The sequence below is a fragment of the Ruditapes philippinarum genome, unplaced genomic scaffold, assembly GCF_026571515.1.
Source record: "Ruditapes philippinarum isolate M1 unplaced genomic scaffold, ASM2657151v2 ctg1124_1_1_1_1, whole genome shotgun sequence".
Classification (NCBI taxonomy): Eukaryota; Metazoa; Mollusca; class Bivalvia; order Venerida; family Veneridae; genus Ruditapes; species Ruditapes philippinarum.
This window is the reverse complement of record NW_026856257.1, coordinates 166,124-238,212: the sequence shown is the minus strand read 5'-3', so window position 1 is coordinate 238,212 and position 72,089 is coordinate 166,124. Positions and strand designations below refer to the sequence as shown.

The following is a 72,089-nucleotide window of genomic DNA, read 5'->3' as shown; positions in this document are numbered from 1 at the left end:
AACCACTGGTGCAATTTCATCCAAACTTTACATGAACGATAAATACAATATCTAGTTGTGCATACCATCATCATTTTTGGGTTGAATGATTTTTGTCAGGGTAATGGCCCTCTAATAATTTTCGTTTTCAAAGTTTGTCTGGACTACTCCTCAATTATCATTAATGCAATTTCAATGAAACTTTACAAAAACTACATGATTACAACCAGCCACACCTTACAGTAATTACTATTTTTTTTGGTATATCTGTCTGTCCATCAGATAAGCTTATCCGGACTTCTCAGAATCTACTGGTGCAATTTTATTTAACTTTAAAGGAATAATCAGTACAAAGTCTAGTTGTACAGATCATCGGTATTTTCAGGTTAAATGATTTTTGTCAGGGTTATATCCTTTTACTGATTCTTATTTTTTTAAAGTTTTGTCCGGACTACTTCTGCAATTTCAATGAAACTTTACAGAATTTATCGGTAGAAAAAGTAAAGTTAACGCCTTTTCCTGTTTAATGATTTTACCTTAGTAATGCCCTTTGAAGAAAAACAAAAGGCGTGTTGGCTTGTTCACGATTTTTTGTCTCCTACTACACAGTTTCTGCGACATGCGATTGGCTATCATCAGGCAACACTTGTGATTACTGATGGCAGCTGTTTAAATAGTGCTCAATTCTGTTTTAAAAGGCGTTTGTGATTTTGCACTTCATACACTTTATACTGTCTCCTCTTAACAAAAATAAAAACTAAAAAACTAAAAATAAAAAATTGAGTTTGTGATTTTCTTTAATGGCTTTCTTGCTTTTATGGAAATGTTTTCTCCAAAACTTTTGATTACAGGTCAAGTTAATTATGTTAAAGCAAGACTAACATTCAAATGCTTTTTATATGTGCTATATACTGGCATAAAATTTCATTGAGAGCAGCTTGTATGGCATTTGTCAGTTTTATTTCATTCATTTTATTTCTGTTTACAAGTCTTTATCGGGATGGTTTCACGAAATTAACAGATATTCAGTAAGGTTGTTATAAAAATATTAATTTATGACATGTATCAGATTGGAGCACTCATAGGCGGTTGAAAATATAATTGAAAAATGAACCAACACAATTGTATTGTTCATTTTCTCATAAGAATTTGCATATATTTTACAATCCTGCAAAATATTTCTTTCCATCATGAATTTTTAAGCTGAGATGAATCACTCATTTTGGTATTGAAAATTGTTCAATTAATAATGTTTAATCAAGAATTAATGCAGAGGAGTTCATCAAACGAAGTTTAAAATGAGCTATATACATGTATAAACACTAGAATGCAAATAACATTAGACAAAATGGACATGTTTTAACTACATTAAACAAAGACGATGCATAAACGTTTATAAAGTACTTTTTTTATTTCAGAACATATAGAGTTAAAACTTGGGGTTTCAGTCCAGACAACTTTGAATGAGAGTATCCTTATTTCAGAGGCAACCATTTTATTTTTCGAATGTATTAACTTGCACAGGTACTGTTATTTTTGTTAGAATTAATTTTAAACGTAAAACATGACATTGTTCCAGGTATCAGCTCTTTTGTGACGGAATGTATTGTCCTTCAGTGTAAAGTTTTATTTCAAAACAAATTTCGAGAATATCTTCGCCCTCCTTTAAAAATAAACATAAGTAGTTCTTTTGATATCTCAATGGCAAATGAAAAGAATAATGTTGAAAACTCACTTTAATATCGGTCCAATTACAATGACGGGGTATTAAAGTCACAGCGCATGTTGTTAAAGTATACGTGTTATAAAACTGCGGTGTGTGTCTTAAAACCTTGTCCTTTCAAGTTTTCTAATTCCAATATATTCTGGTACAAAAAGATACATCCCAATGTACTCGATGCCTTTACTAAAGAAAATCACTTACAAGAGCCCCAACGATTCAGTCCAAAAGGCCTTTAGAACTGTTCATCTTAGAATCTTCCACTTGGTCTGACAGATGCAGACAAAAGAGGAAAGCGTAGCCTCTGTGAAAGTGTTGAGCACCAAGCGTATAGTAAGCATTAAAATAAATGCATTTATGTTCTTTTTACAAGAAATTAATGTGTGTTATTTTTAAGAAATGAATCATATTATCAGCAGCTCAGACTAGATGATCTATTCCTTAATTGGCTGGTATTTGCATATGTTTTAATATAAAAGAAGCGCTCAACGCGCGAATGATGTCATGCTTTTAGGATATCGTAATAATTCTATCTTAATCGGCCTCATTCACCCTTGGACAATTCTGGAAGAAATATCGATGATAAACGCAAACAACGACTCTTATAGACTTTAGTTACTAAAGTAGAAATCAATGATAGAAAGTTTCAATCCAAAAGGTATATTTGTTCTTTTAACCTTTACTTTAAACATTCAAATAAAAAGCTTACAGACGGAATTTATATATTTTTCCTTGTTTGACACTTTATTAAAAAAAAAACATGTACATTTGAATAAAATTATTTACTGCCGGTAATTGTTAGTTTTTATAACTAACTCACCCTAAAACGGAAATTGAGCGCATAATCTTCTTTAATAAAACAATAGCCATTAGGTAAAGTGTCGACTCCCTTAACTTATTTTAAACATGTGTGATTTATATCGTTCAGAATAGAGATAAATAATCCCTAAAGAACGTCAAAAACGGTAAACTTGTTAATGTTGCAGACTCGGTTTGACTGACTTTTTTATGCCCCCGCCATAATATAGTGTTACCCTGTTCCGTCCTTCCGTCATTCCTTCATCATCAGTTTCCGTAAATTATCTTAGTAACGGTTGCACACATTCAACCCAAATTTGACACATGGATATATAATGAGGTCAAAAACTTAAATTTGTGCAAACAAATTTGGAACTAAATATTAAAACATCTGAAATTCTGGCTGCATGCGGGGGGCATCCGTGGCGTGACGACACATTTCTAGTTTCATAATCAGAAAAATCTTCGATAAATAAAAGAGTAAAACAGCACAGTTTGTAAAACATTATACTATGTTAAAATGTGACGACGTTTGTATACGGTAACATTGTCAGGTTTCGTTGTATTCCTATCAAATACCTATGGGTAGAAATAGTGTACCACTCGTGGCCGATATGTTGCCTCTCATCAGATACACAACAGAATGTTATAGAAGCATTTATAGCATTTCCCGATACCGTTATGATATTTCTAAACTGGTAAATACTTATTTGATGGTACTTATATCTATCCTAAAGAACTTAAATCTAATAAAACAAATTCTTGAAACCATACTACAAAATGTTTGGATCTTGGTCTTCATATTAAAGTCGATAACAATACTGTTCATACAAAAATCTACCGTAAGAGAAATAGCTTTGTATAGTAAATTAATCCCATCGTAGAAGACGTACCTCATGTAACATCTTACGGGATATATGTATTTCATTTAATTAAAATCGCATTTTTTGTAGCCATGTAAGATTTTAACGAACGGAATATTTTCATTAGAATGCTTCTAAAACAGGCTACCGCTGTCGTAAATCACCGAACAGTTTAACTAAATGTAATGATCGTAATTTCGATCTTATTTAAAAAAATTTATAGCGATTGGACAACACTTATGCGAATAGGCCTGATTTCTATGGGGATATGATCTACAAATTCCGTTAGATATTGTGGTATTTTTCTGCTGCCTTTCTAAAATAATTAAAACGTTTTATTAAATTACGTCATGACCTTACTATTAAAAGACCTCTGTTTTCATATTTTGTATTGTGTCAATTCTTTATTTCATTTTGTAGATGCGGTGACTGTATAGAAATATCGAACCACCAATGTGGCTGGTGCAATGATGCAATGAACTGTATGCCACACAATTCGCTGTGTAAAAGTCAGCTTATAATTGAAGTAAGTCTTTTTGTACAATGTTTATATATCGTGATAATATTGTGTTACTAGTATTGCTTGCATGAATAGATATTAATATCATGATGGTACTTAAAATACATGTACTATTATTACAGATTAAATGTAACGATATAAAGTGCATATGAAATATTGATTAACATAATGATGAATAAAAAGCACGTTATCAGAATGTATATGAAAAATATATGAAACATAATCGCATGTGAATGCGATATGATTTGAGGACTAAATTAATTTTGGCAATTTTGGGTTTATTCATTTTATGTACTTAAAAACATTCGAATCTTTCCATATCGAACTCATTAAAATTGTCAATAAAAGCGCGTCGTATTTTATCCATTTGTTTTAAATCGTTTAATTAATTCAATTTAAAATGAAATAAATGTAAGATCCTATTGCATAGATATCTGTACACAGTAGAAAACTGTAAGGTATCTGGACAAGCTGCAGGCCGACGAAATTGTCTACATTTAATTTTAATAGAACTTGTATTCAAAGTTATCTCCGTTTTGTGCTATAAACTTACGATATCATTTTACATTTACGTTCGTTTGCCATGAAGTTTCTACTTACTGTAAGTATCTTCCCTCTCCTAGTTTTTATTTTGCACTCCTACCCTTTCCCCCTCCCCTTGTGGTTTTCTATGATTTCATTTTTGGATAATTTATAATGTCATACCGTTCTAGGTTTGCCCGTGAATCTTGTTTATTTGATGTCCTGCTGGAATCTTTGCTGGTTTTGGGATACGTACACTGAATGACCCACCTTTCTTTTTTTATCATGCTTTTCTATTTAATAACCTCTGATACCCTTTCAAATTCATCTCGTTTAGTCTGCACATTCTTTTCATTAAGAGCATACGCTTTATTTTACTTGGATACCACACACCGCTTACCAAAGAAAGGCACTAACGTGCCAAAATCGAAGGTTCCATGATAAATGCAGTATGAACACGTCTGCAAATGTTTATAAATTCAAAAATTTCACAATTTTTGTGTTAAAATGTTGAATTCTTCATTTGTCGGTGCTAGGGGCGTGGATAGTTACTTGCATTTTCCTAAACCGTCCAGGAAAAAATCAATTAAAGCCAGCTTGCTAATTCAATTTTGTGGTTTTGGGCGGTATTAAGGGATTCCGTTTTTCTCTATTCAACTGTGGAAAAAAGGCAAAGTCCACTGGGTCGAGGTCCGGTGCCAATGGTAAGTGCGTCAGTATCTGACGACATTTTCTAGTAATAAGTTAGGAACCGCTGAACAAAGGCTTGCTTATCACTGAAGATCTACAGTATGATATTTACTTACTGTCTTACTCCTGAAACATGTTTTAAAGTTAACGATATGAATGTAGGATTTCAGTCCATACTGTGATCTATTGGTCCAACCAGCAATAAATCAGCTATGTCATTAAAATCAAGGTTCCTCAAGACACCACTGTATCATTCAGTGCATTTAATTTTTATGTAAATGTCTACTGGTCTGCACGCAGAACTTGATCGCCTTTTGTCCTCTACCTTCGTCATTTATGCCGATTATGATTTCAAAGCGTTTTCTTTTTCCTTTGTTGCGGCGGATACGTAACTATATATTGATTTTTTTTTAATTTAACGATTTATTATTTCTACGTTTCTTTAAACCATCCTGGTATCTACTTTACTGAAATGAAATTGGGGAAGGTATTTTCAATTTAATTTAATTCAATAGCTTAATTGTACAAGAGGTTTCCGGCCTATGCACAGTGCATATAATATTCAAAACAAATTAACATTACTGGTGATATAGTAATGGTTAAATTTCTAACATAATTATACAGTACATTCTGAATTTACATTATTCAAAACATTTTAGGAAATTATCTTTTTCTTTCATTGCATACTAAAAATACATAACGATATAACGTATCAACGAATCGTCTTTAGTTGTCATTACAGAGTTAAACTTTTCAACAATTGGGTATTGATAGTATTACAATGGTATAAAAATAAACGTAAATTTACATATTAAGAACATATACGATAAGAAAGTGATATTCATCCTCTAATTAACATCGATTCACAGTACATACAATGACGGTGTTCTCTTTCAATATTAAAAAGTCACAATTTTCAACCATTAAACCATATGATGAGCTTCTAAAACTAGCAAAGCACTTTCTATACTTGTCTATAGGATATATGATGATCGTAATTCTTATATGAAAGAATAAGTAAAGTACACGATTTACTGGGAAAACCCTTGTATATCTTTCATCTGCGGATATTTATTAATTCACAATTACACCTTTACCATGTTTAAATGTTGAATCCTGCTAAAGCCGGTACTATTGGGATGTGGACGGTAACTTGCACATTCCAATACTCACCATGAACAGGTTAAATCAAACATAGCCTTTTGAGTTTTGCTGTTTTTGGCGTTCTCTGGGATTGCGTTTTTCTACATTTCATGTGATCGTATGGTCAGATATAAAAATATGAGCTTTTGTGATAAAAAAATTATTTTACTGAATATTTTTCTTTTAAATTAATTTTGAATATTTTAAAAATCAGTATCCATATTATAGCAGAATAAAAATTAAAACGTAAAGAATGAGGCCTATGAGTAGCTTTTGTAGTTATTTTGCAACATTATTTATGTTTCTTTCCATGCTAATTTTTGTTGTTTTCTTTTCTAGAAAACGTTTTGTCCACAGCTGACAGATTCACGTGGGCGCCTTTATGTACATGCCGGTACTTTGACCTCTGTGCTCTTTCAAGGAAAACATCTTCCAAAGGTAGGAAATTTTAATTAATGTTAAAACTAGTGCGCATACATCAGGCTAATGACAAACGAATTTAACCAGTCTGTCAGAAATAAGATTAAAGATAAACAGAAAACACTTTTTTCTTTTTTTTAAATTGTAATAAAGAAAACTATTGAGCAAAAATAATTTAATACGTTTATGTATATTATTCTGAATAAGTTATTGCATGTTATTTATAAGTGCAGATATGGATATATCATTAGAAGTCCATGTAGGCCAAATATCATGCAGTAAATCCCAAAAGCACGCGAAATGTCTGCCTTTCAATTGCAAATCAAAATGTAACAGCAAATTGATGCTTTCTCTAATTGGTTGGTATGATGAAACTTTTTAAATCAACAATGTTTTATACACGATCAGAGTGATTCGTCTCACTTATTACACAAAGGCATCTTAATATCAACACCTTTTTAGTCTATTGTTTTCAATAACTAATTCCCTTGGAAGATAAATCATGCAGGCAAATAAGATCACATGATGGTTGTGCTGTTACTTACTTATCATTCTCTTTATCACCTTAATGCACTTTTTTGCGACAGTCACTAGTGACACCGCCTTCAATAATAAATTAACTGGTTTCATAACATATTTTATAAAAAGATCAAACAAATATTATTACAGAAGTCGGGTGTTTAAGGTATTGAATTAACATATGGTTGTGTGGCTGCAACTAAGATGTTTGACAGAAATTGTAAAGGTCAAGCGGATGACCTGCATTTTCCACAAATTAACTCTTTGTCTTCTTTTGTTGTTTCACTAAAACCTTTTCATTTTGTTACTGAGTAAATAGCTGTTGATATACGTGCTTTCTTTTTACATTTTAATTGCCCTGAAACGTATAAGTGCCCTAAAATGCCCAGGTAATTTGTCTACCCACAATGACACATTTCGACAATAATTATCCTGGAAAAAGGCTTGCCAATGAAAGCTTGATAGAAATATAAACTCTTGCGATGCACATCATTTCACCAGAGAGCCTTTTGGACTGACCTTGAACATTTTTGTTGATATTTTTTTCACATGCATAAAGCCGCATTTTATCAATTTCATAAAAAAAGAAATACAGGTCTTCATTTGTTTGAAACATGTGTATCCTATCGACTTCCTTTATTATTGTGCTGTCCAGACAACCAAAATAAGTTTTAAAAGCGTTAAATGTCTGCAGCCGAATTGTGGCGAAATCGAGAGTTCGTTTCTTATTTACATGCGTTGATTACTTATAAAAATATCATATTGTTTCTAATTCAAAGTCGGATAACAAGAACTTCTACGCTTGTAAGATGAGCACAACAGCGTTATCCAGAGCTTCAACAATCAACGATTCAGTACTATGTAGCATATATGTAAGCTAACTCGATTTTATTTAAATTCCTGATATTTCATGTTACTAAAAAATGGCGGCCATTAATACTTTCGTTATTCTTACGAAATATTTCTTGGTTGTTTACTTTCTATTCTTTTGTATGTTAGCATAATATTTGAGTGAAAGAAACCTTTAGCAAAAAGAAGTTTTAAATTTAGGAGAAAAATATACTTATTTTTGGGACGGGCGAATTGTAATAGTAGTTATCAAGGAAAGTAACTGCTTCCAGAGTTCGAATTTCATTATCTCGTACTGTCCATGAATTTCAAAAGATGTATTTTAATCGTAAAATTCTTTATATGTTCGTTTATTTAGTAAGATTCGCTACATTAGTTTCACATCTGGTATACCCGTTCCTATGCATAAAAAATAATTTGTAAAGCGATTGTGGGATGTGCTTCGACCCACAAATAGTTTTGTGACGAAGCGAATAAATGGGGTTACGCCATGTGGGGCCTGAAAAAAAATCTGCGTGTCTGTTTCACGAAATATCTCATCTTCTGTCGCCAAACATTCTAATTATCGTTATCAAAGAAGAAAATTGATGAAGTATGTTTTGATATTTATATACTTTACAGTTATTTGATATATAGTTCTTGTTTACAGCATACCCTTTAGCGTTTCTACTTATAACTAAGACTTTCTTGTCAGTGATAAATGATATGCATAAGGCTTATAATAGAAAATACCTGTACATTTAATCCATTTTGTAGGTACCTCATTTGTCAGATAGTCCACTTCAAGATGAAACAACTGAAATTTACTATAGTTCTCATTGGGCAAGATCTTCAAATTTAATGGATGACTTCAAAAATTATGGTAATTTAATATCATTTTTATGAATCTAAGTCAGTGCAGGAAAACTCTAAAGGTCTGTAAATCTTTTATGTTCATCTTGAAAATTATAGAGCCTTACCTGTGAGAATGAATACTAGTAATCATAATTGTTATGTAGTTATCAAAAGAATAAAGATATTTTAGTACCGTGATGAAAACAGTGAGTATGGATATTTCCATAATATTTAAGCTGAAATGTTACCTCATGTGTTAACAAGGTTTACTATTTGGCGGCTGTGACCTAGTTTTTTCAATAGGAGATGACTCATGTTCAATGTCGTACGAGAAATTACTAGGACAAACATCCTTATCAAGTTTGATGACAATAAAGGCAAAAATGAAACCACTAGAGTGTTAACCAACTAAAGGTACACGGGCGACGGACATGCAACGGTCATAAAAGCTAAAAGAAAATCTGGCTTCATAATAACCAAGTATGGAGCTGAGGAAAGAGTAATCTTACATTTTCGTGACAACTGCATTAATTGACGATGGTGCCTTAATTCGCCTAAATTGGCACATAGCACAAAACCTCCTACTCACCTTTGCCAAAGATACAAGTTCAAAATGCACAATTTACAAGCCTCAAGGGGATTAAGTAGAATGTCAAGTGCATCAAATACTCAAGCTTATCGATGATCTCTACTTCCGTATAAGACACGCAACACAACCATAATATAAAGTTGAGAAATATATACCTGAGCGCGCACCCTGGTTTGGTTGTTAGTGGTAGAGGTTAATCAATTGTTTTTCAAAAACAAAATATGAAAAAAAGATCTTGTAAATTCACACGTCACAGATGATACTCTCCAAACATTCGTTACGGTAGTATAAAGCGTCTTGAATGACAAACCTTTGACACACATTCTGGGAGAGGCAGCCAAGCCAGATCCGCTTACATCAGCTCATTTGTTTTACAACAGCCAATATATTACACTTGATTTTTTCATTATGCCAGTAACACATTTCTACAGAAAATAACAATTAATTAAGAAAGGTCGTTTACGTAGTTCTTATACATGACGTAACCCTGATATCGAAGAAAAAATCAGGGCCTATATAACAACTGAAGAAAAAGGATTGACACGAGCGACCATTGAACGTACCTTAAATGTTCACACTATGGGGGCAATTTTGAAGCTAAATCATTTACAGTGACAGCTTCCAAATTTTGCGCTTAGATAAATGTCACAAAGACGTCCTTTTTTGACAAAATTCTGTCAATGGCAGCCGAACCAGAACAATTTAAACCAGCTCAACTGGTGTAAAACAAATCTACATTAACACGAGAGCGTTGTAACAGAGCGTACCTGATCAAAACCAATGTCGAAGATACAAACCTGAGCTCATTGGCCACTTCCGGATAAGATAGCGGCACGATTATTTGGCGTATTATGTCAATAACACAATACTACAGGACTCAGCAACCAATTGAAAAAGGTCGGTGACGTGGAACTTTTTCATAATGTAACCCCTATATTATTTGCATTTTCCAATAAAAGGACATTAGCATTTGTAACACGATGCAAAATAGTTGATCTTTTTTGTCCAATGACGAGTCTTTACACAGACATAATATTATTAAAGTGTGGCAAAGTTAACATAAGTAGTGTCGAAAACTAACTACATGCTGAAAGCCGTGTTCTCTCTAAACATGTATCTTTCATCGAAATAAAAGGTACAAATTATGTTGGTATTTAAGTTTAAAACTATTATTGACACTGATTTGCAACGGAGAGCCTGTAAACAGTGCAGGGCACATTTAAAATGGTAAGTGAAAATTGATAAAAGTCCCTAGCTAAGCCATTTTTGAGCAATGTCTTTTGAACAACGTATACTGTTTTCCCTAAATTGAAATGGACATAGTTTTTGAGATATATTACGTTAGAATAGAAAAGTGAACTTCAGTAAACGGCTTTACAAAGCTGCATTGGTACAAGGCTACCATTTTAACATTATGTATAACCGAAAATAAAATAAAAATATTTCTTATTTTCCGTTGGCATATTCAAATGTGTTTTGCTAAATTAATGAAAAATATAAGATTGAAATTACTTGTCATTTTCTACGCTACAGAATCGTGCATATATTTCTTAAATATCGCATATACTTCTTCCTAGACTTTCTTTTCCAGGTTACATTTGATACTCCTTTATTAAGGAATTGGATAAAGAAACTTGACCCAGAAATGGTTGTGTTAAAAGTCATAGGAGGATATATCATTAAGTAATAATCAAATGATTTGAATTTGTTTTAAAATGTAGTTTAAGACCGATGAGTGTATATTTAGGTAGAAATTTGATTGATTCTCAAAATTCAATATTTTAGTGACGGTTTACAATTGTACAATGTTGGCCAAAGACTGTAGTTATTGCAAAGCACTAAATAAAACACGATTTCATTGTGACTGGTGCACCAACACAAACAAGTGCGAATATAAAGATCAAAACTGCTCATCGACAGCATGCCCGGCACCTACTATAACAAAAGTAAGTTTCATTTTAAAATTAAATAAATAAATACATGTAAATAAATTAGTTTAGAAAAAAACATTTGAACGTTGATATCTTTTTTTCAATATTTCCAGTTCGTTGAGTAAATTACTCAATGTTATTTGTCCGTTATTTGTATAAAATCTTTTGCAACTAAAGACTTATTATATATACTCCAACTTATTTCAAAAATGTAAATTAGTTTATGTTAGCTGCCAGTTTATGAATGGTAAAAAGACGCGTATCCGGTTAAATCCCAAGGGATCTCCCATCTTCCAGAATTCTAGAATTTGTATCAATTTACATATATTTTAGTCGTTTTTGACTTTTTCATTTAGATGGCGAATTAAATTATAATTAATAGTTATTGAATGTTCTATAAAAAACTATAAATGATTGTATATTGTATTGATGCTGTTAAAGGTTATTCCAAGGGACGGTCATGTAGAGGGGGGAACAACAATTGCTGTTTATGGATTTAATCTGGGATTAAGCCCGTTTGATATTAACAGCGTCGAAATTGCCGAAATTCCTTGTGAGATAAATTATAATATGTCACAATCAAATGACACTCACAACGGAATTTTCGAATTAAAAGTTCCAAATCGGTAAGACAACTACTAGTGGGGCGGGAAATAAGGTCTCTGCTGTCAAAATAGTGCACATTGTGATACAAGCATGAAACTTTCAGGAAATTATCTTTAGACCATGTAGATTTCAAAAGTGAAGTGGGCCCAAAAATATCTCTGCTCATTCAAGATGGCCGCCATTTTCAAGATGGCCGCCATATAAATTTGATATACATAATAGATCATTCATTCCAATTTTTTGTACAGACCTGAAACTTACACCAAAGCATGCATATAGTTTCCCCTTTTCAAAAAATTAAATCTTTAAGCAATTTCTTTTGCATATTTCTTCAGAATCCAAGATGGCGTCCAATATGGCTGCCAATTTTAATAAAAACTGATATTTCTCTTTTGTAGAATAATTTTTTGCACACGGTATGCGTATTTCCATATAAAATTGTGAAATATATTAGAAAAAATATCAAATTTTAGGTTAACCACATTGTTAGTCATGTTTTTAGTTTTTTGTACAAAAAAAATCTTTAAAAAAATCAAAGAAAAAGTGCCATTTTTTTCATTTTTCTCTAACATGGTTTTCTAGGTCTATGTACAAAATTCCAAAAGTTACATAGTTTCTTAAAGTGTATTTGATATTCAATCAACACTATGTTTTATTGTATAATTGTAACAAAAACAAACAAAAATGTGAAGGTTTTATACTTATTAAAATTGGGTGGGGTAAATTTATCATACAATTGTAGTACAAAATAACGTTTTTTAAGAATTCTTATGCAAATATTCACTGTAAAAGTATTTTATTGTATTAAGGTATTTTTGTTTTCCTTCAGGTCTAGAGGGTGTACTAAAATATCAATAAATGCAATCATATGTATACATTCAGTTATTAAATGTGTTTTCATGACATAAGTTGTTTCAATAGTCAATAGTCATAATATAACTTGATAATTGTACAGAAGGAAGACTGATAAAATCATGCCTGGACCTTAGTGAAATGTTGTCTATTTATGAATACAATTATTTCCTGCACAATTTAGTCTTGTCTTGCTAAAAGCTTGTAACAGAATGATTCAAAGTTATATTTACTTGCACATCATTGTAACCAAGTATAATTGAATAAGTACCGTCCATTTCTAATAACTTATGTAGACATGATATTTTCAAAAGAAACAAAAATTTAGGCGACTGATCATCTTATTATCTGATGACTAGGTGTGCTAAAATAGGTATCAATAAAACCGCTTGACCCACATAACAAACATAGCTTATACTTTGGAATACAAACTAAATGTGTTGCTCCTACTTTATTTTTCCCATAAAACAAGAGAGCATTGTTGACCCTAGATCACGCGCCTAAGACCCACTGCTGGAAAAGGTCTATAATTCTTTTATACTGAAAAATGCCAAAATCATATAAGGAGTATCTTTTTTCACCAGTCATGATTTAAAGAATCATGTCCAATAACTAGGCTCTCAGAACTACAAGAAGACTCATATAACTATATTCCAATAAGAGTCCATGTAAACTAAGTGATTTTGACCCTATGCCAATAGTTTATAATCTTTATATAGCATCACAATGTTATGATATACAATATTTTCTCTTCTCTGTGCACATAGTTATGGAGTAGAATTTTAATATATAAGTCAATGTAAACTAAGTGACAGGGAAAGCCATTTTGGACTGCAGGAACATGATTTAAAGGCCCTAGCGAGGAACACAGTTTTTAAAGACTTGTGTAGGGAATCGCATTGAAGTTGTTTTGTTGTTGATGTTATTAAAAAAATCAACAAACAAACAAACTGTAATGCCTAGAGCTTGGATAGTCAAAATATAACCTTGCCAAGTAAAGAAGACCTCTTTAAAAGTTACATAAAACACTTTTGTATCATTAAGTGTATACATGCAATAAAAAAAATCTTCTCAAAAATCAAAATGCATAGAGCACTGGTACTAAGCTGGCATGTAGCACCACCTTGGGTCATTATTAACACATTTAATGAATCATGCTCATAGAGCCACCTGGGTTCACAGTCTTGTATAGGAAAACACATTAAAACATCAAGTGTTAAACAACAATGACTTTAACTAAGATATTTGGGATGTAGACTGATATAACATGCATAAATTTGTATGATGCTACTGCAGTTTAAAATAGTTTTGCAATGGTATCACTTAATTTACAAAGACTACTGTAATAAATCTATTTTCTCTTAACCTACACTATCCGACGCATATACATTAATCATGTATCATCATAATTATGTTATAATAATGATATATCATGGACAACATGGTCCAAATTTACCAAACACAAAAGGTCACTAAGTTTATATGGACTCGGATTCAATTATGACACAAATCATGTGTTTTATGACATAATTGACACTCCCAAAATGATCTTGTTACCTTTTTTCCAACAATGATCTTAGTTGAGTGATCCAGGGTCATCATTACCCTCTTATTGAAAGAAAAAAAAGATATGATTACTTTAGGAAATACTAGACTAAGTATACTTAGTTTGTATCTTAACTTTTCAAAAAGTTGCATGCAGGCCAGGCCATATCATTGATATATATGTTTCACATCACATACATTTTGTTGGCTTTTAAGCTATGTTTATATTATAAATATAAAATTGTGGAGGAGTCAAAAATATGCGTTTATAGACTACCTTTATACCTTACATTCAAGTACATGTTTGCTATTTTAAGCACGTTTAGTTGATTTATTGTCTTCTTATATGTCATTACGATTAACAATTAATATATGATATCAAATATATTGAAACAAGAATTATCATGCAACCAAATTTAATAACTGAATGTATACACACGATTGTATGTGCATTTCTTGCTCACCCACCAAATGGCCCGAAGGAAGACAAAAATACTTGCATCCAATAAAAAGTACCTTTTAAGTTGGAACATTTGCATAAGAATTCATAGAAAAGTAAAAAGGCAAAGAAATAGAATGAACTTAGCTATGTAGATTTTCTGTTGTTTTTTCTTTCACAATTATCATATAGAATTACCCCACCCACTTTCACAAAATATAAAAACCTACAAATTTAATGCTTTTCTTACATTCTTTACAATAAACACATGATATTAATGGAATGTCAAATACAGTTTAAGATATAAAGTAACTTTTTTAACGTTGTACATTACTTACAAAAATCAAATTTGAAAAATATGAAAGAAATGGAATTTTTTCTTGATCTTTTTTAAAGATATTTTTAGACAACAACATTTTAAATGTTTACTTTCATTGAGATTTACATATAATTTGATTATCTCTGATATGTTTAAACACTTTTTTATCATAATAAACATAATTTGTGCAACAAATTATACTATAAAAATGATATAGTAGTTTTGCACAAAATCGACGGCCATATTGGACGCCATCTTGGATTTGGAAGAAGTATGAAAGAAAAATTTTGTGAGATTTAAATTTTTGAAAAGGAGAAATTATATGCATGCTTTTGGTGTGAGTTAAAGGTCTGTACAAAAAAATGGAATGAATAAGCTAGAATGTACTCAAATTTATATGGCGGCCATTTTGAAAATGGCGGCCATCTTGAATAAGCAGAGATATTTTTGGGCCCACTTCACTTTTGAAATCTACATGGTCTAAAGATGATTTCCTGAAAGTTTCATGCTTGTATCACAATTTGCACTATTTTCTCAATTTCCCGCCCCACTATACAGTTTTATTTCTATTTTTCAAAGCTGCATTTTATAAATGTGTTTTATAATTTTATGTATCATTAAGTGCTAAGCATGGCCGTACTCTCCCTTGCGCCCTGTCTTGTTTTTGTTAAGGACCCTCCTGGGCTGCTTGCCACTAGGTCTTGTTGGTGGGTCGTGTGGTTTGCGTAGAACGCCGCCTTTCCTTGTTGAGTTCGTTTATCATATTTTACTTAATTAAAATTTAACCACATCTGTTTAAGAACAGCAAAAGTCTACATAGTCCCTACCCTAAAGATTAAGCATTCTTTTCCCCCATAAACTTTTAAACAAAATTAGCGAAATCTGATCAAATATAATTAAGAAATTATGATTAAATAAAGGAAAAACCCAGCACTAACGTTCGTATCAGGATTTCAACAAGCTAATGAATAATATATTTAGATCATGCATGCATTCACTTTCCATTACTCTTGCACAACTAGGTATTGGTGATAATCACCAGTGATCCAGAAAATTTAAAGGAAATATTGGGTAAGCAATGAATAAGATTTCAGGAGACAATGCAAATATATAGGAAAATACAGGAAAGGGCCATAACTTTGGAACAACATATTGGTATTGTTAATCGATAAAAGTTTCAATATTGAAAAATGCCTAACATTAAATTTTTCCGATACATTCAGTTCAATATCATCAAGTGTCATCAGTTACATATACATTAATCGATGATTGGATTACAGTAATACCTAAGCGATATACAACAAATGTATTGGCCGTTACGCATTGTATATATCAATAGATAATAAGAGTTTTTAAATTTTTGTGCAATAGATACATACTGACAATATTTTACAATTCTACAGAAAAAATATGAATTAAGTTTATCTGACATTTATAGGTAGGAATCACAAACGACACACACACACACACACACACACGCACACGCACACGCACACACACGCGCGCGCGCGCGCACACACACACACACAAAACAAATAAGTCAAAAAAAAAATAATAATTAATTACGCAAAATCAATTTTGATTTGAGTTCTATGATTTTTATTTATGTTATAAAATTTTATAGATGTAAAAAAAAGTTTGATTTTATAAATTTAATATACTTTACCGTACACTGACTTTGAAGTTTTCTTTCATCGCCATTAAACATCATACACCTGGCCCAGTGTTTACAAAGAAAAGATAAGGATCAGAATCAGATTATCCTGATTTTATTTTCATTGTTTTATAAAACTAAAACTGATCGTATTATGCTAGAATTAAATGGTACACATTCTAAATATAAATAATTGCTTCTTTGCAAAGAAACCAGCCTATTTTGGGATAAAATCAACAAATAACAAAACAAATACAAAAATAATTGGATCAAAATAAGGATCAATTTTAGGATCAAGAACAAAATTTGAATCAACTGTAAAATGCCCATATCTTGTAAAAATAACAATAAATTTATTCTTAAATTTCATAAACATGCTATTTCAGGTCCGGTCTTATCAATTGAATACTGAATAATATATGAGGATAAATAATGCAGAATATTTGAGTTTTTTAATTTGATCCTGATTTTGATTCGGATCCTTAAATCTTTGTGAACACAGTGCCAGGGATGTACGTGTGATTACTGTCAATAAAAGTGGCTGCGAAAATGTCATGACAACACGTGTTTGCATGAAAATAATCAAGAAAGGTAATCTTCATGGCTATACAATGTCAATGTTGTTGAACTGGGATACTATATTTTGAAATACTTGTATATGCTTTCTCTGTTTTAAAAAAATCAACCAAAACAAATTTCGTTTTCATAATATACGTCTACAAACTGCAAATTCAATTTAAACGCTACATTTAATATTTTTACTTTCATTTCCTCTCGCTCACACTCGTCCGATTAAATCACTTACGTATTGTTCTCTGTGAGCGAAAGGAAAATCTCTGAACTTGTATACAGTATAGAAATTATACAAATAATTTGATATTAAATCATCATAATCATTATTTTGGATCAAAAATCAAACATTCATGAAAAATACGCATACAAACTGCAAAATTATTATAAATTTCAATTAAAATACTATATTTAATATTTTATAAGTCACTTTCGTATTTTTCAGTGTGAGCGAAAGGAAGATCTCTGAACCTGAATATAAAAATCATGCAAATAAATGGGGTAAAAATCATCATATAAATGATTATTTTTGACAAGAAATATTATTATTTTCTGATAATATACGTCTACAAACTGCATTATTAGCATAAACTCCAATTTAAAAGCTTTTTTATTTTTTGATATCTTATAAGTCACTTTCGTATTTTTCAATTTGAGGGAAAGGAAGATATTGAAATTATGCAAATGAATGGCGATTAAATCAATATTATGATTATTTTTGATAAAAATTATAATTAGTTTCTAATATTAAGCGTCTGCAAACTGCAATTTTATTGTAAAATTCTATTAAAACGCTATAATTCGTATTTTCGTACTTTCGTACTTTCGCTCACTTTCATCAAAAGAGTCTCTTTCGTATTTGAAGCAAACCTCGATGCGTGTGTAAACCACGTGGTGTAAATAACGGATTTTATTGGATATTGTTTTCCTTTAGCGTAAAACTTTAGTCACGTGTCTAAATAAAAACATTTCTTTTTCTTTTTAAATCATTTCATCACGTTTTTTTTTCAAATAAATATTATAACTTAATTATATACTGATATTCGCTCAAGTTAAAAAGGACAATTCTCGCAATACTCAATTACACGAGATTAGGCCAAAACCAAATGATCTTGTGGTTCTAGTGACCTGACCGACCCTGTATTTCCGCAGCTAACCTGGAACATTTTTTTTGCAAAAGTGGAGTATCCTATAGTGTAACTATCTGACATATAGTTAATTTAAAAAACAAATACTAATAGAAAAAATGTTTTTCCGACCTACCTATCCTATTATTTTTCTTCATGTTACCAAATCCTCAAGATCATTTTGTTTTGGCTTTATGATGTCAAACACACAGGCCAATTTTCCAATGGATTTTTTATCTTATGTTTACCATATCACGCACATCGAGGCCGGAGTGTAATAATGCGTAAATGTATCGTTATACAGTCGAGACTGCGTTTGCGACCCCCTGATTTCAACGACTCCCTTTCTTATCCAACCTTGTTTCAGTCCTCCCAACGTATTTCCCATATAAATGGTCTGCATTATACGCCCCCCATCATATGTGACAAGTTACCCTAATTGCTTTGTCTAATTAAAACTCTTTTCACATTTTTAATTGTCCGTTAATCAGACAAGTAATATCGGTTTTAACACCCAAAAGTTCCAAAATAATAAAGTCCAATTATATATAATCCAGTAGTCGGTCTTCAAAGACACTCTAAACAACTCTGCCTCAATCAAACTGTTTACATGTACGTCTACTACATACTGCCAAATATGTATGCATGATGCAATCGATGTGTGGTGTAATGTACATTGACCTGAGCAAAGTGTCAGATTTTTTTATGAAGTGCCAATGGAAGATTTTTTTAGACAGCATTTTTTTTCAAATTTACCTTTCTATGGCTGCATGAATACTACGAAAAAATTTGTAAATACTAGACCTTTCATTTAAAGAGAAACAACTTTAGATATGCATGTTTTTTAAAGTATGATCTTTATTTAAAAGATTTGAATGCATCAAATTCAAGTTTATTTTGCGCCATAATGATTCAATATAAATCTAATACAAAAAAAGAAATGCGATTATATTTTTGTGCAAGAATTCTTATTCTATATTCTTTCATCAAACTTTTAAAGTACCTGTGTAGATTTTTAATTGGTTAGATGTTATTCCTTCGCACAGTTATGTATGTTAAGTCACAGTAGTATATAGATGGTACTCTTTTAGACTCTCTGTCATATGTGACCTTTTTCTGCAGATTCCTTGGAAAGTCACATATGACTGTCTCAACTGTATTAGGAAAAATATCCAAACTTCTACTGAAGACATATTTGTTGATTTCCTGTTGATGTACGTAGAACCAAAAGGCGGAGTTTCTCATACAATTTCATCATAGAAATTGTTCTTTTGATTTCGCAACGTTAATGTTGCAGACGTGTACTCTTATGTAAATCATTTTTTAGTCCTGATAACAAAAAAAGGAACTATATTTGATAGGAGACTTTGTTTATTAATGAAATGTTGTTACTTTTGTTTTAATGTTTGTAAAATGCATCTATAACCTTTTCAAACTTTAACGGTTTGCTTTCTATTATTTATTGCATCTATTATTTGTCAGCTAAATATACTATTAAACTGGATGTATTCAAAGCCTCAGGGTAGCTGTTTTATTTTAATTCTGGAAAAAGATACTTTTCAGAATAATATGTGTGTCTGGATCCTCACAAAACGAGATATCAGGAATCGTCAGTATATCAGTAAATGGACTTCGTTCCAGTTCAGATTTCATATTCTTTTACCGAGTATGTATTCTTTATGTGCTATAATGTTATGTCTTATTTATATTAATGAAAACATGTCATTATTATCAAACCCTTCTGTTAAGTAATGAGTTAAGTGATTGATACGTGTTTTAATATACACCTCGAAATAAGTAAAGCACGAACAGCAATTTAAAATTGGTTGTGATTGAAAGCAATTAATTGAGCTAAGAAATAGAAATGAGTAGCAATACATATTGAGTGATCATTAACCAGTATTTTTTTTAGTTTAATTCTTAAACAAATAACTGAAGCATATGCAAATGTGTTGTTTTTACGAAAATGTAAGTGTTTATTAGTATGGTGTTGGAGCGTTGACAAAACATTAACTGGTGGATAATTTTGGTAAATGTTGACGATAACGTAACCAAAAATGATATTTTGTAGCCAAATTTGTAATAACCTGTGTAAGCGCCACGTGCCCAGATAGCCTCAACCCTTCTCCTCATAGTACAAGTAAGGCGTCTAATGCGATTTTGAGCTATTCTTTGCCGTTCTTGTTGCAAAGCATGTTTAGTTGTGGCAGATTGATTACATGTGGTTCGTACCATTGCCCAAATAAAATTTAAAATTTGAGTTGTGGTTATATCAAATTTGAGGCAAAATGCCGTAAGTGCTTAACTTATTTCCAGGTGTATAATTTGTTTTTATGATCTTTATCAGCAGCAACAAAATCACTACATATACTCATCTGAAGATAATGTGCTCAAGGGTCAGTTTTTGTTATTTCTTGTTATCATTCAGCAATTGTTTCAATATCTAATCGGTATAATTGGCCTGGTGTACATGTTACCCATACATGTTACCCATACATCATGGTTGTTGGAGCAAAATAAGCCAGTATCGATAGTCACATTAACATAGACATGTAAAATATATTCAATATTAAGCATTTTTGGCATCTGCCAAACGGCATAGAGCATGCATCATGAGACCATATGTGTTTACTGGGCTGACATCGTCTAAAAAAGTCAATCATTTAGTTAAACGACCATCCAGGGCTTAGATATTTGATAATTGTTATGAAGCATCACTTATAAAGATATTCATGTAAGAAACTAGGTGTAATAGATATACAATATTGGATTTGGCCTAGTTTGTCCTTTACAATCAAATATGCAAAAAATACCACTACACGAGACAAAATTTACCGCGTCTTGATTTTATAGAATTAAAATGCTCTGCACTCCTCCGGAATGTTAAATGCTAAGTGTAGAGTATATATTGGCTTGTAGATAGTATGTGCATATAACGCAATCCATGCCATAGTGTGAAGAACTGACCACTGATGTCATAGGTATGAAGCATATTTCCGTAGGACTTAATTTGTGGTATAGTGAAGTAAAGCACAACTGTTTTACATTTTAATACTACAAGTGTACAATGTCTACTCTAGTCAAAACCAAATTGGAACTATAAACTGACCAACTGCACCCTTCAATCCGTCGTTATACATGACAGCTTCCAACCTAGAGCTTACAAAATACGTATACTCTCAAATATATTATCAATCATTCTGACATAAGTATGAACTTTGAATACTTTCATATATATGAATTGCAAAAAATAAATAAAAGCCTAAAAGTATGTATACATGTCGACTTATCATTTATATAAATATGATGTACAAAAAACATTTATCTCAATAATACAACGCCTTTTATTAAAATTATTCAATTTAATGATGGTACTCAAGTTATAAATGATTGCTCTTGAGTCATTAATGCTGCAAAAATATCTCTGGAATAAAATATTCATGCAACATTTTGATTTAAAAGTTTACATTTCTGGTATGTATTTTGTTTAACTGGTAATTTTTAAAATTGTACAAAAGCTTAGTCAAGTCTTGGGCATAGTGTCCTATATAATTCTACATTTTCATATCCTCCGGTGACCAATATAGTAAGATAGTATACTGACTTCTGTCTGATGATTTATGTCTCTGTATATAAGATATGGTTTACTTACATTTTCTTCTTTTGTGTACTATAAAAGTAATCAAATTGTTGTAATGCACTCCAATGTTATATAACCCTGTAGATTCCAGTTGTGACGGGCATTGTACCAAATTATGGACCGAAAGCAGGTGGGACTCGCATTACTCTATTTGGCGAGAATATTGGAATTGGAAACAGGAATGTAAATGTAAAGCTTGACAATTTCCGATGCTTAAGACCAGAAGTGAGACCCAAACTTTCATTTGAAAATATGTAAGTTAAATGTAAATGTAAAAATAAGAAATTAGTAACAAACCTTTTTCATTTTTATCTAGTATCCGCCATTTGATGATTTTAAAAGATACCTATTCATGATACCATTCAGTCATTATAAAATAATCTCTCCACATATTATATTAGCCGAACAATGTCAGTTTAAAGTCTTAACGAAATGATGCGTATTTATCCAGATTAAAAAATTGTCAATTGTCAAACTTATGTATCGGTCTTCCAAACTCTTTGTTCGAATAGCCTGGAATGAATTAATTCAGGACTTCAACAAAAATCGATAATTTGTGGCAATCGTTGATTCTTGCTTTTATTTAAACAGCAGGATCAGGGGTTAAACGTATCTCCACATTTCGTTACCTATTAACTTCACACAAAAAACACGATAGCGAGACTTGTAAAACTAATTTAACAAGAGGGCCATGATGGACCTGAGGTCGCTCACCTGTATATAGGCCCCCGGAGCGGGGCCAGTTTAAACCCCAGGGCTTTTATTTGAACAAACTTGTAAGATACCCATTAGAAGATGTTTCATGATGTTAAGTTTTTATTACACACATATAATGAAAAACAATGACCTCCCCCCTTTGGCAGGGCCAATTTTAACCCAAGGGCTTTTATTTGAACAAACTTGGTAGACACCCACAAGAAGATGTTTCGTGCTTAACAATCTAACCTATAGCTCATTGGGTTTTTTAAAAGAAGATTTTTAAGTTTTTACTATACAAATATAGTTAAAAACAATGACACCTCTGGGGCGGGCCAGTTTTAACCCCAGGGCTTTTATTTGAACAAACTTTGTAGACACTTACTAGTAGATGTTTCATGCTTAATATCTAAACTCTATCTATTTGGGTTTTTTCAAAGCAGATTTTTAAGTTTTTGCTATACACACATAAGGAAAATCAATGACCCCGGGGCAGTGGCCAATTTTGACCCCAGGGCTTTTATTTAAACAAACTTCGTAGACACCCATTAGAAGATGTTTCATGCTAAATATCATAGCTCTAGCTCTTTGGGTTCTTTAAAAGAAGATTTTATTTAAGTTTTTACTATATGCCTATAGGGAAAATCAATGACCCCTGGGGCGGGACCAATTTTGACCCAAGGGCTTTTATTTAAACAAACCTGGTAGACACTTATTAGAAGATGTTTCATGCTAAATATCTTAGCTCTAGCTCTATGTGTTCTTTGAAAGAAGATTTGTTTAAGTTTTTACTATATGCATATAGGGAAAATCAATGACCCCCTGGGGCGGGGCCAATTTTGATTCCAGGGCTTTCATTTGAACAAACTTGGTAGACACTCACTAGAAAATGTTTCATGCCAAATATCAAAACTCTAGCTCTTCGGGTTTTTTAAAAGAAGATATTTAAAGTTTTTCTTTCGGTTGCCATGGCAACCAGAGTTCTGCAAGGAATTAAATTCTTTGAACAATTTTTAAAGGTGACCACCAAAGGAACATTCCTGTGAAGTTTGGATGAAATTGGCTTAGTGGTTAATGAGGAGATGTCATTTAAAGTAAAAGTTTACGGACGGACGGACGACGGACGGACGCCGGACGAAAAGCGATCACAAAAGCTCACCCTGTCACTTTGTGACAGGTGAGCTGAAAAGCCGGCAACAGAAAAGTGTATATTTCATAGATTGCATAGTTATTGGATTTGTGATTTGTCCTTGCAATGTCATATATCTGCTGCTTATCCATTTTTTCCACATTTGTTTTTCAGAACACTAACAAACTTTACAATTGTTTGCACGACTGCTGGTATACATTACAGTATTTCAATGGATGTCTATGTCGAGATCGATGGCAGAGAAATTAAAACACCCTATCCATTTACATTGGTTGACAATCCGATTATACAACCATTTTCCCCCAAAATGGCATTCTTAAGGTATTTCACGCTTCTCAATAAACGGTATCTGGATGTATAGCCTTATCTGTTTTCCGAAAGAAATGTACACTTGCAAATTCTGATTGTTTGGAACTGTTTTCAAAAATTTGTTACAAGATTTATAAAGCAAACAATTTTTTTCTACACTGAGTCTAAGTATAAAAAAATTGTTTTGTTTTATCATGTAACGATAAAGCCTAGTAATATTTTGCGAATATGAATGAAACGAAATGGAACGAGGAGCACCATGTAGGGGAGTTTAAACATCAAATTTAATCATAATTATAGTAAATTCTATGATTTATGTAGAAAACATTAAGTATAACTCTGTCCTAGTCATGTTGCGTTCCGTTATGAACCATTATCCACACAGGTAATTTGCGAAACGAACAAATAATGTTTTAAAGGAATTAAATGTATCGGTGCAAAGGAACAAACCCATTCCATTATTGATTGTGCACTGTATGTAAACCATGCTTATCATCATCCGAATATGACGACATGATTTAGTGCACTGATTGAATACACAGGTAGATATTAAAATAAAACATGTAAGTTTTTTTTTGAAATTTGATTTTAGCAAACGAATAATCGTCGATTAAGTATTGTTATATGATAAATAAACTTACTTTGACTTTGTTTCCAGATTTTTATACTTCACAACACAGGTCGAGTGTCGTGTGGCAGCTGTAAAATGTTGCCCCGTACTTCACTTAAGTGTTATAATATTTTTCGGGTCCTTCGGGATCATTGATGCTAAAAACTAAGAACTGCTCAAGCCGTAGCTAGGGGCATGAGGGATGTTGCACTTATTCATTATCCCTCATGTCTCATGTAAAGATTCAATCAAACCGAGTCTGCAGTTTTCATGTATATGTAATTTTGTTGTGATTTATATTTCTGAGGGATCACATTGTTTCCAGATTATTAAACTCGTTATATTACTTGTCAGAATATTGATTTATATGCACGGAATCACCATTTCTAAAGGTTGTTTTTTTCGAGCACGTAATGGTTTGTTACAAGTATGATTTTAGTTTACCGCTAGATAACAGTGTAGGTATTCTGATAATGAGCATCCATTAAATCTAATGTTAGATCCTAGTTTCTTTTTTGAACTAAGTAAAATACAGAATATCAACAGAATATCCATTTTGAACTAAATTGTCTTTGGTCACAGAGTATCCATTTTGATATGAAGTTGATAACATGTCTTATTTTCTCATTTTCTCAAGAAGATTTTTTGTGTTCACAATTTGTCCGGCATGCATCGTATGCCAGTCATCCGTGCGTCCGTGCGTCCGTCGTCAATTTTTTATACAAGTGACTTCTCCTCAGAAAACATTGGGCCAAATTTGATGAAATTTCCGCATGTAGCTCTTTTGAAATTGTTCAAATGGTTCTGCCTAATTGGACATCTTGGTCAGGAGGGCAAACATAGATTTTTTAAAGAGATCTTTAAAAATATTCTTCTCTAAAAGTGCATGGCATAGAGCTTAGATATTTTGTGTGTAGCACCATCTCATGAAACTCTACAAAAATTGTCCAAATTGTAGCAATGGGGGTCATAATTGGCCCGCCATAGGGGGATCATTGATTTTCCTTATATGAATAAAGTAAAAATTCAAAAAAAATCACTGAATGTACAAGGCCTAAATCTTGGATGTTTTGTGTGTAGTACCATCTCATGAAACTATATGATTTTTTTCTTCAAATTATAGCCCAGGGGTCAAAATTAGCCTCGCCGAAGGGTTTCATTGATATTCATTATATGTATATAGTAAAAACTTTTCAAAAAATGATCTGCTCTGTTTCAATAAAGGCTAGGGGCTTGAAAATGGCAAAAATATTTTGTAGTGGATCTCTGCCAACACTGTTAAAATTATAGTCCTGGGGGCAATATTGGCCCTGGTACGCCCCGGATGTCATTGAATTTCATTATGTTATATGATAAAAACTTAAAAACTCTTCTTCTCTGTAAGTACAAGTCCTAGTGCTTAGGTATTTTGTGTTTAGCATCATCTAATGATATTCTACAAAAAATTATAGCCCTAGGGTCAAAATTGACCTCGCCCAAGTGGGTCATTGATTTTTCTTATGTGTATATAGTTAAAACTTTGAAAATCATCTGTACTGTTTTGACAAAGACTAGATGTTAGATATTTCGCATGAAACCTTTTGAAGTAGGCCGCTACCAAGATTGTTAAAGTTATAGAACTTGGTTCAAAATTAGCCCCGCGCCGGGGCTCATTGATTTACTATTATGTAGTACATATATTACAATTTAAAAAACTCTTTATTTCCTGAAGATATAAGGCCTAGGTAAATGATATCATCTATATATCCTCTAACGAAGTTGTTCTATAGGGTCAAAAGTGGCCCTACCCTGGGGGCAAAAGGTTTCGATTTAATATGTAAAAACACTGTAGAGACTACTGTTTCAGTCCAAATATCTGGAAATAGGTGGGAATGGTTGTGCTAATAATTTCAAGGGCAGTTTCAAATATAGATTGTCTGGGATCAAAAACTAGGTCACACAGCCCAAATATGGAAAAGCCTCGTTTACACTTCAGAGGCAACTGTTTTGGTTATATCCGGGAAATTTGTTAGAATGATTTTTAGCTCAATTGGAATATGGATCATCTTGGGTCCATAAAGCCCAAATATTGAAAAACCTAGTTAACACTTTCGAGGCTACTGTTTTGGTCTAAATATCCTAGAAATTCGTCAGGAGGTATTTTCTATGGTTTCTAGCTCACGTTTAAATATAGTTCATCGCTGGTCAAAAACAAAGTTACACAACATCCTTGTTAACACAATATGGGATACTGTTAAGGTCAAAATATTCTGGAAATTAGTCAAACAGGTTGTTGAAATGGTTTCTATGTCATGTTTCAATACTGGTCACATTGGGTCAAAAACGAGATCACACAACACAAATTATGGAAAAATATTGTTTACATTTAATAAGTAATAATTTCATCCCAAATATCCTGAAATGTGTCAGAAAGTTTATTTTGATGATTTCTACCTCAGCTTTGAACATTGGTCATTCCATGGTCAAAATCTAGTCAGACCAAAAATATAAAAATCTTTTTATCACTCTTGATGTTACATGTGTAGCCCAAATATCGTTGACATTAGTCAGAAATATTGTTTGAATGATTTCTAGTTCAGGTTTGAAGAAGGATCATCTGAGCTAAAACGACGTCACATCACATAAAAAGGCATATAGGAAACAAAACCTTTTAAACATTTGCACTGTTTCAGATATGAATGTTATGATATCAGTTTCAGTTTATAGCATTATATCTGCCTTTCATACATTGCTAAAATATTGATTGAGAGCCTCAATAATCAGGTTAGCGATATAAGGGCCATCATGGCCCTCTTGTTCATTATTATAGGGAATAAGTAAACAATAAACCGATATGTACATTTTTGTCTTCTTTGTTGATAACATTTTTCTAAAGGATTTTCTATTTTTAAACTAAATAGTATTTTTGAGAAGGTTGCACTCGCATTCCGTTAATTGCATTAAGTGTTAAATGTAAGAATATTTAGAAATTCTAATTTGTAGCCGTTTTCAATAATCTCTTTTACCAATTTGTTTTTTTTTTCTCTCATTGATAAAAAAGTAATAGAAACGACCTGCGGCAAGTATTTCTGGAAAATATGCAATAACACTTATCTTGTCATTGTTTAATTTCACATCCCATTCGTACCTTGATACGTACCTTTACGCGTGAACGCAACTTTAAAACGCGTGAAGGTATGGTAAAACGTGGCTTCTTCCCTCTAGAGAGCCGTCTTCTACGCTTATATTGCTTGCTTGTGACAGTAGCTGAAGGCTTACGTTTTTTAAATATTTTTTTCTGCAACTGCTATACTTTTCTACTTAAAATAGAGTAAAACAGAATCCCTAAAAAAAGCCCAACACAACAAAATTGAAAATGTTGCAGGTTCGGTTTGATTGAGCCTGTTCATGGACTGTACTGGAAAGTGCAAGTTACCGTCCACGCCCCCTAGCACCGGCTTAAGCAGAAATCAACATTTAACACGAAATTAAACCTAATCCTTGAAACAGCTTTCCTTTTGTCTTTTCTATTGTCTAAATTATAATTATGTTGACATGTGAACCAAAAACACCGTCTCTTCTAAGACGTAAATTTGAAATACTATTTTTATCCCTAAGTTGATACAACTCCCTTAGTTAATACAAATTGGTGTCCGTCGCCGCTAATTTGTCGATGTCAAATATGGTAAGAAGCACACGTTCTGCTACTTTGCGCTAAATATTCAGTTGAATGACTCGTATTTGTGCCATAAATACCCCTTCTTCAATTTCCCAATACATAGTTCTGTGAACAATTGAATAATGAGAACGTATCTGGCAATTCTGTGACATTTACACGGTTATACATTACACGGTAACCGTTGATTTAATAAAATATTCAGAATTGGAAAGGCACCATAAATGATTCTACTAGGTTATTAATTTATTTTTTGTATAAGAAAGACTTTGTTTCGAGGAATATTTAGATTTTTTCCTTTACACATTGTTAAGTTCAGAGCTATGAGCAACTTATAACCAATAGAAAAAGGTAGACATTTACATATTGAACAAACCCAAAGAATATATGATTTGTGTTGAAAACAATCTCTTGGGATGATTTTTATTACTTGTTTGAATGAAACTTTTTAAATTCTACTCGTACAAAGTTAATCGATTCAAACATATAAAATTATCCTAACTTTATAGATAAGAATCTTTAATGAATAGCTCTGGCAATTCAACTTGCAAAATGCTGCAAAATTATTAATTCAATATTAAAATAACTCATTCTCCTGGCATTACTGTCTCAGCCTGTTTGTTACCTCTGTATGTTTTTATTAACATATAAAAAATATAGTTAACACAAATCATGTGCAAAGAATATAGTTAAATCAAATACAAATAAGTGTTATATGTGTTTATCAAAATGTTGGTTTGGTTTAAACATATTTTATTTAGAATATTTGTACATGTGTAAATAACAACATAACAATAATTATAGCTTTTGGCCGAAAGCAGAAGCTTATAGAAGCCATTATCTAACAATAACAATCTTCAATGTCTGTGGTGGTTGTAATTAACAAGTAACCAAAAAAAAAAAAAAAAAACAAAAAAAAAACAACACATTTAATAATGCAAGATTGAAAAAGAAAAATTAAATGTTAATGGTAAGGACAAAATTTTAGTAAGTTTTGACAAATATTAAGTAAAAAACTACAGAAAACAACTAAAGAAAAAAAAACACAAAAAGGACATTAAACAAATAAAGATAAGGACAAGAAAAGAATATAAGCAGCATAGCAGTAGCAGTCAGACATTATATAAATCGTTTCGTAGAATCAATATAAAGGTATACAGAGTTGAAAAGCTCTACGTTTTGGTTGTTTGAAAGGGAATTTGAACCATGCAATAGCAGAGTGTGAGTTATGATCAGGGATCTATCCAGTTGTATGATGTTCCTATAGAGAATATCTCGCATATGTTGATACAAAGGACAGTTTAGAAGAAAATGACACACTGATTCTGTTTGACCACAGGCGCATGTGTTTGATTCGGAAATATTTTTTCGGAAAAGATCATCATTTAAGGAACTACAGCCAAGTCTTAAGCGAGTATGCAGGATTTGAAGTTTGCGAGGCCCTGTGTTAAAATAATTAGGGGGTTTGTGTGGGTTTGAAAGAAGTCGCTTGAATTGTTGTAAAGATTCTGATGATTTTGTATTCTGAGGGAGCGTGTTCCAGGAACGGATGCTAGACGGGATGAGAGAGTTTTGATAAAAGGATGTTCGACAATAGATAGGAGGAATATCAGAGGAGTTTCTGAAGGTGTATCTTTCGTTTTGACGTGTTGGGATTAGAGTGTTTAAGTAAGTGGGACATAAACTATTTCGAATTTTGTAAATAAAGACCAGTTTGTGATTACTACGTCGAGTTGATAATGATTCCCATCCTAGGTCGTCATAAAGTTTTTCAAGAGAACAAAGTTTAGTAGCACCTGTGACTATTCTGGCAGCCTCGTTTTGAATCATATCTAATTCATGCTTTTCGCTAGCTGAACAATTATCAAAAAGTATATCTCCATACTCTAATAATGGACGGATAAATGTCAAATATAATGTTTCTAATGTATTTCTGTCGAGTGTAAATTTTAGACTACGGAGAATATTGATCCTTGTCCAAGCTTTGTTTTTAATATATTCTAGATAATTTGACCATGAACAATCGTTTGATAGAACAACTCCTAAATGTTTGTGAGAAGAAGCTTCAGAAATGACTTGGTTTTGCAGAAGTAGGGGAGGATGTTGTGTTTTGATAGCTTTCCGAGATATAGTCATACATATGGTCTTTGCTGGATTAAACGAAACCAGCCATTCTTTAGACCACTGGTTAATCTTTTGTAAATCAGAGTTTAGTACATTTGCTGTTATTTCGGGTGTATTAACGATAAGGGATAAACTTGTGTCATCTGCAAAAAGTCTGATGTTGGCGTCGATATCTATTACAATGTCGTTTATAAATATAAGGAAAAGCAGTGGACCGAGAATGGATCCTTGAGGAACACCAGCCTTGACGTAAAGAAGAGAAGATGATGATCCTTGGACAGTGACTCTTTGTTGCCTATTGAATAAGTAGCTTTGAAACCAAAGAAGTAAATCTACACGAATTCCAGCAGATGACAATTTAGTTATGAGTCCTTTGTACCATACCCGATCAAAAGCTTTGCTTATATCACAAAATACAATTCTAATTTCCTTTCCATTGTCTATTGCTTCACAGAAAGAATTATAAATTACTGATAGTTGGTTTATAGTTGAGTCGCCTTGGCGGAAACCAGACTGATATTCTGTTAAAATGTTGTTGCTAATTAGATGATTATATACGTGTTTGTAAACAGCTTTTTCTAAAACTTTGCTTAGGGAACAGAGAAGTGAAATTGGTCTATAATTACTAATTACATTGGTCTCATTCTTTTTATGAACTGGACATACGTTTGCAACCTTCCATTGAGTAGGAAAAGTACCGATAGACAGAGAATAATTGAAAATATCTGACAAAGGAACAGCTAATTGAGACGATATTTCTTTTAAAACGCGATTGTTTATTAAATCAGGACCAACTGCTTTCCCAAGTGGTAGTGTTAGTAATAATGGTTCGATATCAGATGGTTCAAAGTGAAGTGATGATAGAGTTGAGGAGAAAGAATAAATTGGTGGAATGGGTTGCCAATCAGGTTCGTCAAGAAATGTTTGTTGAGCTAAGAAACGATTGAAGGCGTCCGCCTTTTCTTCGTTGTCATATAGAATATTTGAGTCATTGAGCAGTGGAGGAATAGATCTTATTTGACTATTAGGGGAGATAAACATTTTAACTGTGGCCCACCATGATTTATTAGATGTTTTATTAGTGAGAGTCTGGGTTAATTTGGCTGTATATTCTGATTTAGCATCTCTTATAAGGGAAACTATTTTATTTCTAAGTTGGCGGAATTTCGACCAGTCCGAAGTTCGATTATGGAGCTTAGCTTGTTTGAAAAGACGCTTGCGTTTGCGTATAAGTCGTTTAATTTCACCTGATATCCACTGTGGTTCTGTGGGTCTGATGGTGATTAACCTATTAGGAATATATTGGTTACAAAATTTAAATATGGTAGATGTAAATGCAGAGACCCATTGGTCAATATCAGTGTTACGAATGGTCTGCCAATCAAATTGTTCTAAAGAGTATCTCAATGCATTATAATCTCCTCGGTCGTACAGCCATATTTGACGGGAGTGAGTCTGAATCAAAATGTTCTCATTTATTATATAATTTGATGTATATACATGTAATGTATATGGTAAACACACGAGTTTTTTTTTCGTGTTACGATAACGTCTGCAGAAGAATGGTTTTGGTCCGAGCCCGGTAGTCGAGAGCTCCAACAGTTTTGAAGGACTCTTATTATGTATATAGGCTTGATTATAAATGTGTTTAGTATATATTTCCTGAATATCTCTGTAGTTTGAGAGCAGGACTGATAGTCTTCAGGTTGTGGGTTCGATACTTACTCTTGCCACTATTATTTTTGATAAAATTGTTTATTCAATGTTTATATAATTTTTCATGTTCATTCATATCATTTCAAGAAAGTTCTTTTCATGTTTATTCTGGAATATTCTTTCTCTAAGAAGTTTAGTATTTTAGATTGTTAATTGATACTGTATTCCTAGAAATGCAGATACAATATTTCGCGTTTTTAACAACGTCGGCATTTTCGCTGATATAAACTTTCGTGGATTTGAAGTAACCGCGAATTACGAGAATATTAAGTCGTTACGGCCTAAATAAGCTACGTTTTTAATGCATGTCCTGGCCTGTTGGGCACTTTTAATATTTTTTTTACCATCCCTTTTCATCTATTGACTAGACAAACAAAAACAGTTGTTCTGTGAACACTTTTATCGTATTTCCTTACCTTTTTCATTATGTGATTAAGTAAGATATAGTCAGACCCGTTAGCTTGAAATTATTCTCATTTGAATCATAACTGACTTTATCTTCAAAACGTCGATACTTTTTTTACACAGTATCGGGCTGTACATGTAAAGGATAAAACACGAGTGGGGTTGTCTATACGATAAAGACACGAGCGATAGCGAGATTTTCTATCCGACTTAGACCACGTGACAAAATCAGAACATATAGTGCTTACAGACCAGTTGTATGCACAGGGATTTGCATGTAAGTCTCTTATTTGTACTCTTTTTTTAACAGATTTAAAACACATATCGCTATCAGTTTCTGAATGTTTCTGTCATACCAACGTTGTATCCTTAGCTATGTTTAACAACTATTAAGTATACATGACGGATGGTCCAATAATTATTCTTTTTGATAAATTGAAACAAAAATGTCAAATCCATGTGGGTGTATGTAAACTGACCGGTGGTTATTATTGTCTGTATACTTTGCCAGATGAACTGGCACTCATGAATATTCCGTTGGAATCGCCAGACAATTATCGGTTATTTCGAGCCTAATAACGGGTATATTTTGACGGCCACTCGTATATTTGCGCAACATTAATGAGTGCTTGTTCAATTTTGCCAAATATAACAGTAACTGCGTTATTTCAACCGCTTTTGTATAGGATCTTCGTATGGTATAGTTAATAACTGACCTCTAATTTGACCTTTAAACAAGTTCACTTGAAATGGGTAGTCAGTAATCCAGTCTTGTCAAAAAAACAGTTTATTTTATTTGTTGTTATTATAAATCCCCGCCCTGAAAGAAAATGTCTATATCTTAAAGTGCAGCCAATGTTCAATACTTTGTGCAGATCTATAGTACTAGCACATTTGTACATGTACATTTATTGTGTGGTAATACCGCCTCCATGGTCGAGGGGCTAGAGTCGATGACTTTTAATCCAGTTACCTCTCTGGCGTGGGTTCAATCCCCGGGAGATGGTTTGGTAGGTTAGCGCGGAAGAAGGTAGTCTAGTACTGGTGTAACTCTCCAGGAACGATGGTTAGGAAACTACCCTCCTATATGACAGAAATACTGTTGGGAAAAGGCGTAAAATGAAACAAACAGACAAACAAACAAAACAAAAGTGTGTTAAAATGGATAAGGACTTTGATTTAAGCCAACTTTTTCAAACTGACACATGTTACAATTGCATAACTGCACAGGATTTGGTTAATATAAACGATAACAGTGATACTGATGGACGATTTGATTCTGTAAATGTTGTTACTGATAGCCATTTATCTCTGCTGAAAGCGCAGCGAATACCAAGAAATAGACGCAAATAAATTGGTTGGGCTATGTCTTGCTTTGAAGACTGGGCGCAGTGGCGAAACAAGCAATGGGTGATTTGGGGCGGTCCCAGTTGACCTAGCTGTTCAAACCTTAGTCAGTTTAGACAATTGATTGTCTCGATCGATTTATCGTGGACTGTCGTAGGAAAGATGGACAGAACTATCCCCAAATACGTTATATAACATTACAACATCCATTCAGCGTACTTTGAGAGACGACCATGGTCGCTTTGATGTGAAAATTCTGGACGAGAGTGACAAGTCATTCAGCGAGTTCCGAAAAGCGCTAGACAGTCGCATAAAAGTATTAACCAGTGCAGTTAACATTACCTAAATAACTGTTAAATAATGAATAACAGTCTCGACTCTAGTGGAAAAATATAATTCTAGAAATATCAAGGAGGGTGCGATCTTATAGGAATGACTTACTTTTATGAGATCAAAATATACAGCAAACATGTATTGATGTATTTATACGGTACGGAAGCTGCTAATTTCCTTCGCCATCCCCACCGGAACCAACATTGAACTTATAAAATGTCATTATTCGTAGCCCTGGCTGATCGATGGTTCTACTCGCTAGTTATAAAATACAGTCGGAAATATGTTATGTATCATTAACGCATGTGACAGCTATTGCGTGTACACGCGATAGCTAGTACGTGTGAACAAGATAGTTAATATGTGCACACGTAATAGCCGTCGCATGTGAACATAATGGCCGTCAAATAAAATACTGGCGATGTCACCTTTATACCGCCAAAAGAAATGTAAGAAAAACTGCCTGTATATACATGTATCTTTTAAGCTTAACTCAAACCTTTTCATTTATCAGTGATCTCCGTTATTTTTTTCGAACTTCAGGTATTGGTATTCACCGCGACAGAATAAGACGGGAAAATCGTGCGTATATATGGTGTAAAATAGACAACGGTTTAGCGTTGTCTATACGATATATACAACGGAAATAATGCGCCGTGATTGGTCAATTCGGAGCAAGCGTGGTCTTACGCTTTTATTATAACAACATAACAGCTGCTTATTGGGGCGAAGGTATTATTATCCCAGTTTTCAAAAGTGGAAATGCGGATGATCCAAAAAATTATAGAGGTATTACCCTTATTAATATCTTGGGGAAAATTTATTCTCAAATCTTGTTAAATCGACTCACAAAATGGTCACAAAATGGTCGAGAAAATACGAAAAGATTAACACTTACCAGTTTGGCTTTCAAAAGGGCAAGTCAACAGTAGACTGTATTTTTATTCTACATTCGTTAATTGCAAAAGTACTAAGTGAGCGTCAAAAGCTCTTTTGTATATTTATAGATTTTGAGAAATGTTATGATAAAATAGATAGGGTATTACTTTTAAACAAACTCTTACAACAAAACACTAGCTCCAGATTTGTTAGAACTATCAGATCTATGTATGAAACAGTAAAATTTTGTGTGCGTCACAAGACAACGTCCCACTTTTTCGAATCGGGGGTAGGATTGAAGCAGGGGGACCCGAGTTCCACTTTGCTATTTTTATTTTTCGTGAATGATCTAAAAGAAAACATAAACTCAAACTTAGACGGAGTAATTAGTGTTAATGAAATTCAGTTTTTCCTTATCATGTTTGCCGACGATACAGCACTTTTTGCCACAAACCCGATATCTTTGCAACTTATGCTAAATGACTTAGAAACATATTGTAATAGATGGGCGTTGAAAATAAATGCAAATAAAACGAAAGCGATGATTTTCGAAACAGGGAATAGGGGCTCAACGTACGATTTTTATTTAAATAGTATTAAGCTGGAACTTGTAACATCATTTAAATATCTAGGGGTATATTTTTTTAAGAACAATAACTGGAACCGAACTCAGAAAAGATTCGCGCAACACGCGTCTTTTTCACTGCACAATCTTTTTATTGTATGCAATCAATTAGAACTGCCAGTGTCCCAAAAATGTAATCTTTTTGATAGTCTTGTAAGTTCTATCTTGAATTATAGCGCGGAGGTTTGGGGATATCATGAAGGTAAAGATATTGAAATGATTCATACCAAGTTTTGTAGAAAAGTCTTAGGGGTAAAAATATCAACTAACAGGGAATATTTATATGGGGAGCTAGGACGATACCCGATGTTTGTGCATAGAAAATTTATAATGATAAAATTCTGGATAAAAATTTTAAACCTACCAACAAATAGTGCTGTTTTTAGTGTATATAATATGTTACGGTCAGATGCAGATAATCGAAAAAATTATAATGGTTCTAACTGGGCATGTTATGTTAAACAAATACTTGATGAAATAGGAATGACAAATGTATGGTTAAGTCAAGCAAATATAAGTGTAAATTTTCAGTCCATTAAACAGCGTATCCTTGATATATACAAACAAGAATGGTATACAAGTATAAATAATTCAAGTCGACTTACATCATACGCGCTATTTAAGCACGACTTTGTTTTTGAAAATTATTTAAACTTTATAACCGATAAACGTTTCAGAATCGCATTATGTAGGTTTAGAACTTCATCTCATAGTCTACATATCGAAATTGGAAGGTATAACAACATAGATAGAATAAATAGATTATGTAATAATTGTACCATGCATAAATTAGAAGATGAATACCATTTTTTATTAGTTTGCCCTAAATACAGACATCTAAGACATAAATACTTTAAAAGATTTTATTGCCATTGGCCAAGTATTTTTAAATTTGAAAAGATTATGTCAGAGCACCAAAAAAGTACAGTTAACAAAGTTGCCAAATATATATACTTTGCGAACAATTTAAGAAATTAAAAGATGGATGATATCGAGTATACTTCTCTGACTATTCTGTATGTTTTGTTTTTTGTTTAGCTTCATTTCAAGTTCACATCAGTATATGATTGTAAATATTGGCTATATGCACCTTTCAGGTGTTTAATGCTTAATAAATGTTGTTGTTGTTGTTGTTGTTGTTGCTTATCAATGTAGCACTTGATCGCTATTGTACTTTTTACAAAGGATAACCCATACTCCAATCAAATAAAGTCCAAGCCATTCAATGTACGCAAACTGTAATTGCTTTTTTATACGTCTTGACTACCGAATAACGTCAATAAGCATGATAATAACTAATAATTGACAATTTATTTTCTTCAGGGTCCAAACAGGTATCTATAACATGCATACATATTTCTTTACACATTTCTATAGCACCTGCGTTTATATGCTTTTTGAGTCATTAGATTATAATAAATACTCTGTATGATTATGTTTATATTTGGTTGAAGCTAGAAGTTCCTTATTCCTTTTTCGAATAAGGAATAGGGAACTAGTAACTTTAAGTACATAATTTAAAGTGCTCAGAGTCGAAAGAAATGTCGAATTTTAATTGATTTAACAAAACTTAACAACTCAAGAAAGACATTAAAATAACTCTACCTAAGACAAAACATGACGTAAAAATTTCAAACTGACGATAAAAGAAAGACCGGGGGCATTTAGAACCAGATTTATGTCTTGACATCTGCACATCTGGCACTAAACGTTATTCTCACAAATAAATATAGAGAGTATTTATCAATATAAACAACAATAAAACAAAATTTTCTCATATTCATGTTTGTGTTCATCTTGTTTTTTCTAACTTTATCAGAGGGTTAATTTAAACTGAATGACAGATATTTGTTTTTACATTGATTTCTGTCCGTTTCTAAGAAAAGTTGACAACCAAGATTAACGGACATGTCTATACGCCGTATTTCGGCATAGGTACCTGAATGCTTCTTGCCGTTATGCGATGATTGATGCCCTCGAATCAATTATGTCAATATATCAAGAGCGCATGAATCTATAGCAAATATGCCAAATCGTATGTGTTGCGCATAGATAGAACCGGGCTATAACAAGAGCACGCATGGTTTTGATCCAGTTAAAACTTTGGCAAAAGAGGGAAAATAGCCGATTTTTTCTATAATATGTTTTGATAATAACTTTTGATTAATTGTTCATTATCAAATGTTTAACCTTTCATAACCTTATGCATATTATATGCCTTTGTTTTTAAAATATCTTGAAATCTTGGTTTGTTAAAAATGACAAATATAATAACATTTAAATAATCAATCATGAAAAGAAATGAATGTACGGTAATTTAAAGATGAAATAGCGATATCATATATATGTGTAAATTATCGCTGAATTTGCTGAATGATATAGTGGTATTGTAAACAAACGCTGTCATTGAAATTGAGTGGATGGGGAACAGCCTAGCACTCCCCCTCCTTGACGTATCAGAATGGAACATGACTAAAAGCATAGTTCATACTAGATGCTTTGCGTATTTTATTGGAAAGTAAGCATCACTTGACTTTTAGAATAAAGTGTTCATATTTGATTACGATTACATTGATTTAAATACTTTAAATCTAATTCCCCTAATATGGTGACATTCGTTCCGTTCCGTTTCTCAAAGTAGAAATAACTAATGATATTACAAAAATTTGATGATTAGAAAAATCAGTAAGAATTGTTTCTTATAAAAAAATCGGAATTACAATAACTAGAAAAAATACTGATAAGAGTCTGCTAAAGTATCACCATGTTGTATTTTTAGTGGAGGAACTAAAATCAAAGTTGAAGGGGAAAAGTTAAACAACGCACACAATGCTAGATTTACAGTAAATTACATGCAAGACATTGAGGTAAATTCTTTAAATATTTTTAGTAACTTGTTTAGCTGTAGGGCCAAGTCGAAAAAAATGCAGACAGTAGTGTCTTTGTGCTCATTTCATACAGTCCTTCATGTGGTTTAGTATCTACAAGAATTTGAAGGTAGGACTCTGGTTGTTGCATATATGACACATTGTTTCACTATTGTGGTTATTTGTGCCATGCAATTTGAAAATCTCTTTCACCATTTAACATTATGGAATGGATACAAAATATGCCCTATAAAAGACCATGTTAAGCTTTTACCTATAAGTGTGGCCTTGACCACCCACCGAGATAAGGGTCCGGATGTTGTGCATGACACATTGTCTTATTATTGTCAACATTTGTGCCAAGTTATTGATAAATGAACAGTTATGTACCGAACAAATCAAATACAATCGAACAATTTGATCTCCAAGTGTTACCTTGACCTTAAAGGAGTAGGTCTGGGTGTTGCACATGACATATCGTCTTATTATTCTGAACATTTGAGCCAAATAATTTCAAAATCCCTTGATCTATTAAGGAGTTAGGGACCGGACACAATATATACTATATAACAGACTATGTTAATCTTTGACCTGCAATTGTTACCTAGACCTTGAAGGTAGGTGACTCATTGTTAAACATGACACATTGCCATATCATTGTTAGCATTTGTGCCAAGTATTTTCAAAATCCTTTCAAAGATAAGAAGGTTATGGACCGGACACGACATATACCCTCAAAGAGACAATGTTGACCTTTAATCACCAAGTGTGACCTTGACCTTGACGGTAAAAGTCCGGTTTTGCGCATGACACATCGTCTTATAATAACAAACATTTGTGCCAAGATATTTCGAATTCATTCGATAAATGACATAGTGATGGAGCGGACACGAATGTGTGACTGACTGACGGACGGATGTGCCAACACTTGGGATTTACGTGCTTTTTCTTTGGTCCTTATGTTAAACCAGTAAAATAACCACATTAAACAGTTGGTTTATGGTATTTCCTTCTTTTTTAGATTATGGACGGAATGAAGCTCGAAAACCATGAGATGTTTGCCCGGACAGACTAACTGACGGACTGACAGACGGGACCATTCCTATAATCTGCTTTGCGGAAGGGGATTAACAATGAAATCTGGGAATTATATTCGCCATTCTAAAATAAAATGTAAAGGAAAATTCTTTAACTTTCTAGTTGAATTGCTCAGATATTTAAGTTCTGTTTAACTTTTTGCATACTTCTTGCATTAAGACTTCATTTCATTTTCTAATGAACAGTGTATCATTTGTAAGAATTTAGTGAGTGTATCTAACACAAGATCTGAGTTTTAAACTTTGTCAAAAATAACTGGAATGTTATCAGAACTTATCAGGTGCCCTTAGTTTGTAATGGTCAATAGTGTCTGGTATATAACATGATTATTGAAATGTTCAATTGATATAATGTTTATAATTTTATATATGTTTGCATATTAATCAAGTATTTATAAAAAATAATTGTCTTACCGACTGCGAAGATGTTGGTGTTAGAAATTAAGTTCACTTTTCAAAACATCAAGATAAATAATCCTACAAGAAATTATTATGCCATTGTTATGCAAGCTGTGCTTACATTTTTATATGGCTGTGCATGCAAAACTAAGAACTAACATATACAAGTTAGCCGGTATCTTTTATACGCCGACGGAATTCCGGCTTATATTGTTATGGACCTGGTTGTCACTCCGTCCTGCTGTTAGCAGGTTCTGTGTCCGGTCTGTATCTTTTGAACCGAAGAAAGAAAATTCAAACTACTTAGCAGGATTGTTTACCATAATAAGACAATATGCAGAGCGCACGTTTGACCTTTCTCAGGTTAAGGTCAATGTCACACTTAGTTATTTTGATTTAATATCAACATTTTTGCCCGCTTTGTATCTTTTGAACCGATAGCTTTAAAGAAATCAGTTTTCTTTGGAAGAAATATTACGTATATAAAGACGGTGTACTTAACACAAATCAATTGAAACTGATGTTACTTGAGATATGTAAATTCACTTAATAACAATAAGTTGTAAATGAGGCATATGAAATATCAATACATCAATATCAATGTATCTTAAATGTTATCAAAACTCTGGACAAGAATACTGTTTTGCTTTAATGTGGGCAGTCTCTCTCTGATTGAAAGACTGATATATATATTCATGGGAATAAATACCAATATAATACTTTTAGCAAACTGTATTTTGAATAACTGTATTTTTTAAGCATCAAAGTATGTAATACCAACACATGTTCGTATGCCCAAAAATATTATATTTATATTAAGCTAAGATATTTTGCATGAAGCATCCCTTGTTAACATTTATATTTTTTTTTATAAATCATGCTCCTGAGGGGTCAATATTGGTCCTGCACCAGGGATCAAATAGCCCAAATCTTTTTCTCATGTATGTATTCATATATAAAGTTAAAAATCCCAGATCTTAGTTATTTGGCATAAAATTATCAATATATAGCAGGACCCTGCTATTATTCCAGAACGCATTTCACTGAATGATATCAAAAATGGATTTTTAGCATGTATCATCACTTTGTAAATGTAGAATTTTCAGTTTTGTACTGGATGTTGGTGTGAGTATTGATGTTATAAATGTAAAGGGAGGTAATAAAAAGAAGAACATTAATTGTAAGCATGGCATTTTGATGTATTTAAATTTTTAGGCATAATATTTTGTGCTTTTGAATTTCTGGTATAATATTATTTATTTATATGTTTCTTTGATTTTTTATCATTTAAAATTTGGAAACAAACTGATCCCTCGGAAGCATTAATCACAACAAAATTACAAGAGAATTGCAGACTCGGTTTGATTGAGTCTGTCCATGAGGGATAATGAAAACGTGCAACATCCCTCACAACCCCTAGCACCGGCTTGAGCGGTACTCAATTCTCAACACTTAATAGTGCTGGTATCAATGATCCCGAAGGACCAGAAAAATATAACAACTCTGAAGTGAAGTACGGGGCAACTTTTTACAGCTGCCACACAGCACTTGACACCTGCTTATTATTGTTTTAGTCAGTATTTAAACTCCGTGACAATTACAGGGAGATAAATAGTCACCACACTGTGCTTCGTTATTAGGTTCAAATGGCATGGATGGTTACATTTCGTGGGTCGGTACTATATAGTGAAAGCTCTGGTACATATAAGTGTCTCTAAGTTTTAATGTGACAAGAGCATAGTTCTTTGGCATGAATCTATATTGATCTTAATGATAATTGAAATAAAACATATTTTGACAATTACTATAAATGGGTATCCGCTATGTTAAAACATTATTTTTGATAACTTTAAATTTGATTTACTTAAAGAAGACGTCTATTGCCACGCTATGCAGTCCTCTTGTGTTAATGTTAATACTTGTTCTAACTATTTTTGTTTCAATACAGTGTTCTTGTAGAAATTGCCAAGTGAGAAATTCTGTTGAAGCAGTTTTTAAACTGGCCCACAAGAATCGAAGAAATAACGTGTAGCAATTTCTTCAAACATAGAAATATATTGGCAAAACTGGCTAGCTGTTAACTTCTTTGTATAAAAGAATCCAAAGACATTGACAGGATGCAACACACAACTGTAAAAAAAGTGAAGAAAACAGGAACAATTAGCCTAGATTCATTGGTCCTGTACGAAACTATAATGTCATTACCTGCGATTATTCAGTAAATCTTATTTTGTATGTGCTTGAAAATGGCATAAGCATGGTTCAAGTTTTCTAATACTCAACATGCTTTTTACAGATTGGCGAATGCATAATATTGTCAGAAAGTCTTGCAACTTGTGAAATCCCGAAAGCGCCCAAAGGATTTCAAAAGAATTTGTTTGAATTCGAGAACACAACGAACCACTTTTCAAAATATTATGCAATCACAGGGGTAATTCAATTCGATAACGTTGGAAGAGATGTTGAAATTCACTACCATCATGATCCAATTATTAGCATGCTAAGTGACAGTGAACATGTCGTAAAATTTAAAGAAGACGAAAGGCTCCTGAACATAACTGTACGCATTTTACATTAAAGTTTTAACATTACTAAATATACCAATATCATATTATTTAACTTATAAAATTACATTTAGAAACAATCTTAAGATAATTCTTTATACGGAGAGCATGTTTACTTTACACAGGTTCTACTTTAATGTCAATATCTATATCTATTGTATAATAAGTCTAATAATAATCAATTTCCGTAGGAATTTTTACCTAAATTGTGATCTCATGTGGATTTTACGAGAACGGATTATACTGGGCGCTTATCGCACACATCGAGATCTTGGCCTAGAAAAATTCATATGTTTCAGCACAAAAATACTCTTAAAATGTTATAAAAGAATTACGTTATAATATTACAAATTTTAAACATGCCAATGCAAAAAAACAACAACAGTTATAAAAACATATCGTAAATGATTCAGCTAAAATTACCTTTAGAATAGCTAGAAACGAGTGCAATAGAAAAAAGCTTCAAATCCTTTAACAGTTTCAGGGTAATATACTGAACTATGTTGCAACAAGGTTTGATGTAAATGTAACTGTCGGCGTGGAATCGTGTGTCATAGTAGAGCTCAACCTAACGTGTATTACATGCATTGCTCCTAAACACGAACCAAAGAGTGGAATACCAAATGCAACACGACCGGAAGTTAACGTAAGGAAAGTCTAATACGTTTTTATTATTTTCAAAAAAGAGAAATGGGATGACAGACACATCACCCTTTTTATGTTGAGTGTCTACGCAGTACGGAGCCCCTGGTATAAATGTGACAGTGCTTATGGCTTAGGAGCCGAAATTGATATAAATCTTTCTTAGCACATAAAACCAACGAAACGGTACTTCCGTCAGTTTTGCCTTGTTTCTCCTGGTGGCCTGTTATTCTTTATATAATATTTGCCACCATAACCTAGTTTACTTTTATTTCAATTCTAGGTATCAATTGGAAACATACGCAAGATGATTGGATATGTTGAATATGTTAAAAAGTCGCCGAGCATGATCAGGAGTTCTCCTAGTTCTTCCCATACTTCAGTTGTACTGTCGGCGACTGGAGCGAGTGCCGCGCTCATTTTTATCAATGTAACGGGTAATGTAATCACATATGCAAAATGTCCTGTTTTTTTTTTCATTTTTGTGTTTATGTAAATACGTGTGTGTTTATTGGAATTAAATCTAGCTATGTTTTGAAAATCACTGAGGTTATTACACAATAATATGGTCATTTGTGTGTACCTATTTATTTACTGTCTCCACTTGAATAACTGTATGACAAAATGCTCTCGCGAACAAAATTTTAAAATAACACATATTTGCTTTTTCTTAATTAACTATGCATTTTAAATGAGATGTATTAACGTTTCGGAATAAATGATTAATTAAATACAAAATATGCCTTATAGTTTGGCACTCCTGTTTATTATCTATAGAACTGTGGGAGAATGGGTTTTTGGTTATGCAGTATTTTGTATGGGCGTTAAATATTTAAAAAAAAAAGGAATTACATTTGGCATACCGGAAAGTAGTCATTATTTAGTTCGTGTTAGTTTTCAAATTGACTCCTTTAATTACATTTATTTCATTTTAACAGCTGTAGTTTTGATATGTCGACAATACAGAAAAACAAAGTCAAGATTACGAAATGTTGTAAACACTACGAAAGAAGAAATCCCTTGTGAGTTACAATTGAGCAGGTACGTTAATTCAATACAATTTTTCGGCCGAAGGCAAGACTGAATATAAGCAGAGTTTTCATTGGTCATTACAAAATACAAATCTCATTAGCCATTCTAAAATAAATTATAAAGGATAATTCTTGTAATTCTAAGACAGTTCTAAACTAAAATGTAAAGGATAGCTCTTGCTATTACAAAAAAGTGTAAAGGGTAGTTTGTGTTGTCTATTGTGTTATATTATTATTAATGCCTTCAATTGATATAATGTAATTCATTTTCATATATTTTTACATGTTAATCAATAAATCATATAAATAACTTCCTATTGACTGCGTAGATGTTGATGTTAGAAATTGAGTTTACTTATCGAAAAGGTCAGGTTCGTCAGAAACACATGCATCTTAAGTTGTTTCATTTTACAGGTTATAATAACCCTACTAGAAAATTTATGTCATTGTTTTGCAAGCTATGCTAACATCTTTATATGAATTTGCATGGAAAACTAAGATCTAACATATGCGTCGATGTTGATGTTAGAAATTGAGATCATTTACCGAAACACGACAGTTCGTTAAGAAACGCTTACCTCTTAAATTGTTCCATTTTACAATATTATAAAAACACTACAATAAATTTCATGTTATAGTTAACAAGCTATGTTAACATTTCTTTATGACTTTGCATGACAAACTTAGAACTAACATATGCAAGTAAACCAGTTTTAGGGTTAGGGTTAGGGTTAGGGTTCGGCCTTATATCTTTTTTATAAATAGATATTCCGGCATGGTGATTTTGCTTAGGCAAGAAATTTATAGCTTTTTTGTATCTCAGAATGATCTCGGTATCTATAAATAATACGATAGTACACTGCGGTCAAAAAATGGTTTTGACTCCTTCAGATAGTGATGTTAATATAAGTATCCTTAGCTAGTTCATTGTCTCATTGTTTGTCAACCAGTGTTACAATCATTCCATATATCGAATATGATATTTCTAGACGCCAACACCAAATTGAATATCAAAGTTATATAGTCACTCTGCATTGTTTTCAAATAATTCGAAGTCGGCTTGATTGATTACCAGTTATGTCGGTGCAAGGTCTTCATGGAGGGGCGTGAGAGATATAACTTTGCCTTTCATAAGTATTCTCAATCAAACCTTATCTGAAGTTGTTAACAATTATTTTTGCAAAGTAATATCACCCTTTCAACTTAGATTGTTAACTTTTTGGTTATTACAAGTGACACTTTCAGAAGGTCTTGTAACGGATGGCGAATTAATGCAATAAAAGTAAGCCCAACTTTTCGACTGGAGAAATTTATTCATTCGTACTCAATAAATTCTACGTCGAAACTGAAATTAAAAAACAAAAGACAAAAATTACGAAGAGGACTAATTTCAACACACTCGCAAAATCTCATTATAAAACACTTGCTTACACAAAAATGAAAACAAACACTCACACAAAAAAATACACTCCTTTACATAACATTAAATTACATCATAATATATCACAACATAAAATATTCAAACCTCTTTCGAAAAGACATATATCTTTAAAATTTATTTTTTTTTTTAAAAGATTATCACGAAAGCCATTTTTTAGCTTTTTAGACTTGCGTTCAAACCGTTAAAAGTTTTTACTTTTAACTTGAAATAAATGTTGACCCTCAAGGGCAGGTAAGTCTGCTAAGCATATTTGCAGAACTAATCAACCTTTCTCTATGTTGCTTTTATCTTACTATCCAGCACTGAGAAATGTGAAACATTCTGTTAGCGGACATGTCTTGTTGTATTTATCATATTGATAAAAGACTCATTAAATGGGTCCAAACTTAATTAGTTAAATGTATGGACGCTTCAGAATAATGTTAAATAGAAATAATTACATTGAGGTATTAAAATAGTCTTTCTTAACAATTTAAGCTTATTGTCGAAAAGCTGGAATTTCACAATCAAGATCATTGCCTTTAATAAGCAAAACAGAAATTAAGGGCAAAGACAAACACATCAAAATATGTGAACATTCAAATATCGCCCTTTTATTCAAAGTTATACTGTTCTTTATTTTTGCCCATTTCACAGCTTTATTTATCCATATGACGATTTTGTTTATCACAGAATAGCGGGTTCGTCGTCTGAGAAGGACGAGGTCTACAATGAGCCCTATGAATCCGACCACTATGACACTATCGCAGCAGACGACATTTCAATTGATAGATGCGAAACTGATAATAATTATCTTACGTGTCCACACGAGAGCGTTTCCGAGGCAAGCAATTCAACAAGTGACCAATCACAAAATTATTTGAGCCCGACGAACCGTATTACTGTAGAAGTTCAGCTAGAAGAGACAAAAGCAACCAATGTTGAATCTGGACCCGAACTCACTGACGATCAGTTATATTTACATGTTATTAACGATTGTGACCATTCAGATTAGCTTCTTGAATAAAAACATGTATCGGACAATCCGTTCACAGGCTGCTTGAATACGAATACGAAACGCAGGCTTAAATTGTTTGGTTTCTTTACTGTGTTTCATGATTTTTTGTTGTTGTCTATGTTTTTATTTCCAAAATTATTTGAGCCCGACGATCCATATTACTGTAGAAGTTCAGCTAGAAGAGACAATGGCAACGAATGTTGAATCCGGACGATTAGTTATATTTACATGATTTTAACGATAGTGACCTTTCAGATTAGCTTCTTGGATTAAAAAGTATCGAACAATCCGTTCACAGTCACAATGCTAGAATACGATTACGCAACGCAAGCTTTAATTGTTTTTTTAGTGTGTTTCATTTTTGTTTTTGTTTTTTGTTGTCTATGTTTTTATTTGTTTGCTGTTTTTCGCGACTTTTAGTGTTAGATTTTACAAGTTTAAGATACGCTCAAATTTAATTCGAAACCATTGATAATTACTATACACACCATAGTTAAACTCTGTATGAATACATGTTGTCATTTAAAAAAAAACAAGCAGTTTCTAAAAGAAAGATCAAAATCAATATGACCAGTAATAGCTAGAGAATGCAGTTTCCCCAGAATAGTTTGTGCATTCTCTTATTCAGATTTGATATGTCCAGTAAAAAATTATAAGATTTCAATTTCCTGCAATAATATTATTTTACCCATAGCTATATCTATATAGTATATCTAACAGAAAACAGGCAAGAAATATTTTTATGACAAGATGTTTTGCAATATTTATATGACATAATATATGCATGCATATTCAAAATGTAAATAGTTTGTACAGAAAAAGAAAACAAACATTTTTTTGTGCTTGAATCATGCTCTTGTAGACTTGTACGAGGGCTGTTCAAAAAGTTCGTGGACTGCGGCTCTACTGTTCACATCTTTTAATTTGCGTATATGATTTTACAAGAGACATATACGAAAATATGTCCTTATTTAACAGTGAAAAAATCAATTCAAATAACAATTCTGTGACAGTTACAAATTACAAGGGGTGCACAATCCGGCGCACGCTGATTACGAAACAAAATTACGTTCGTGACGTCGCAATATAAATGAAACGTTTTACCAGCGTCATTGTTTCTGAAAGTTCTCTTTTTAGTGTTCAATATTCGCAGATCATTTACCAAAACCATTTTTCTATTTGTGATGATGACCCGAGATATAAAGTGGTAATCTTTTCGCTCCATTCTCCGTCCTAGTGCCGCATACTTTCCGCTCTTTATCGGGATTTTTTAGTAATTTCGACATTTAACGGACAGTGTTATTAGGTTAATTCAATTGTTGATTTAAAGTATAATTTGAAACCGCCCTCGTCCGATCTTTAAACAATCTTTAATGATTATGATTATGATTATCAATGATAAGGAAAAACATTTTACCAACTGACAATTATTCTATGCGGTAAATCTACTGAACACCGGTTAGCATTAATTATCAAACGGACAAGGGTAAATAATCGTAATACAAATAATAACTACAATTATTTATTGTAAATACGCATTTATCGTGGTGAATGAAAAAAATATAATTTTAATTAAATTGAATCGTTTTGTCAGAATTGAATGCATAGACCCGATGCAGAATTTAAACATGTCGGACATGTCGCAAACAGTTCATACTGTCTGGACTTCAGTTGACGTTACAAACGTCCAAAAAATTTGCCGCTAAAATTCTCCGTCACCCTTTCTGTCTGTGAGCATGTATTTTCCGTATGTGAATCGCATGCGCGACCTGAAACCAAGAGACTTGTTCGCCAACTCATTGTTATTAGTTAATTTAATCACCACATAAAAATATGAAAGAAGTATCCCACATCTAGTGGTAAAAATTTCCGAAAGAGCAAATTTCTAGTTTTTAAACGGACTTTATACTTCCCAACTTACCCGTCTGTCTACTGCTGCTCAAAACCTGTTTGTTCAGCTGTTCAACGTCCAAACGACGTCAAATTTTAGATTTATGTCATTTAAATATTATTAGATGATTACTTGTATTTTACTTCATAAAACAATCATTCAGTTTGTTTCAACATTTGTATATATTTAAGCATTATATGAAAATTTCGGCGTGCGCCGATGTTGCGTTGCCATGGTTATTAAAGTGCACATAACTCGTAAAGGGAATACAAGTTTACAATAAAAGTAAATCTTACTTTTAGAAGTAAAGACACTCTTTCGATTCATATCTACTAAGGGTGTTTTTATGAACCAAGTAAAAAATGACAGCAAAAATCCACGAACTTTTTGAACATACCTCGAACATAAAAGGATTATTAATTTAATGGACTGTTATATGTGTATAACAGTTTCAACACTTCTCTCCATTTTCAATTTTAAATATTTCATTTTTCCTATACTCTGCGCTTATTTTCAATAATCGGGGGACTATTAGAGTTGTAATTTGCCCGATATTTCCTTTGTATTTATGACACTCATTGTCACTGTTTATTAATTAAAACAAACGCTTTTCAATCATTAAGTCAAACGAAAAATCGATGATTCACTGACAAATTTACAAAATAATTTTAATTAAATGCTTATCATATGCATGTGTCATACCAAAGACGTTATCAAATGTTATCTTTCAAAGAAACAACCATATATAATCAGTTCAATAAAAACAAACGCTTTTCTTAAGCTTTCGACGTTTAGTCTTCTTCAGAAAAAATTGACGTTTATAAAATGACAAATGACGCAACGTCCGTTTAACTATACGCTAAACAGAACGTGACGTTAACGCGGGAATAAAAACTTTGTCCAATAAATACAGAATCTTTCATGAATATAAATACAGCAATATACAATAAATTACACATATAATATGGATCTGCACATGTGATACAAAAATTCTCATAATTAATAATAATAAAAACCCTTGATATGAGAAAAAACATACTACATGTATATGTATACCGGCTCAATAATGACAAAGTTATATATTGTACAAAACTTTTGCATTCATACCATTAGGAGATAATGTGTTAAGCTTATGAAATCCAGTAATGATTCTTGTAATAAGCTTCCATATCATCGGTGACAATCTCTATAGTCATAAATTTAAAATCCTTAATACAATGATTGGTTTTATTAAAGTGTGTAGCGACATTGGTCGAAAATAACGGATCGGAAAAATTGTTGATATCAAACCTATGGCTATTCATGCGTTTAGACACTTGTTGCTTCGTTTGACCAACATATTACTCTTTACATTTATCACAAGTGACAAGATATATAACAGGAAGTCTTGGATGCATTAACACATTGGACTACAATATTCTGATTTTAAGTAAAATAATTTGAAAATGATTAATTATTAATTTTTTTTGGAGATGGATTTAGATTTCAATAAATTATAAAATAGATGTCTGTTTCTTTATCATTATTTTTTCTCAGCTATAAGTTATTTTCATTTAGTTGTGTTTGAAGCCACGATAATGACATGGCGGTTTTTCAAATTAACTGGTGGAAAAAGATTTCAACTTTAAAGCTAGCAATTACCACTTCCGTTCATTAACAGGCTCAATCAAACCGAGCCTGCAGCATTTTCAATTTTGCCTTGTTGGGCTTTCTTTAGAAATTCCGTTTTTCTCTATTCAGATGCTCCTTTATGCCATCTAGATATTTTCTTAATTGAATGGATTGTAAATTGTGGTGTTTGGTGTTTTTGTATAAACTCTTTAAATGAAGTTTATACTGATATTGCAGGCTCAAATGATAAAATATATGTCTCCTTATAAAATGTTACTATAAACTTTCCGTGTTTGCATCATGTTATGTTCCAATTAAAAACCATTGTACGATCCAATCGTATCAATTAAGGTTCATTATCACTTCCAATTGCAAAAAAGAAAAAAAAAAACAAAAAAGAAAAAAAAACAACAACAACTGTATGTCAAAAAAAAAAAAAAAAAAGAGAACAGTATCCCTAAATAAAGTCCAACATTGCAAAATTGAAAAGGTTGCATGCTCGGTTTGATTGAGCCTGTTCATCGGTAATGTCAAGTGCAATCTACTGTCCACGCTACCTATCACTAGCTTAAGCAGAATTCAACATTTAACATGAATTCAATATTTAAAGACGAAGATGGTGATATTTTGAGTTAAGAACCACCCGCATATGATTTCATATGGCGGTTTTCATGGAATCTTCAATGTGACACGTTGGTGTCATTCTATGAAAAGCGGCGCATAGTTTCCATGTAATAGAACTACATCTGTATATTGTACTCCATGAAGCCTCATTTATCATTCTCTAGTCCAAAACATCCGTATCAAATTCATATGTTACTATGTCTTGTCGTTTTATTTTACTTTCGTTTTATTATGTGTGATATATGCACTAAATATAGTCCTGCAAATAAAAGTGATTGCTAGGAGTCAAAATGGGAAAAGTTTGGTTTACAACAAAAAATGTGTGGTAACCAGCTGAACACTTCTCCTGAAGACCTAGCTTTAACAAGAAACGAAATGAGATCTACTACAAATATAATACAATTGCAATCAGTGTTCAATCATAGTAAAATGAAACTATTTTCGAAATGAACTGTATGCTACTGTAAGTTTTCGATACCTCTCCAATGGAATCAGGAGGGGGATATTTTTTGGCGTTTTATTTGGCAGTCAGAATTTTGTTTCCGCGCTATTTCTCTACAACTTCTGGCTGGAAATCAGCGAAACTTTATGGGAACCATCAATACCAAGAGGAAATGGGTACATCGTCGCCTTGTTTGGGTCCGACCTTTCAACGCAGTTATGGCCCCTAGATTAGTTATGCAGTATGCATATAGAGCAATAATCGTTTCCGTGCTACTTCTTTGCAACCAACTACTGGCTGGAATTCTTTGAAGATGCACATATCTTCGCCTTGTTTGGATCAGACCCTTCAATACAGTTATGGTCGATGAATAGTTATGTAGTATGCATATACAGCAATTAGTGTATCCTTGCCATTTCTTAGAAACTGCTTGATTTATTTCAAGATAACTTTGTGGAAACAATCAATACCAATAAGAAATGCACATATCAACACAATTTTTCCGGTCAGACCCTTCCACACCTTCAAGACCCTTGGTTAGTTAAGCAGTATGCATATAGAGCGATAATCGTTTCCACGCTATTTTTTCTGCAGCTGCTGGATGGATTTCAAGAAAACATTGTGGAAACAATCATTTTCAATAGAAAATGTGCATACAATGTATCATCACATTGTTCCGGTCGGATTTTTCAAGACAGAGTTATGGGACTTGATTAGTTTTGCAGTATGCATTTATAGGAACATTGCTAAATTGTCTTTGCTGAATTTTTTTCAACAAGACTTAATTGGAGCCATCGCAATCAATAAGAATAAAAATGTGCATCTCATTGGCATGTCCAGATAATACCTATATAACACCGATTTATGGCCCCTGTTATATATCGGATTTTTTATCATGTACATAGAATAACATTTTTATGCAATTTATTTTACAACAACTGACTGAATTTCAGCAGTTTTATGTCAATCATCAAAGACTGGTTTATATGAATATATAAATAAAGCCTTGGGTTTCCAGTTGTTGTGTTAGTGATAACCAGTGCTTGCACGGGGATATTCCGCAAAAAATCTTTAACCTTGATCATAATTTTTTAGGTTTTTGGTGTATTGTCTTCATATTTAGCAACAACCGTTGGGACAAGGCCTTTAAATAGACGAGACTAGATTTGACCTTCATTCATAAGTGACCTTGATCTTAAAGACATTTTCTACTGTTTTATGAAAATTTAATCCTTTCATAGAATTTTCTAAATTTTTTGTATGATAAGTAAAATTTAATGGCGAATTTAAAAATAAAAAGAAAAATATATGTTGACGTGTTGGATTACTTGTAAAATGGCAGTTTCCATGGTAACCGTATATCTCAAAACAGTCAAAATAGCCAAACTGTGTTTTAACAAATAGAAAATGTATAAGATAGCTAAATACACACAACAAGCATTGTTTTATGCAAAGATAACTTATCCAATGATTCTGTATGAAACAAATGATAATCTGAACATATTTCTTTTAAAAATTTCCATGTTCCATAACCGAACAAAAAATAAGAAAAATAAACATGAATTCTGTGAATAATTAAAGATATTGAAAATTTTCTTTCATATAATTTTCTATTTTTTTTGTATGTTGTGTAAAATTTAATGATGAATTAAAAAATAATGAGAAAAATATATGTTGACGTGGATTTTTTGAAAAAAGGCAGTTTCCATGGTAACCGTATATCTCAAAATTGTCAAAATAGCCAAACTGTGTTATAAAAATGTATAAGACAGCTTATTACACACACAATAAACATAATTTAATACAAAGCTTGCTTTATCTTAGGGTTCTGTATAAATCAAACGATAATTTGAACATATTTCTTAAAAAAGAGAGTTTTTCATGCTTTTTAACGAAACAAAAAGAATGAGAAAAAAAAATTAAAGCTATCAAGAAATTTCTTTCATAGAATTTTCTACATTATTGATATATCAAGTAACGTTTAATGGTGGATTCAAAGATAGAAATAAAAATATATGTTGACGTGTTAGTTTTTTGTAAACGGGCAGTTTCCATGGTTACCACATATGCCAACTGTCAAAATTACCACGCTTTCTTAAGAAATATCAGTGTTATACTAAATGTATTGTCAAATATACAACAAAAACATGTTGTAATAAAAATTTCTTTTTCTTTTGATGTTATATTAAGTAAATGATACTGAATATGTTTTTAAAACATATTTAGGGCCGTATTATTTTTTTTCTCGACTAACATACCCGAACAGTAAGCAAGTATTCAGAAATTTTCAAAGAAAATAATGAAATTCGGAACATTCTTAGATATTAATTTTGATTTTTATTCAACACTTTTAAAATATATCATTTTAAACTTCTTTGCCCAGTTGTCTGCCAGTAATCAAGTGGCGCTATATCACAAGTGGGTGGGGTAACGCGCGCAGAATCATTATCAATGCTGTCGTACTAATGCTAGGAGAAATCCTTTATCTGATGTTGTCTAAACGACCTCTTTGTCTTTTGAACCGATCTCTTCCTGAACATTTAGAAATATCTATTTTGTATTATTTACTCATTATTTGCTTATAGCCGAAATTTAAACACTTACCGTATAAGTGTTTTTTTCTGCGGGCTCCAAATTCTGCGGTTTTTTCAAATTTTGACATGTTTTTATTTCTGCGGACTTTATTTCTGCGGCACATTCTTTGGACAAAACGTGATTTAAATTCTTCGACTCGTCTTATCAAAGTCTAAGTCACATTTCTCATTTCTCCGAATACTATTCAACTTGACCTTCTTTTTGAAGAGTTATTATCCGTGATTATCTTTCTTGGAAGCGCATAACGATGCGCACAGAAAACTACCGAAAACGTCTTTAAAGGTCAAATTGCTGTTTGCATCTTTTGGCTATAAGTGGGTTTTAAATGGATTTTCTTCAAAGTTAAATACAACAATAATTTAGGATAGAACTTTTAGTTAACCAGACAGACTTTTACCTTCACTTATTTGACATACACCTTGAAGGTCAAAATATTAGAATTTTCTCTTTTTCTTGCTGTATTTTTGTTATTAATGAACTGATTGACTTTGTATTAAGATACAATATTGTTTAGGATAAGACCAATATGTATTTTAATTCCAATCGATCTTAATTCATTAATGACCTTGACATTAGTTGTTAAATTATTGAAATTTCTCTATTTTTTCGATAATTGACTTTATTTAGTAATTAACAGATGGATTATCTTCAAACTTAGACAAAACAACCTTAAAGAAACGATCTTCTAAAATGTTGAACTAACCTTGCCCATGAGCTTTGAATGACTAACCGTCAAGGTCAAATTATTGAATTTTGGTTAAATTGTTATAATGTTGTTATTTGTGTCAAAATGATTAATTTTCACTGAATATTGCTATAATTGAATGTAACTTGGTAATTTATTAATGGATTATCTTTTAACTTGGACAAAATAACCGTTTGGATGAGACCTTGTCAAAGGTTGAACTGACCTTGACCGTCAATGTCAAATCATTGAAGTTTGGTTAAGTTGTCATATATTAGTTATTTATGTACGAATTTAATTTAAACGTAGACAAAATAACACTTGTGGCCAAACAAACATGTTGAATAATTTGGATATGACCTTTCATACTTGGACAAAACGAGTGTGACCAGACATACCTATTAGAATTAAATAAATGAATGAATCAGTGTTCTTTGGACACTTCCCTAGTTTATATCACTCTTTACATCTGTAATGTATGAAAAGAATTGATATTGTAGAGGAAAGCAAAATGAATAATCTGAAATGATTATATAAAATAAATTGTTGTATTTCAAAACTATCACGAAATGCCTCTGTAACAAATGTATCCTACAGTGAGCAATAATTAGAAACAACCGCTTTACAATGAACACTGACGTGTGTACTGCTTGTTGTTTTTATCTATTTAATTTCCTTAACTTTTAGAAGAAAGGCGATTGGACGTGCCTAACTAAAGAATAATCTTCCGCGTTGACTAGTTCAAAATGATAATGTCTATGTGTCATGTCTTTAGTAAGAAATAAAATTGTGTTCGATAGCATTAATGATTGTCGATGTTATTTGTTTCACGTTATATATTTTCTAAGATGCCGAGTTACAAAAGTATATCATTTATTTCAATTTTGATTTTTATTTCTCCTGACCGCCAATGCTTTGATTTAGCGGTTTAGGTATGTGACACTAAGTGGACAGTTGCAGAATCTCCGTGCTTTCAATCAGAAAATCTACATTGGAGGCACCAATATGTTGTTAAGAATAAGTCAATCAGCAACAACATGCTGGTTGTACGTTCATACACATGTTAAATATCTAACAAATTTTTATTCAATCAATGATCCACACCGATTCACCTTACATTTTCTAAGAAAACTACTAGTATCCATCTAACACTTGATGGAATGATTTGAACAATCCATCAGCTGCTGTCTAGAATATTACATTGAAAAGCTCCTAAGGTCATCAAGCCCTAGTAAAGGCAGGGATAGTTGCCAGGTAACATTAAACAAATCCAGAATAGTATTCTGAAAACAGTGAAAGAATTTTTCATTGACTTTCAGTTATGTGGAAATTTTGAGTTTTTAAAACACACATTAAAATAATGTTTTATTACACTTTCAGGTTATTCATCGAATGATTCAGATTATTATGACCCACACTTACAAAACAGAAGAGGAAAAATAAGGTCAGTTTTTGTACAGATAAAAAAATACCCCTTCCATCTATGTAATTTACATGCATCTCCATGGACTCAGTAGATATTGATTGAGTTAAGGTTCAATACTAAATTTATCAATTTATGAACGAGTTGATTAAAATAAAATTATATCATGCAAGCCTCTGGCGAGCATAATATTAATTTATTCAACAAGTTCAAAAAATATCGTTTAGTACTGAAACAACACGAATATTAAGAGGAAATATTATGAGGATATTTTTCCTTTGAGTGAAATATGGAAACATGATAAAAAGCCACATCGGTGAGTGAAAATATGAGGCATTTTATCATGTTGAGTGAAAATATATACCATTTTTCAAGAAAAACGAAAAATTAACCTTCTTATGTAATTTCATTATCAAAGAAAATGATGACGAATCCCCTTGCTTGCTACGGAATTGCAACTGTACATCGTGCAGTTATATTTTGTTTTCACTTTTTCTGCACGCCCTGTTTGGCACTACATTGTGACGTTACATAAACAACTTTTTAAACATCTGTACAGCGGTAATGACTGAATTAAATAAATTAAAGATATTGGTGTTCGGATTTATTTTCTTTGTTAGACCATTTTCTATCATTCTAGACAGTTATCAAAACAAAATTCAACAAAAAGTGTTTTTTTTTTTTTTTTTTTTTTTTTTTGTTTTTTGTTTTTTTTTTTAAAACAAAATGGCGAAAAAAGTCCCTTGAAATAAATATTAGTTTTGACTCCGCCCACTTTCATATTTATATTTCATATTTATCTTTAACAAATATGATATATATATGACTGATATAGCATCAAATTTCATGGGTAAAATTAAATAAAATATTACATTTATCAGATACTCAGAATAAGATTAAGACCCCTTTTGAAAAAAGAAATAAGGAAACATATTTCAAATTGAACTGAAAAACATTATTGTTTAGTTAAAAGCTGTTCAAGCTGGCTCATTTCATGCAATTAAAATAAAATTTTGCATATAGATTGTTTGTTCAAACAGTGCTAAAGTGCAAACGATTTTTGATTCCCTTTAAACTTATAATTTGGAATAAAAAGCATTGTAATTCCCATCACTTAAAGGGTTAAACAGTTTTTAAGGCCCAGAATGAAAATTGTTATAGTTGCGTTGAGGTAAACTTTTGATTACAGTGGTACACTTACACATAACTATTGGTTGTATATCAGCTAAGGGTCTTGCATTTCCTTTATGTACTGTACAGAAAGTATACTAATGGTATTGATATTTTCTAAAGGTATTTACATGTAGGACAATCAGTTTATCAGCTAATCGATTATCATATATGATAAAAGTTATGCAGCAAAGCTTGTGTTCTTTCAGTTGTAAACACCTTTTCACAACCTGTTTTTAATGGGTGATATCGTAATATATTATTGTACAAAAAAACAGAGTACTAGTATACAATATCAGATGATAACAAATGTATAAAAACATGCAATCGAAGCATATCATAAACATTAATTTTCTTTTAAAAATACACCTCCGGACATTGTCTTCTAAAATGAGAAATAATTAGAAATAAACTATTAACAATGAGCGCGTGACCAGTGCCTTAGTTGTTTTTGACTTTAATTTCTCGAAAAAGTGCGGATGAACGTGCCTAACTTATAGCTAATCTTCCGGTTTGCGTAGTTCAAAATACTTAATGTCTATCTGTTTAATTTTTGTATGAATATGTGCTTTATATAACAATTGTTGTTTTTGCTATTGCTGCTGCTGTTGTTGATGTTGTGTGCTTATTTTGGTGGAAATCTAATTTTCTAAAATGCCGAGTTACAAAAGGATATCATGTTTTCTAATTTTGATTTTATTTCTCCTGACCGCCAATGCTTTGATTGAGCGGTTTAGATCTGTGACACTTAGTGGACCGTTGCATAATCTCCGTGTTTTCAAAGACAAAATCTACATTGGAGGCACCAATATGCTGTACATACTTAATAACGAGTTAAATATAAGTCAATCAGCATCAACATGCTCCAATTCTACGATTTTGTGCGGAAACATTAATAAACTTTTACTTGTGCTGGAAAAACGGAACGAAATTTTCGTATGCGGAACTAACAAAGGCATATGTGAAATACGAATGATTGATAAAATTGAAAATATTTTGCGAACAAGTTCGGAATATGTTGAGAACCAAAGTGGTCCTGTGCAAGGTATTGTAACAATGGATGGTCATGTTACGTTAGCCGTTTCTCTAGTTGTAACAAAACGGGATTTAAAACACCCGCCGGATCATTTTCCATTAATCGCTACAATGGACGTTGTAAGCTTAAAGAAGAAAAAATGTTGTTATGGTTTTCTTTTAAAAATATTTACAGTTATCATCCCCGCCTTCAAAGATGTGTTTCAATTTAACTGGTACACCTTTTTTGTGACAAATCAAAGGAAGGCTCTTTTCAGTACAAATTATGTTTCTAAATTAATTAGTCTCTACCAAAATGATACTAATTTTGAATCATATACGGACACAATTCTTAGTTGTAAATATGATGGCATCGAGTATAATCTTATCCAAAAGGCAGTAATAATAGATGCCCCTGATTCCTTCGGACTTTCGAGTAACGATAGCATTTTTGTCGGAGCTTTCACCAGAGGAAATGACCCTGCCAATCCATCCGGTAACACAGCGATTTGTGCATCCAAAATAAGTGAAATGATTCCGGGCATGAATTCCAAAGAGTACTTTGAAAATTGGGTCAAAACGGAAAATCTCTCCTGTGTTGGGGTAATGGCATTTTTTTTGTACAAAGTTTATGATTATGAAATGAATTGATAGAAATCATTGAAGCTCAAAAAAGGAATCAGTAAAAAGTTGTTGTTATTGATAATGTTCACAAAGTAATTTGGTAATGGTGATGAGGAGGAAAAAAGAGTGATGATGTTAGTAATGATAATCAAGATGTTTATGATGATAATGTTTATGATGATGATTGTGTTTATTTTCATCTATTTTTTTATTTATATAAAGCTTTACCTGTTTCAAGAAAATCTAATTAAAATATATCAATAAACTCTCCAATAAAATTGGATGACAAAAATTGTGTTTAAACCACTCACTTGTTAAAATAACTTGAATAAATTCAATAAAAGGTTACATGTTTTTTTTACAAAAATATTGTGTCTTTTGACGAATATTTTAAATGTTAAACTGCCATATGTAAAACAATTCAAATTGACCTGCACCCGTCAACCCGCATTATGAAACTATTATAAAGTATTTGAATGTATTTCTTTTGCATGTATATAAGGATGACGGCTAAACACTATTTCGTGCTAGTCAAGAATTTTATCATTAATATCTAGAGCATTTTTACACTGATACTAATTATATGTTGCATTCATTTTATTTTTTTGTTTTTTATAATGCATTTACCATGCATCATGTAGAGGTTGTTTGCCCAAATTTATTTATCATAAAGAAGCATTGTAATGTTTTTAAAACCTCTGATCCAGATTATCAGTCAATAACATTGGTTATTCGAATGTTTAGAATACATTTATATATACAAACATGTATTATGCAATAAATTACATCAAATAATAACCAAACACAAATATTTAAACCAGGGGTGAATTAATAAGGTTATGTTTAAATTGCAAGTATAAGAAAACGGTAATACTATTAATAAAAATAAAGTTAAGCTCTGCCTATAGGGTATTCCATATATACATGGTGATAGTGATAAAGATCATGTTGTTGTTGTTGTAGTTGATGAATGTAAGTAAACTAGGTTTTGCTACATTTGTTCCAGGAGCTATGTTTACCCTATATCCCCAAGTTCTTTTGTGGGAGCGGAAAATCGCATGAAATGACAGCGACATATCTACATCAAACGAAGACAGGTCACGTGACCGCACTTGATGGTACTTTTATTGGCAGAGAAACTATAATCCTCTTTGCCGGGCTATCGACTGGATCTATTATACAGGTACTTCTTGTATTATTTAAAGAAATAAGTATAAAGAATAAGTTTTTCTTTGAAAAACAAAAGATCACTCATTCACTCACCGAACCATGTGATGCGAGCCTATAAAATTTAATGCGTGCCATGTCTTATAATAACTCTTTTTCTTTGGTAAGTGCTCATCGTGTAAGGCGGCTAGGTCAAAACTTTCTACATCTTACGGTAATGTTTAAGGCGGCACGACTTCTGTATGAAATAAAGAAGTTACCGTTATTTGTGGCAGAGACAACGAGGTAGGGTACTGGGTTGCGTAAGCTCCAATGACTGCTTCAATGGTTGCACTATGTGCTCGCTCAAACAGTCCTTTATTGGGCTTACCTCCTTTATTACTGTTTCTGTTTATGGTACGTCTAGGTGTTCATTAACCGCTGTACAGCTAAAAAAATCATAAATATGGCTTATACTCTGTGGAAATTGCACGGAAGTATGTAAGTATGGTTCTTTTTGTGCCTTAACGGGCGGATCGGCCGTCATTAAGCATGGACGACATACATACATACATACATACATACATACATACATACATACATACATACTAATATACATACATACATTGTTGCGAATCACCTAAGACGAATATTTATTTGCTAACGCTCAATAATAAGACTTACTCAAATAAACAAAATAAATATGCTAATAAATAGACAATAGGCGATCACATAAAGTGCTGACAGAAGTATACAAGTTTCTTTCAACAATCTTTGCAGTTCGAAGTATTATTTTAGTTCTCTTTTACCTGCAGATTGTATGCCGGGGAAACTTAACTTATAAAAGCTCTTTTTACTAAGAGTTGAACGGACACATGGACGGACATAGATGATCAACAACGTTTAAATTAAATACATTTTAACTGAAAATATTACTTTTCTGGACGATGTTTTCTGTTAAGACGTCCAGCGACAAAATAAGTACAATTATACATGCATCATTTTTAATTTAAAAAGTCAAATCTTTTTTACAAACTTAGTTATAAGTTATATTGTGATAAGATCATCAAACGTGATTCAAGTATTCAATTATTTTCACAGCTGCTTTAAATCAGTAAATAAAAATCTGACAATAATAGTTTAGTCGATATGACTTTTGAGTTTGAAGTTTAATGTAAATAAAAGCAAACAATGTGTCACTTTATATCAGCATGGGCATTAACACGAGAAATTACTTCGTACAGTTTATAACATAACAGGATTAAGTTTACGAGGTAATAATTGCCGTAAGCATGTCACTAATATTCATGTGTAAAAATAAATCGATCAAACATTAATTGTTGTTAAATATTAAAGCTTGAACGTTTATCCGTTTTGGAAAGTTAACTCCTATTTTTGTAGAATTAAATAAATTAAAATGTGTTAACATTTCGCTTTATATAATAATTAAGTGCAAGATACACATATAAAATACATGCACAATTTACAATTTACCCATAAAAATCACAAAACCCCTTGTACCGCACTGTCTAACGTACGGATTCAAACTGATACGCAATACGAACGAATCTGTCATTAATAAAGCTGTCTTAGATTAAATGTAAATATAGAATGGCTGTAATGTAAGACTGCTTCAATTTTGTGGGGATTACATAAGAACATCCTCGAGTCTCTTAAATTATAGTGGCTGCGGACCGCAGTAAGTAGAAGTTTTACGAAAGTGGCCACAATGAGAAATACCAAAGTCAGATACTAGAAGAATCCGGGAAACAGTAAATAGTATACGTATAAAGAACATATAACGAAATTAAGACGCTTCGAACACACACAATTGCATTCACAAATATTAGGTTCATATACAAACAAGTCACATATACCAAAACAGTTATTTAACCTTATAAAATGCTGCTTGATTTGAAAAAATATACTGTCTTGCGGCCTTTGGTAAATATATACTGTATTAAACGTTTGTTGCCTTATTTCTTAAAGGGAAGTAACACGATGACTATGGCGAATATTGTTTTGTCATAGTTATGTCTCTTTCCACGGCCTTTTTTAATTACTTTTCACCCCTTTGATATTTAAACCCAAAATAGATATGTACCGATTATGAAGGTAAAAACTGGTTAAACATAACAAAATTGGAACCAATGAAATTGATAAAACTTGGCGTCTTTTTTATCATAGAAATGCATCGGCTTTGTGGAGAGTATATAAGACTGTGCTCGCATCATCTGATCATTCCGACTTAAGAATGTTCAGCAGTAACGTTGATACTTTTTGTTTCAGTCTGACTTTAGAATTGTTGATATCAGTATTGATTAAAATGATATTGTGGCTTAGTATCCTCTCAAGACTTGTACGCAATCGACCAAGTAGAACAAGCGTTTTTTATAGTTAGCTCAAGAAGAACGTCTGTCACTCCGGAAAATCATAATATTCAGACAGACAAGGATATCGAGCGTCGTTCAGAACTAAAAAGTTACCTTTTAAAGTACGCAGTACCTAGTTTATTGCCATTTTTGGCAGGAAGCATAAAATGTTCCTTTAAGAACGTTTTAATGTATAGAGGTCAATTTCAACGCAGTTGGTTACTTAGAATGAATGAAATTTTTATTGTATGATATCCACGCGCAAACGATATAGAACGGACGAATGGATCGTGACCTACACAAATACTGGCTCATGTAAAGTATACAAAACCCTAGCTGTAATATTAAATGCCAGTATCGGATACAAATAAGAAATAATTCAATAACGAAAATGGACAACAATTTTCTGAAGTTATTAAACAAATCCATAGTGCATTGAAGAAAAGTATAAACGCCGATAAAAATAGAAAATGATAAACACATATCTTTGCAATAACAAAACCATTGGTGGCACGTATAAAATCAATGAAATATTACAACTTTTTATCTTATAACTACCAAAGAGGCATTCACATTTAAACTCTTTATTGCTCACGAAATCTTTAGTATTATTGATGCTAATACTGATTTAGACCTGCAACATATTCTCTGAAATATAACTGCGTAAAATGACCTGTTCAATAAGATACGAACAATGCCGTTTATTTCATTTTTAAACACCACTACCGACCGCCACCAATACGCATTTAAATTATTTGATCATTTCAAATTTAGAATATAAACGACAAGCGCTTATTCCGTTTTACATTTTTTATTATGCATAATCACTCTACTACAAATATCATATAATAGCAACTTATCAACCACAATTAGATCAAATATATTCCGTTTCCTGTATCGTGCATTAAACGATTTTCAAAAAGTTAAGCATTACAGCCAACGCGACATTTGATAATTTTGTGATACGGGCATATGAAATATGTGCGGGTACTTTTTATTACAGACAGTGTCTAATTCCGGAGGGACTGTCCTTCATTCAAATCAAGTTTGCACACACGAATAGCCTCAGTAATAGCTAAAGAGACGGGTAAATGCGAATTAAGATGCTGTTACTCAGCTGTGTTAATTGATCGGTCAAAAAACATCTGTTCAAATAAAAGTTCGACGTTAACATTTTGTTCAAGTAGTCCCTGGCTGATTAACGTATATCCGGTAAAACATCGTTGATCATTTTATGTTGCGCGTGGGAGTACATTCGTGATAGCGTGTACTGGATCGAGACAGAATCTGAGCTCTTCGTCGTTAGTTTTCTCTTTTTAGTAGCTCGACTTTCTATCTCAAATACGTTTTTGTGTAAACGGTCTTGTTCCGGGTTCATTATTTCGAGTCTACCACAAAATAGCCAAGCTGTCTCCTCCAGAGAATTTTAGTAATTCGTTGCTTCGCTCTCATAAGCACGCGCGTTTCTTATACATAATCATTGAACTTAACTTATCCTGCGGATGTTATTGATGCTGGTGGTAGTGGTGGAGGAGATGGTGGTTGATGAGATGGTGGTGTTTTTTTTCTGTTGTTGATATAGTAGTGGTTGTGGAGATGGTGAAGGTAGACGTGGTGGTGGTGATAGTGGATGAAGTGGTGGTCGTTTGTTGATGGTGGCGGAGGTGGTGGTGGTGGTTGAGGAGGTGGTGTAGGTGGTTGTGGCGGAAAAAGTAAATTTATTAACAGTGTTACGATAACATATTTGTAACCAACGATAGAAGAGGAGAAAAAAATGCTATCGAACGCTACCCACAATAGCTAGGTTCGGACTTAATATAGAGCGATTTGAAATTCACGTAATGTCATTTCAGGTTACACTAAATGACTGCATCTCCTCAACGGTAATAGGAAAATATATGGAAGTATTTATTAATCAGCCCAGAGAAGACGAATACTGCTCACAGTTTGGCATTTTTATTATTACATAGCACTAGTATATTTATACAAAAGTTAAAACATTTACTTACTAAATGTTTCCTATTAACATATAACATTCCAGAAAAATACAAAGTATGTGTTCTAGTTTCTTCTATATAGCGTTCTATAATGTCGAGTAAATGATCTGTAGCCTCATGATATATTCGTCTCACTTAATAGTGTCTCAGCCAAGTCAAATCCATACGTACAAGTGTTAACATATTCAATGTTTCCGGTCGGTCGTTTTTATTAAAAAACCTTTATTATTGACAAACAAGCTTTATAGGTAACATGGCACTACTGTGTCTAATCCCAGTCTAACACTCCCAGTCTCTGGTACCAGGTCCTTAAACGGGAATACTCTTTCTGTCTCATAAAATCAGACTAGAGTTGAAGCAGATTTCAGAATTGGTTGCAAATGCGAATCAACATACCTTTCGTCTCTTACTATAATTATTTTCGATTTGTGAAAAAACTATTAGTTCCTTGAAGCAAAAACACTTACCAGTGGCGCAATAGTCCACGTCAAATCACGAAGATATTGTCCTGTACAAAAATTGATATTATTGGTTGTTGTTTGAAGTATCATTTTATCCTATTTTTTCAAATATGTTTTATTGATAAGAAATAAATGTGCTCTCAGCGAGGGAAAGGGTCAAGATATAATAAAAGAACTTTTATATGCTACGGAAAGGGTTACACTTCCATGCCAGAGTTTTAAATCTAAAGGGTTTTTTTCTATTCTATTTTAATGTAAAGAGTTACTGACAAACACTGACACTCATTGGTGAAAATTGTTTTAACATGCTTGTTTTCATATTCATGTAAAGCTAAGTTCACGCCAGTTAACGTGACGAGTAGGGTCTTCTGTGCTCACATGAGATATTTTTAAAGGTATATATTTTTTCTGAAATTGTCATAACATTTTTTATAGTTAAGCCAAATCACAATTTGAATTACTATGAACATGTATCGGTGAATCTAATTGTTACGCGCATAACGTGACGTTAACATTATATGCTTATTATACTATTAGTACTTTCATCATCATTCAGATTTTGTTCTTTTTATAAAACAATTTTAATATCATTTCTGATTATTTGGAACTTTTGTCTTGTAAACCTGACAGTACGGTTACTTAATTGCATTACTTATATGACACTGTTTATTAAAAAGTCCCAAAAAGGCATGATTCGTTAATAAGGAACGAGAATGGACGCCATATGGAGTAAAAAAAGTAACAATAATCATAATTCACAGTCAATTTCATGAAACAAAACATCCAAAAAGGTGGAAATGAAAATTATTATCAATAATTATCTAAAACGACTTACTTAATAACATTGATAAAAGCAACACCGGCGAGAAGTAGGATTGATGTCCATTTGGCATTGATGGGCCCATTGATGAATTGATAGCTAACATATTAACATATCTTTATGTAAAATTTCGGTTTCAATTGAATATTATATTCAATTTCTATCAAACAACTGTCAAATGATTGTCTGCCGAGCCATTCGTTATTTACGTGTCAGATACTTGACTTGTTTGGCATATGCATTATGTTAATCATGTTTTACATTCAACTTTGTGTTCATTTTTTAAATCTTAATATGAAACAAAATTCCTATCAATGACCTCTCCAGGTCAATCCGAGCGCAATAATATACGCATTTACAGCCAAGAAAACTATTTTTTCAACGAGTGTCACTGTATTAAAAAGCTGATGTATCATACTAAGACACTTCTACCAGTTGTTTACCTAATGTATATGTATGGCTACACATATAAGTAACTCTTGACAATAAAATAACCTACCTACCGGTTAGAACGTTGCACTGTGATTCGGGCGACTCGGGTTCGATTCCGGGACGGTACATTTCACTTTCGTTGTGATTGATCATAAAATCCTTTCTACGGTCATTCGCACTGTACTTCTGCTCTGGCATGTACAGAAGTAATCGATTCCTTGCGAAGGTGAAGGCAACATATACTGGTAAACTGCTTGACAGCGTTGCGGTGGCTGAACTGTGCTCTGGCTTACTGATCCGTGATCCAGAGTGAGAACTACCAACACCACTACCACCAATAACTTTATCCTTTAAAACCGTCGCATTGAGGCGTAGCCCTTTTCACAGCATTAAAATGGAAGGGTTTCTGAATGTGCACGATCATTGGTTCTTTGATTACTTCTATATTTTAAGTTGTTCCTGTAATAAAAAACATATATTATACTTGTTTCACCGAGTCTGAAATAGAATAAAGCTCATTTTACTGTAAAGTGTAAGAAGACTTGGTTCTTTGGGATTTAGACGGTAGCTTGCATTTTCCAGTATCGTCCATGAACTGGCTCAGTCAGACCGAGCCTGCAACATTTTAAATTTTCCATTTTGGGCGTTATATAGGGATTCTGCTTCTCCCTCTATCTTTAAGTCCACGATTAGTGTTGCTTCATGACACTATCAGATTTTTCACAATCATTGCCGTGAAAGAACAATGATTAAAAGCAAATAAATTTCTTTACAAATACAGACAGAATTTTACGACTTTTAAAATCACTTATAGCACAGCGAGTAAAAATCATTTCTGCATGAGTTTTTGAATATGCATGTACATCGTATTGAAATAAAAATGTTTTTCATGGCTAACATTATTAGAGAAATAAAACGGAAGGTGCTTTGCTTTGCATTTGCAACCAATTTTGAAATCTGGCTTAAACTCTAGTCCAAATTTTTGGACTTGGAACTGGTGCCAGAATTGACAATTGAAAAGAAAAATATAAGATTAACGCCATTAATAATAAAAAAATAATAAAATATTTAGGTAGAATTTAGCCTGCCGTACTCCCAGTTGATGTAAACATGACCCGTAATCATGGCGACGATCAGATAATGCAAGAAAACGAAATAGCTTGCAACAATTCAAACAAGTTCCAAGGTTATACAAAGTGTTTGATAACAAGGCTCATATACTGAAGGAGATTCAATATTCTGTTGCAAGCTTATATTTTCATGCGTAGACTAGTGCATATTCCAAAGAAATTGGTACAGAGATGAAATACTTACGGCTATTTTCTTTTTTTAAATATTTGTCTTTGAAATGATGCCGAAAATGACATCAATGTCATGTGGTAATGCTACACTGATAAATCCTTATTTAATTACATAAAATATAGTCAAATCATTTTTAAATTTTATTATAAAAAGAAATTAATTCGTTAAAACGATGTATTCACTTTAATCCTTTTTTTCGATATGTTTTATTTAAGGGCGTACGTATATGCATGTACATTAATTTTTTTGATTATCTAGGGTCAAGGATTTGACCCCGATTTTTAAACCCTAGATCGGGTATGCTTCCGGGAGAATAAAAATAGGATAATGATGTCTATTTAAAATTAAATGTCACTCTAAAAATAGAATGATGTGTCGTTCTTGATATAGAATCCATTATGTTCGCCGCGCATTCGCAGTCGTGGCGTTTAACAGACGCCTTTACTACTGGTATAAACGAAGGATTGACTTTAATGGAGCTCTGCTTAATAAAAAACACATAGCATGCTAATTTTAAATAAAAGGAAAGTTGTTTAATTCATGTCAATTAAAGGTTCGCTGTGATTAATGGTTCGAGTGAGGAAAATTTATCTAAGTATCCAGCAACAGGTAACTTACGGATCGTTGGCGGTTCTAGTTTGGTGACTTTGTGCCTGAAATAATGTATAAAGGTACATTTGAGGTCTTCCTTCACCAGTAAAATGTCTTAAGATCAAAAACGTTTTATTTCTTTTTCATCTATTGTTCGGCGTTAGTATTATAAAAGTGAGTAAATGATATTTTGCACTATAGAAAGTGTACCATTAAATTATAACTCGAGACATTGATTTTTTTCTTTTAGTTTTACAGGATAATTCCTACTAAAGACCACCCCAGACTTAAGACCACTAAGCTTTTAAGACCATTTTTAAAAGAACGGAATTTTCTGTTCTTTGTGTCATTGGTTACACGATCGAGAATTTAGATCCCACGCTTATCCGCTTTTAAAACTACAATAATCCGTCCCTTTTTCGTTTTATTGAGAACACTGTTAATTTTATTAGGTACATAAATCACCTACCAAATAAGAAATTTATTTTCACAACATAAATATGTTGAAAGCAACATTAAGCCACTCTAAAATTTACTTTCTCGCTTTTTTTCATACAATTACTCAAAAATAACAGTTGTTGACACCTTGTGAAATCAAGTGTCATGTCTAAGAGCATTCAAGCAGATAATAACAATGGGTCTAAGACAGAAATGGCCGGGTTTCATTTGTATACCATTGGCCATTAATGTCGGAAATCTAGCTAAGCCGGTAAATAGAAAGTGGATAAGGGACAGACCTGAAATTGAATCTCACGGTATGGGAGGGACCACATGTTAATGATGTATGCCAAATATCAAGAGGCTATAATATGTAGTTGCTGAAAAAACTGTTATACCATTGACCATTAATGTCTGAAAATTAACTAATTCAGTAAACAGGAAGTGGATGAGCGGAAGACCGACAATCTAATCACACGGTATGGAACCACATGTAAATGCTGGATACCAAAAAATCATGAGGTTGTAATAAGAAGTTGATGAGAAAAGTGTTACGAAAATTTCCTACCATGAATCAAGTCGGTAAACAGGAAGTGGAATTCGAATCCCACGTTATTGGAACACAAGTTCATGGTGTCTACCAAATATGAAGAGGCTGTGATAAGTAGTTACGAAAAACCGTTACAAATTTTTTCCTGTCGTCCGCCGCCCGACAATCGCCATGCTATTACCCGGGTATGCACCTGTGCAACCCGGTCAATAACAGATTTAAGATTTTTAAAGGTTTGCTTTAATATCAGTGGTCTCAATAGTAGTGTTAAATAAAAAATAAAAAAAGAATATTGGAACTGAATCTGGTGGTCTTAAAAGTGGATAAGCAAGATGGTCTTAATTCTGGATCATGTAAAGAATAGAAAATTCCGTTCTTTCGAAATTTTTCTTAAAAACGGGGTTGTCGTGACTCGTAAGAAGGGTTTATACTATAATGCTTATATACTTCAAAAATATAGGAAGAAAATATCTTAAAACAATGGCAAAAGTAGGGATCGAAACACAGACCTCTCATATATTAAGTAATTACTTAACCGACTTTGCTTTGATTGCGGATGTGAACAGCAATTTTACATTAAGCTAGTTTGACTTTTCAAAACATTAGTTATATATTCCATATTTTTTCTCGTAAACTATACAGAAAGAACCGAAGATCGAAAATAAATTTAAATGAATGGTATAATTTATTTAAACTTTACAGTAATCTGATTAAACTCAGCTCCTTAATATACGCTACGTATTAGGATCTGACGATCACCAAAAGGTTGTCACCTTCTCGTGATCTTTCAAACAGCCAATAACCGGCGAGCTTTCACAATATTGAAAGTGATGCGGTTTCTAGTTTTAACCGCTGTAAAACAAATACTGAATAGGTAATTTTCAGGTTTCGAACACAAATCTGACGTTAACCATATCTATATAGCCGACAGGTTAACTGGCAAAACAATCCAGCCCATTATGAATTGAGTCTATTATTTCCAGTTTATTTGTTACAAATTACTTCAAACATTTTTCTAACAAAATCAACACTTCCCCGGAGAACGACATTTTGATACTTGTTTAATGCCTGTCTGAAAAAAAAACGGTTTGATTGCATGGCTAAAAATAACTTTCTGGATCATAATGAAGGCGAACATATACGGAGGTTATCAGATCTACCCGTAAAAAATAAGAAGAAGATCTGAACTATAGTCAAATTGTAATTAACAGGTCAATTAAATCAGACTAGACGCACCGACCATATGCTTTCCTCAGTTCGACATCGTATGGATCCAGCGCTCTCATCATTTCCGTGACCTTCTTGACGTACATATTATAATCTATTGTTAATCGATTGTTAAGGTCACCTGTGCATTGTCTTACTGTTTCCATTTTATCAGACACAATCTCCAAAGATTCATATTTCCTATAAAGCCGATAAAATTCTTAGCTTTTGTATAGTCTCCTATCCACTGAATAGCATTATAATGACATGTTGTCTCAGTAAAATGCAACAATTACAGATCCTTATGTTTCTGAAAGTATTCTTTGTTTGATTGGCTTTTACGTCGCACCGACACATTAATGGTCATATGATGACTTTCCAGCTTTACTGGTGGAAGAAGATCTAAGGTGCCCTTCCGGGATTCGACCTCACAGCGGTGAGGGGCAAGTTGTTTGAAGTCAACGATCTTAACCACATGGCCACGGACTAAATGTATTAAACTGTGAACATTATTTATTTTGACCATAGATGTTGGTATCTCTGCATAGTAGCTAGGTCAATACCGGACAGTAAAATGAAGCAGAAACAGAACACAATCCAAGTTTTCATCTTCATATTTGTTTAGTCTAGTAGTCGTGTCTGAATTAAATGTTTAACAATGAACTAATTAATTAGTGTTATTTGTCTGTATATGGCAGAAATAAGGAATGCTTTTGATTCCGGAGTATTTCAGATGGCCTTCTTAATAGAAGTACGTGTACTCAAGATGGTTTTATTTCTGACCTAACCTTACAATTGTAATACTGCCTCTGTGTTCGCTGGGTAAATCTATTTACCTTTACATGTTCAATACCTGTCGGTAAAGCTGCAATCTTTTTCTTACCTAGCTATTAATACTGGCTCATTGTTTGCTTGATAAAGAAGCAGTATATTTTCCTGTTAATGTTAATGTCTTAAAATGGATATGTTTTCTGTGATAAGGATAGCGCCTTTACTTATAAGCACTTATATAATGAAAACATTTACAACACAGTCAACAGATTAAAATATTTTGATACACAAAGTTACTTCACTTTTGGTGAATTAAAGACTTTGCGATATATACGACCAGAAGAAGTATATATTTATGTTTTCTGGAATGTTTGGGTTGAAGATTATTATTCATGAATATAGATTTTAAGCTTAGGACAAAGTGATTGTGAAAAACCTGAAATGACCTACACACTTCAAACATTGTTCCGTGTTTATGGTCTTTTCGCACACAAAATAAAACGTCATGCATTATATTTTGCAGATAACGATGAAAAGTTTGAAATCTCCAATGGAGGTGTTTAGTACGACTGAAGTGCAAACCCCAATACTTCAAGTTCATATACAGGATAAAGATACCCTTTATGTTTTGGGCTCTCACCATGTTTACGTAATGTTTTATCTTCTTTAAAATCAGTTTAGATATGTCTTGTGGTGTTTTGATATGTATTTATAACTTACGTTCGTAACAATTATTGTTTCCTTTTATGGAATAAGAATTTCAGTTATTGATATGTTTTACGGCAATTTTTCCTTTTAAAAATTTATGAAGCAGTTTAAAGATGATACTAGACATTACAAAAGGGAGTTTACTAAAACAGCAATTCAAAAGTTACCTAGTCAATGTCATTGAAAATCTATAAAATACC

The 72,089-nt window shown here is 32.4% G+C and overlaps 3 protein-coding genes across 3 annotated transcripts in view; all 3 read left to right on the top strand.

Moving 5' to 3' along the window:
- LOC132745991 (uncharacterized) overlaps positions 1-8,908 on the top strand; it is a 9,723-nt gene extending 815 nt beyond the window's left edge. Inside the window, exons 3-6 of the mRNA XM_060735026.1 lie at positions 1,398-1,503; positions 3,781-3,886; positions 6,575-6,673; positions 8,780-8,908. Coding sequence (XP_060591009.1) covers positions 1,398-1,503; positions 3,781-3,886; positions 6,575-6,673; positions 8,780-8,908 — 440 coding nt within the window. The remainder of the gene's footprint in view (positions 1-1,397; positions 1,504-3,780; positions 3,887-6,574; positions 6,674-8,779) is intronic.
- Positions 8,909-17,858: 8,950 nt separating this feature from the next.
- LOC132745990 (hepatocyte growth factor receptor-like) lies at positions 17,859-39,389 on the top strand. The gene is made up of 5 exons (XM_060735024.1): positions 17,859-17,863; positions 20,053-20,155; positions 22,214-22,383; positions 24,129-24,296; positions 38,758-39,389. Exons 1-5 carry the CDS (start codon positions 17,859-17,861, stop codon positions 38,954-38,956), a joined length of 645 nt encoding a protein of 214 aa, XP_060591007.1. The 3' UTR covers positions 38,957-39,389.
- A 3,968-nt stretch (positions 39,390-43,357) lies between these two features.
- Positions 43,358-48,333, top strand: LOC132745984 (uncharacterized). The gene is made up of 4 exons (XM_060735019.1): positions 43,358-43,551; positions 43,831-43,984; positions 44,486-44,588; positions 46,692-48,333. Exons 2-4 carry the CDS (start codon positions 43,855-43,857, stop codon positions 47,011-47,013), a joined length of 555 nt encoding a protein of 184 aa, XP_060591002.1. The 5' UTR covers positions 43,358-43,551; positions 43,831-43,854; the 3' UTR covers positions 47,014-48,333.
- The last annotated feature ends 23,756 nt before the right edge of the window (positions 48,334-72,089 follow it).

Coding starts and splice junctions, on each gene's coding strand:
- LOC132745990 (XM_060735024.1), top strand. Junction 20,156..22,213: donor ATTTCATATTCTTTTACCGA/GTATGTATTCTT, acceptor ATAACCCTGTAG/ATTCCAGTTGTGACGGGCAT. Junction 24,297..38,757: donor CCCAAAATGGCATTCTTAAG/GTATTTCACGCT, acceptor TTGTATTTTTAG/TGGAGGAACTAAAATCAAAG.
- LOC132745984 (XM_060735019.1), top strand. CDS start 43,855: ATGATTGGATATGTTGAATATGTTAAAAAGTCGCCGAGCATGATCAGG. Junction 43,985..44,485: donor CATTTTTATCAATGTAACGG/GTAATGTAATCA, acceptor TCATTTTAACAG/CTGTAGTTTTGATATGTCGA. Junction 44,589..46,691: donor TGTGAGTTACAATTGAGCAG/GTACGTTAATTC, acceptor TGTTTATCACAG/AATAGCGGGTTCGTCGTCTG.